We start from the raw sequence: 72,089 nt of genomic DNA, 5'->3' as shown, positions 1-72,089 counted from the left end.
CTTCTATTCTGAATGACAGACTTGCTGGATAAAGAATTCTCGGCTGCATATTTTTTCTGTTCATCACATTGAACATTTCCTGCCATTCCTTTCTGGCCTGCCAAGTTTCAGTAGATAGGTCTGCCACTAGTCTTATGGGTCTCCCTTTATCTGTTAGAGTGTGTTTATCCCTAGCTGCTTTCAGAATTTTCTCTTTATCCTTGTATTTTGCCAGTTTCACTATGATATGTCGTGCAGAAGATCGATTCAAGTTACATCTGAAGGGAGTTCTCTGTGCCTCTTGGATTCCAATCCCTTTTTCCTTCCCCAGATCAGGGAAGTTCTCAGCTATGATTTGTTCAAGTACACCTTCAGCCCCTTTCTCTCCCTTTTCCTCTTCTGGAATTCCTATTATACGGATATTGTTTGGTTTGATTGCATCACTTAGTTCTCTAATTCTCCCCTCATACTCCTGGATTTTTTTATCTCTCTTTTTCTCAGCTTCCTCTTTTTAAATAATTTTATCTTCTGATTCACCTATTCTCTCCTCTGCCTCTTCAATCTGAGCTGTGGTCGCCTCCATTTTACTTTGCACCTCATTTATAGCATTTTTTAGCTCCTCATGACTATTTCTTAGTCCCTTGATCTCTGTAGCAATAGATTCTCTGCTGTCCTCTATACTTTCTTCAAGCCCAGCAATTAATTTTATGACTATTATTCTAAATTCTTGTTCCGTTATATTGCCTAAATCGTTTTTGATCAGTTTATTAGTTGTCACTACTTCCTGGAGTTTCTTTTGAGGAGAATTCTTCCGTTTTGTCATTTTGGATAGTCCCTGGGGTGGCTGCCAAACTGCAGGACACTTCCCCTGTGCTGTCTGGAGTAACTTGTGTTGGTGGGCGGGGCTGCAGTCAGACCTAATGTCTGTCTCCAGCCCACTGCTGGGGCCACAGGAAGAATGGTGTGTACCTTATCTTCCCCTCTCCCAGGGGCAGAACTCACTGTGGAGTGGTGTGGCCCCTGTCTGGGCCACTTGCACACTGCCAGGCTTGTGGTGCTTCTTTGATGGGATCTGGCATATTAGCTGGGGTGGATCCGCAAGGTGCACAGTGGCAGGAGGGGCAGGCTTAGCTTGCTTTGCTGGTGGTGGTCCCCTGTGGGAGAGGCCCTGCAGCACTGGGAGGGAGGCCGGCCCATCAGAGGGATGGATCCACAGAATCACAGTGTTGGGTGTTTGCGCAGTGCAAGCAAGTTCAGTAATGGGAACTGGTTCCCTTTGGGATTTTGGCTGGGGGATGGGAGAGGAAGATGGCACTGGCCGGTGCCTTTGCTCCCCTCAAGCTGAGCTCTGTCTTCCGGGGCTTGACCCCATCCCTCCTGGTGTCCTCTCGCCCTCCCACTCTCTGAGCAGAGCTGTTGACTTATAACATTCCAGATGTTAAGTCCCGCTGGCTGTCAGAACTCATGCAGTCCGGCCCCTCTGCTTTTGCAAGCCAGACTCGGGGGCTCTGCCTTGCCAGGTGGGCTACTCCTCCACTGCCCGGCTCCCTCCCACCAGTCCGCGTAGCGCGCACCGCCTCTCTGCCCTTCCTACCCTCTTCCATGGGCCTCTTGTCTACATTTGGCTCCGGAGACTCCATTCTGCTAGTCTTCTGGCGGTTTTCTGGGTTATTTAGGCAGGTGTAGGTGGAATCTAAGTGATCAGCAGGACAAGGTGAGCCCAGTGTCCTCCTACGCCACCATCTTCCTCCAAAAGTTCTTTTCATCATTCCCTAAAGGCTTACTTAAGGAGGACCAGATTGCTTGGACCTAGTGATTTTTTTAAAGGAAACTTAATAATCTGCCTTAATTAACTGTGCTGTCTCTTGCTCCTTCATTCATATAGCTCACAGCTCAGCCTCCATTTTCAGAACAGTTGTGTTAATTAGGGTTTGGGCCAGGCCTTTCTTTGTAATTTCCTCTCTCTTCAAATGTTTAACCAGTTCACTAAACTTTGAAAAAGGTGTTAGAAGCCATTTGCTCACACATCACCATTTTTGCAGATGGGGAAAACGGTCTTTGGGAGTTAAGTAACTTTCCCCAAATCACAATAGCTGGTTTGTAACAGGGTTGGAATGAAAGACGGGTTTCCAAATCACTAACTTGGTGTCTTTCTATGGCTTCATTTTAGCAGTTAGATCTGTTGAACATTTGCTACCAGAGGTTAGAGAAAAGCATAGGCCTGGCTCCTACCCTCAAAGCTATAAATCAAATTGAATAGACAAAACATACACAAGAGAAATGAGAGGGCTATTGTGGTAACCCATTTAACACTGACTAACGGATTTCAGGAAAAAGGGAGAGAGTGGTATGGGTGGGAGTCTCTTGTCAGTTTCTGCCTATGGAAGGGAACTGTGACCTCAGGAAGACGCTGAAGGGAGTATCTTGAGAAGGCAGGTTGGAAAGCAAACATAACCCAGATACAGAGGGACCGCAGAGGTGGATGGACTTCACATGGTGGTAAGAAAGAAGTTCTGCACACTACCCTCCAAAACACAGAGATTTATAGATCAGTGGAGCTAACAGGTAGAGTGGGAAAGCCAGAGAGCTCCATTAGCCCTTGGCCAGTGTGAGCCCCATGCTTAAGGAGACTTCTCTGGCTGGGTGTGAATGGCTTAATTTTAGAAGGGGGAGGAAACAAGGAGATTGGGACCCAAGCATGGGATACAAAGGATCTGGAGATGAGTGAAGAAGGATGTAGAAGATCTTACATAATTGATTTTAGATCTCTTACACTGTATTTGGAAAATAATAAAACATTTCATTTAGGTTGATAATTAGATAAAGCTAAATGCTGAATAGGTAGAGGGAATAGTTCTTTATATGGCATTATTCATGCTAAAGTCTGACAGTGACCATTAGACTCTCTTCTCAAGGGATTTCTGGAGACAGTATTTTGTAAGAATTAAGAAGTTATATATATCATGCCTATTATCAATCAAAAAATACACACACACACGTGCCTAGCAAGTGAATTAGTGTGTGGTATATGTGTGTGCATGCAATGCCTGGTTAATGAAGAATCTTGGCCTATTACTAACTAGTTCAGTGACCTTGGGTAATTTACTAAACCTCTGTGTGCCTTAGTTTCTTTACAGTAAAATAAAGATACCTTGTAGGATTATCAAAAGAAGTAAATAAGACAAAAACACTTATGAAGCGCCTAGCACATTATGCACCCAAATAAGGTTGATTCTCTTTCCTCTTTCATAACTGCAAAGAAGGAACACTGTGGGGAAATTGGGCATGGGGACAACAGAAGGCTGGAGGTTAGGACACTGTATCAGCACAGTTAGAAAATGTTAGAAATTGGAAGTTGTCAGCAAGCAGTGCCGGGGAGCAGTGATGTGTGTGCTGTGGACTCTACAGAGTGTGTACTGTACAGAGGAAACAAGCATTACCCAAGCCCAGTGAATCTGGTGTAGGGCTGATGGCCTATCAGGATCACTCGCCCCTTGGTGCCCAGGCCTGGGCTTTGCAAGGCATACAGGAAAGTCATTGTGAAATGATGATTCATTCAATCAGATGAAAGAAATGGGAAGAGTGATGCTGGGGAGAGGAAGAAGCAGACTGCCCTGGGTAGAGCCCTTGGCCCTTGGAGGGCTCATACTTTTCCAACCGAGTCTCCTTGTTAGGTTACTTGACAATGGAAGGCAGTACAGTGCTGGTAAAGGAGTCCACACATCCCCTGGTTTGTGCAATCAAAGAGGCTTGGAGCACAGAGCTTCACTGTTGAATATCATTCCCCCAGCAAGACAATGCCTCATTTGCATATTTGTTCTTAGTCACTATTTGTTTTTATTCTGAGCAGCCATTAACCTCCTACTATGTCTCCATCTTTTATAATAAAAATAGCAGTGTTAGAAAGGATAACAGCATTCCTCAGCATGGCACCCTCCTTGTTCAGTGTTCTTCATGGCAAGGAAGGAAAAAAAATGACAAGACACTCCCCTATTACAGGGGCAGACCAGACCCAGGTGACTGAAAGGAGTTTCTGGTGTAGCTTTGGGGAAATCACCATTATGAAGCCTTCTTCCAAAGAAAGTAGCTAGAACACTAAAGGGGTAATTAATTAACAAGTGGCCTAGAATACTCAGTCCCTGATCAGACTTTTGCTCATCATACCCCAGGGAGTCAGCCAAGCACATACATCCTAACCCAGGAGAGCTAGTTTCTGTGCTGGAAAACAGCCAGCATGATCAATGTGAGGCAGAGCCCAAGAGAAGTCACCAACTCCAATTGCTCTGCTGTTCCCTAATGTGCAAGCCCCTGACCTTCAATCTTGATTTGGCCTTGTGAGGCACCTGTGGTGTGTTCATGGTTCTCACATGGTTCTCTACAAAGGCCTGGACTACAACTATCCAGCATTTTTGTCTCCCTAGTATAGGGTCATGTGGATGCTCAGGACAGCCTGGTGGAAGATGGGATCTCAAGATGGGATTTGATGGCACATAGACACAGCCTCAGTTATTAAGTGTCTGCTGGGTTGACCTTGAGCCATCAAATCCAACATCAGGGGTAAGAGTTTGTCTGAAATTTTGATTCCCTTATATTAGCAAATAAATTCCTTTTGTATATTTTACAAAGGCTCTCATTTGTCATGACAGCAAATTTTCTAAGTGATCTCTCTTCCTTTTCTCTGGAGATGTGCTCCATCAACTCTTCTGTGTTACCTCCTCAAAATAAATCTTTATCTTCCCCAAACTATATCCTTCTCAATATGGATGAGACTTAGGTCCTGGCCTCAACATTTATTAGCTAAGAGACTGCAGACAGGATCCTTAACCTACTCAAGCTTCAGTTTCCCCATGTGTTCAGTACCCCCTCACATGCTGATATATATGCGAGAGTTAATTGAAATAATGCTTGTAAAGAGCAGAATGTGATGCCTTTAACAGAAAGCATGCACTAGATATTGTTTTATAATTAATAAAATTGTATTGTCAATGCAGTTAGCCAAACAGAACTATTTGCTTTTCCTTGAATGTAATCTCAGCTTGCCTATGTCCATGCTTTGCCTCTCCTATGCTTTCATAGTTCTAGGCCTTCTTCTTATGATGAACATAAAAGCCTCAGTCATTTCTAAAAGTCATCTCAAATGCATATAACTTGCTCTGATTTCTCCAAACAGGAAATGCCCTCTCAGAGTTCTCCCTGCTATTCTCATGGCCCTTACCTTATCTGTCACACTTCTGTGAGGTAGAAGGATGTGGAAGTCTGACAATGTGCAATGTCATCAATTGACATAAGATCAATAAATGCTTGTGGAGTTGCATTATTCTAAAGTTTCCTGATTCCTGTATTTGGGTTTGGGAAGGAATTTACCTTGATCTGATTCAAATCATGATGATGTGAGAATCATTTAAAGTCACAGAACATTCAAACCCTGGGGAATAATGAGACCCAGGCTGTGGAATGGGCATGAAAGTCCAGAGTGGACACTGAGTATGACTGTGGTACAACAGAAAAGAAAATGTGGCTTTTCCTCCTCTGAGATGAGGTGGATGGAGGGGAAAGTGTCATTATGGCCAACTTCTCCCTGCCTTTGGTTCACCCCATGCTCATAATACTTATTCTTCAGCACCAGATGGTCGTCTCCACCTCACATAACCTCATCACCATCTCTGAGGGACCTTCCTGGGTATTGGGGACCACTCCTTCACCCCCTTATTTCTTCCATCTCTGAATCACAGGTGATCCCGTAGTCTGAACCTCCCCCCTTAACTTTGTAGATTGCTTCATATTATTCTCTCTCTAAAGCAGGAGCCCTCAGGGACCAACATAATATCTATGCTTCCTTTACTTTCCACACAAGGGTGGTTCCTTAAGAAGTATTTGCTCTAAGACTGATGGACTGAGAGCCCCTCTTACAAATGGAGGTTGTGCTCAATGATAGGGAAAGACTTTTCAATCCGACGAGACTCTGAGATGTCAACTGTTAACAAATAAAAGAAAAAGGTGTAAGACCTATTTTCTATTTCATGGACTAAAAGTCTGAGAGGTTAACTCAATTTAATCAGGATATTGTTTTTGTTGCTTGTACAAGTTTCCGTAAGTTTAATCCATTAAACTGTTTTGTACATGTAGCAGCAATAATGGAAATCTGGGGTTTCTTGGACAGAACCAAGAGCAAGGAAAACCCATGAGCTAGGGCAGTCCTTGGAATCACTACATTGTTAGTGGGTTTACTAACTGACAGCCTGGAGGCAATCTATTTTATTAAGAGATTGAAAAATAGTTTAAAAAACCAGCATGTGAAGATTTCAATCAGAAATAGATGGGCACTTTTTAAACTGCAATTGGTTTCTAAAGAATGGGCAAGATAAGAATTGATAGAGGTGAATAGCTATCAAAACGTGGGGTGAAAAAAAAAGAAGCAAATTGCCACCTACTTGAAGTGAATAGCTCTTGTAATGTAATGGGTTTTAAACTTTAAAATTGTTTTGTACTGTGACATACATAACAGTGGAAGTCTGGATTGAGAGTGTTTATTGGTTTTTTCCAATGGAAGATTGCCTGTTTGGTATTTGAATAATAATCTCCATATAAAAATATGGTAATGTAATTATGCTAACTAGTATTTTCTATAATTCAAGACTCTGTTTATAATAATATATCATATTTTGCAGTCAGGTAAGAATCCATTTGTCCCCTCCACCTGGGCCCAGAGATAGGAAGAGGAACTTTAATATACAGTTCTCTGCAATCTGCTCCTCTCTGGAGTTAGCATTTCCTCGAAGGTGATACAATAAATCTCACCAGAAATACGTTCATTTACCACATGCTGCCAAGTGGAGATGAAGCTGATTCTTCGAAATTTTGCAGATAAACTTGCTTTGACCAAACTCACAGATGGAAACCTGCAAGTGTGAGGATATTAGCCAAACTCAAAGACAAAGGAAGTGAGAGCGTATTTTAAATTAATTTGGAGAAAACAAATAGAATGGGTCAATTACATTTGTTACCACACAGTATATTATTGAGAAATTTATACATAAAAAGTGAGTACAGCATCAGCTAGTGTTATGATATCACCCACATGAGAAAACACAAATTGTGAAGTTGTGGATGGGTCTGGACCTGGTAGAGTCCTCTTTTAAGTTGGTGTCATACTAAGACAGTTTTCACAAAGCTAGTCCATTATTCTTACTTTCATACTAAAAATATTAGTACTGGTGGAACACCAGGGACCTCACAGTGTAAGACTTTGCCTTTGATTGGGAAAGCTAACCCTGAGAATACTGATTAATGGAGCAATAGGGTAGTATCTAGTGGCCTGTCCCAGTGTTCTGTATCAACATTGTTCAGATTGACAGCCTTAATAACAAGGATGAGGATACAGAAAACTACAGTTTTAGTAAAAGTGGTAAATACATTGAAAGGTATGCTGCAATCTAAACTGGTCTTTATGGCTCATACAGTGGGCCACATTTAACCTATTAAAATGTAGAAGGCTAAGTATAAGTTTCTGTATGTAGGTTTCTCAAAAGCTCACAACCAAGGAAGCACATCATGGGGAACGTGGCTAAACAGCAGCATATGACATGCCAAAAAAAGCTTAAAAAGTTTTGAGGCTCTATTAATAGTAATACCATGCCCGGAGAGAGGGAGGTGATTGCCCTTCACTGCACATAACACCCTTGGAGTTTTATGTTAAATTTGAGGGTTACCACCCTTTAATAAAGAAGTTGATACATTGGGGTAAAATGCCTAGAATGATGAATGAGAAATGCTTGAAAGAAATAAGGCTGTTTATGTTTTAAAAAGTAGTCTGTTTTTAAGTATGTTCAGAGCAGTCTGATAAATGAAGAAATGGACTTACTTTGGGTAACTCCAGAAAGCAGATGAATTTCCTGTAACAGCCCAGATCTATAGACCACTCCTCTTTCCTCTGATAACTCCCAAGCTCTGTGTTTTTGTTTTCATTCTTCAGCTTTATTAAGGTACCACTGACAGATAAAAATTAACCCCCAAGTCCTCTGTATCTTTTCACATGGGTACTCAACAACATTGTTAATAGAGGAAAAGGGAGAAGCAGCAATCTGTGCCCCTCTTACAGAGAGAAGAGCAGGGAAGGAGGGATGTGGGGAAAATCAGGTAAAGAGTACAGGCCAATCCTCAGAGGAACAGAAACAAAACCCTTCCAGTCTTCATCCCCTTTCTGTGCACACTCTTTTGTCCTCTCCCCCCCACCTCTGTCAGAGCATCCCCTTCTACAATTTTTGTGTTTGCATATGGGAACCTTAAAAGTAATGACCAGGAGAAGTATGTTGATTCAAACCTCCTGCAGCATTCTGGTTACCTTTCTATTTTTGTTCAACCACAGTGACAAGTGATTTGAGGTGATGATAAATCCATGCATTTAAAGCCTTGATTGCCTGAATAAATAGGTTGGATAGCTTCAGTAATTGGATAATTAAAGCAAAATGGAGATGCCAGTGGGGCCAGAAGCTGAGAAAATCAGAATGGCTAGAGATTTCATTTTGGAAAAGTCAAAACCCAAAACTATTGCAGTAGAGCAGGTAAAACCAAAAGGCACGCATTCCCAACAAACAAAGAAACAAACCCAAAAAACAGGTTGCAAGGAAAGGGGGAGGGTGCTTGATTAAAATGAACTGAGATGCAAATAAAAAGGAAAGGCACACTTGAACTTCTTTGCATATTTTCTTCTAAAGCATACTGTCCTCTGCTCAGGATTTCAGCCAGATTGGACCAAGGAATAGACAACAGAGGGTGGAGTGCTGTTCTGAATTAGTGCTTTCCATTCCAGACCTGCCCTCCCCCCTCTCCCCCCCCCCCCCCACAGTCTGCTTTGCTCTGTCTTTTCATCTTCTTTCCATTTCCCTCCCATTTTTCTTGCCCTCTAAGCAAGTTCCTTGAGAGCTGTGGTTAGACTCTAAAATCTGGTAAAAAGCGACCAGAGAGTGCACCTTACTGAGACACAGCTAATACTGGCAGACCCTAAGGGGACATAAAAGAGATCAGGGCTATGGGGCTGGCACTTCCTTGTTTCTAGATGGTGGAACACACATTGAGGAGATATAGTCATTCATCCAGAACCCTACTGTCAGACAAAGTAGTTGTCTTCTGCTGATACCAGATGTGCTCCCACCAAAGAGCCAGCCATGCCCACCATCACGGTACACTGCAAGGGTCCCCACCTCATTTAAGCCCCCCCATCAGAGAGCTGACCCATCTGCTCCAGCCCCCCGGCCACCTCCATCTCACATGGCCCCTGTCTCTCTTTTCCCCACGCACAACTTACATTGGAGATTATTAAGTGTTCACTATGCAGAAATGTTCACCATCACCCCAGCAGCAGTATGGGAGTTGTACTTGTGTGTTGAACACTCACTATGGCACATCAACAGTGGGTTAACCCTCAAAATCACCTGTTGTTTCCACCATTTTATTGATGAGGAGATTGAGACTTGAAAAGGATAATTAACTTCTTAGTAGATAGTTCCTGCCAGAAGGAAAATCCACACTCATACTGAGAACAAAACCCATTCTCTTATTGTATGTGATTCCCTGCTGCCTTCTGAGGGCCTGGTAAGCTTGAGTTACAAATACTCTTACACTCCTGACTTCCTGTTGCCCTTCTGTCTTTAGTCATACATTCAACAAAACATTTATTGGGCACTTACTATATACTGTGCCAGGCACTGAAGCTGTAGAAATGAGCAGCAACATGGTGCCCTCAAGGATATGGAAAGACAAAAATAAAGACTCCTATTAAGTACAAAATGTGGTAAGTTCTTTGTTTATGGTAGGTGCTCAGTGCAGGTTGGTTAAATAAAATCACTTGAATTAAACCTTCAAAATCATTCCTGTGATAGTAGGCAGCAAATCAGCATTTCTCTGCATGACTGGCTCAAGCAGGTCAAGGAGAACATATGCTAATGGGGGAAGGGGTCCCTTCTATTACTATTGAAACCACAACCCTGCCTGAAAAACACAAAGAAATATTTTTGACCCTACAGCCGAGAGGATTCACCTCCTGTTATCTGTATGTACACAAACTAGTTTTTTTTTTTTTTAATTTTTTTCAACGTTTATTTATTTTTGGGACAGAGAGAGACAGAGCATGAACGGGGGAGGGGCAGAGAGAGAGGGAGACACAGAATCGGAAACAGGCTCCAGGCTCTGAGCCATCAGCCCAGAGCCCGACGCGGGGCTCGAACTCACGGACCGCGAGATCGTGACCTGGCTGAAGTCGGACGCTTAACCGACTGCGCCACCCAGGCGCCCCTACACAAACTAGTTTGACAGAGGTCAGGTAAAACTTTAAAGAAAGGCTCCATGTGTGTGCACACATGTATGTTCATGCATGTGTGTTTACAAAAGAAAGAGATATTTTTATATAAGACTCTGATTAAGATGATATATATAATAGCCAAAGCAACTGTTTAAAGGAAACCCATTCTGCTGAAGGCTAAACAATACCATTTCCACTCAAGCAAGCAATGAATAGCATCCCTCAGATTAGAAACCAAGAGTAAAAATGTAGTAATGATCTAAGAAGAAAGTTAAATTAAAGGTTCATGTCTGTCCTATGCTACGAAAATAGACAAGAAGACCAGCTTGTAGTGCCTAGAGGTAATCCAGTGCCAACAAAGTTACCTGGCTAAGAACCCAGCACAGAGCTATGAGGGACACACACGGAGTTCATTATTGGCCATACTAGGCACTGGGCATTTTCTGTGCAGTATCTCCTTTAATTTTCCCAATGACCCTATGTAACCCCAATGTTATCTGAGACCTCTAGCATCTCAAGATCAGGGAAAGACATTGCAGAGTTGGCGTTGAAATAGCAAAGGTATATGATTTGCTTTTCAGATTCCCATGTGTGGTTAACTTGGGTTAGAATAAAGGATTTGATGTTTAGCAGTATTCAGTAAAGAAACTACCGATTCTCATGCTGTCTGTATTTTCTGGGATATTCTCTTTTGGTTTTCCCTTTAAAAAAAAATGTCAATGAGCAGCTATTCCTGGAGCATCTACAATGGGCTTCGCACACTGTGGTAGGTGCCGGGATGTGGGGATGAAAACAGCCAATCTAGTTCTTGCTCCTATGATGCTTAGAGGCTAGCGAGGAAGAGATGCCAAAGAAATCATTACATGTAATTAGCCACATCATTGTAGACTGGTCTCTGCTGTGCTAAGGAAAAACACAGAAGAGTTGTGTCTACACTTGGTGCAGAATTTTCAAGAAGATGGCACCATGTCTACACTAGCAAGTGTTAGGGGTGGGAGAGGCACAGGAGTCACAGTGTGGGGGAACTCAAAGAAAAGAGACCACACCACTCTCCAGGGAGAGAAGTGGTGCCAGCTCACACTTCCTACCTGGACAGTCTCCCCCAGGCTCTGCCCTATATGGAGCAGTCCTTGGAGACTCTGTGCTCTGTTTTCATAAGCAAGACCCTTGCCTTACAAGGGAGCAATTCAGCTTTGGAAAGCTAGTTTCAGTGCCCAGTGACTGGTGTAACTGAATGTTTCCCTTCTCAATGAATCGCTTTGGCATTATTTAAGCCCAGTCATAATATTGTGGTTCACAGGAAGCTAAAAAGTGACCTTTGTAAGTTGATCAAATCATAAAACTAATGAAAATGGATGGCCAGGGCTTCCAAAGGGGCATGAATATAGGCCTTCTCCAGGCAGCTCAGACTGAGCTCCTCTCCATGCAAACACAGCTTTCAAGAATTTTTTTTCCAAGTCTTTCTTTTCTTTCTGTCAGCCATTAATTCGTGACAGCCTGGACTAAATCCAGAAGTATTGCTCTATAGCTTTTGCTCTCACATACATACTCTGAATCCTATGTGATTGCCTCCTAATGCTCCATCCACCCCCAGCCCTGGCCAGGTCCACCTATGGGCACTCACTCCAGGACCATAACAGCAATTGGGTAGCCTGGGATTTCAGCAGAAACTCTGGACCTGGTTTTCTTTTCCCTCCTCATGAGAAGAACTTCTCTAACTTATTAGAAGTTAAAAGAGTTCTCTGGGCACCAGAATACTCATATCAGCAACTAAGGGGAATGTGAACCTAGTAAGCCTAGTAAATGGGAGGTTAACCTACAAGAGGACAGGGTCTGAAGACTACAACCTTAAAAGTACTTTCCTATCTGATGGACAGAATTCTAAGAGTAAATTATCTGAGTGGCTGGCACTACTTCTTACTAGCTGTGTGATGTTTGGCAAGTTATCCTCTGTACTTTGTCATCTGTAAATGAGGAGAGTAATAGAAGCTACCTCAAAGATAAAGTCCTTGAGTTGACCCAGGACACAGAGACATTGTGCAATAAAGGAAAACCATTGCTATTGTTACTTTGAGTCATAGATAAGAATCTTCCATAAGCTCAGAATGATGGACACTTTGAGCTCTTAGGTCTCAATCTGGTGTTGCCCTGGGACTTAGGTGTTGATTCCTACTCTGTCAAGGGAAATAAAGAGCTTCCTGTCTGAGGAGTAGCAAGGCTGCCTTGTTGGGTCTGCACAGTTTTGATCTAGTATTGACCTACTTTCTTGTTTCTGGTCTCCTGTTTTGCCTGGCCTCAAGGCTGCACTCTTGGTTTGTAACTGCCTGACCTGCTTCTGCCTGCTCCCAGACTGTCCCTTCTGATGGACAACCATGCCCCCTCTCCCTCCACTTTGGCAGACTGTCTGCATCCTTGTCACACCAACGTCCTAGGCCAATGGATTGGAAAACTAACAGTGTCCCCTTTAAAAAATATAGTTTTACATAATTTCTCAGCTTGGGAAATGCTGAGAAGTCCTTCCTTGCAGAAATTCCAAGGATAAGTCTCCCAGTACCCTCCTGCTGAGGGTCACTAGATTCAAATGATTTGGAAATGGAATCCAATCCAAGCTGGTGGCCATTTCTCTATCCTGGGGCTCCCCTTTTCTCCACCCAGTCAAAACCCTGAGACAGGAATGCCATAGCTGCTAAGGCAAGACCACCATGGATCTTGGCTTCAGGAAAGATGGTGGGAGAAGCCATCTGAGGGTGGGCCCACTAGAGCTTAGTGCTGGATGGACGGTAAGATGAGGAGGCCCTGGAGGAAGCTGGTCTGTTTGGCTTTGGTAAAAGAGCCCAGTTCAACTTTCAGGTGTGTGTGTGGGTGTGTGTGTGTGTGTGTGTGTGTGTGTGTGTGTGTGTGTTTGAAGCCTGAATGGATGAATACAAGGCAGCAAGAGGGCCATTTGACCACAGAGATCAGGAATAAGGGAGCATTTAATTTTAAACTTGACCCTTCTCTCCACTCCTGGTGAATTTTGGTATTTACCACCTCAGAAACAGTATGAAAGTGTACACTGTATTTGAGGGCCTCAGATGTATTCCCAGGGCTAAACAAAAATTAAAATAAGATCAAATAAAATGAGAAGACTGGGGTGAGAAAATTTATTTTTCTTTTTATTTCTTTAATGTTTATTTTTGAGAGAGAAAGAGAGTGCGCGCACCAGTGGGGAAGGGGCAGAGAGAAAGGGGGACAGAGGATCCCAAGCCAGCTCTGTGCTGACAGCAGTGAACCCGATGTGGAGCTCAAACACAAATGGCGAGATTATGACCTGAACCGAAGTCAGACACTCAACCGACTGAGCCACCCAGGCACCCCAGAAAATTTATTTTTCTAATGCTAGCCCGAGGCAATTGATTTGGGGTTCTGCTGTTGCTGGAAGGGGAAAAATGTGAGAGGAAATAGAGGATGTACCTCAGAGTTGGTGATGGGGTGTGGACTGGGAGACCCAGCTGCCCTGTGCCAGGCTGAGAAAGAAGATTTATCACATCCTGCTTGAAATACAGAGAAAATTGACCTTTTCTGTTCCTTACCAGAACAGATTCCCACATAAAAGCAACAAAGCATGCAGTACTAAGTTTAAATTCTGGCTCTGCTCCTTACCAGCTGTGTGCTCTAAGGCAAGTTATTTAACCTCTCTGAGCCTCTGCTTCCTTGTCTGCAAAATAAAGAAAATAGTGCACAGAGGCTTTATATTCATTTGTTAGGGCCACCATAACAAAGTTCCACAGACCAGGTGGCTTCAAGAGATCCTTATTATCTCACAGTTCAGGAGTCCAGAAGTCTGAGATCAAAGGGTCAGCAGGATTGGTTCCTTCTGAGGCTGTGAAGAGCACTCTGTTCCATGCCTCTCTCCTTGCTCCTGGTCATGTGCTGGTGATCTGTGGCAGTCTTTTGATGTAGAAGCATCACCCAAATCTCTCTCTTCATCTTCACATCACATTCCATCCGTGTGTCTGTCTCTGTGGCCAAATTTCCCCTTTTTTTATAAGGATAACAGTATATTGGACTAGAAGTCCACTCCATTTCAGTTTGAATTCATCTTAACAAATTGCATCTGCAGTAACTTTACTTCCAAATAAGTCACATTGTGAGGTATTACAGGTTAGACTTTAGCATATTGAATTGGGTGGAGGTGGAGGAGATACAGTTCAACTCCTAACACAGTTGTTGTAAGAATTAAAAAGTATGACATATATGTATAAGGTTCTTAACAGAATCTCCATTACAAAATAAGCATTCGATAAAGGAAGCTATTTCATTGATACTTATTTATTTTTTTTGCTAAACATTGATTTACAAAAGATTTATTTTTAGCTAGGCCAGATGACAGGGAAAAAATCACCTCCCATATACATCAATCACATCATCTAAGTTACCCAGGATGTGTGTGTGCCTGGGAGGTGGGGAGGTGCTAGGCTATAGGAAGTTTTAGGCTACGTTCATACAATGTCAGTATATGAGCCAGTCGGGGCACCTGGGTGGCTCAGTTGGTTAAGCATCCAACTTTGTCTCAGGTCATGATCTCACAGCTTGTGAGTTCAAGCCCCACATCGAGCTCTGTGCTGACAGCTCTCAGCTGACAGAGCCTGGAGCCTGCTTCAGATTCTGTGTCTTTCTCTCTCTGCCCCTCCCCTTCTCTCTCTCTCTCTCTCTCAAAAATAAATAAATGGTAAAAAAAAAAAAATTAAAAACAATATATAGGCCAGCCATACTGGCAAATGGACAGTTATATATGCACACCTTTTGCAAAATATATAAAAAAAATCTTTTTTCTAAAATCTAAACCCCTTGAAATTTAACCTTGAGATTCATCCCAGATTAGTTGCTAACCAGTAAGATCTCAATTCAAATGAGAGTGTAAAGCATTCCTCTTTACTTGAAACCTAGGACTAAGGAAGGAGGAGGAAGGGGTCTTTCCAGAGCCTGGGTTCTGTGGAGAAAACCTGGTTAGCAGTATGAAATTCTGGGGGAATGTGCCTAGAGAATGAGTCACCCAGAAATGGCAAAGGAACCCAGAGGAAGGATGTAGAAGCACAATAGAGTGAATATCACCAATTTTGCAAATTGGCCTCTATCATAAACAAAGAAGGTTTGGTTCCTGTGTGAAACCATCAGCAATTTACCTGAATGTAGGATTAGGGAAGGTGCTGAAGAACCCAAGCCCCTGTTTGGGGTTTCCTGTGGTATTAGCAATAGTCATGGTGATAAGACAGTTGAGGGCACTAGCTTGGGAATTGCCAATTTGGGAACTGGTGCCCCCTGCTCTGCAACAACCTTGCTGTGTGACCTTGGACAAGCTTCTTCCCCTCTCTGGCCTCATCTGTAACATGAGTGGCCAGAATGTGTTCTCTCTGTGGATGCTGCTAGCCCGACATTCTATGATATTCTGGTCCCTGCTCAGGCCCAGCCCCAAAGTCAGTTAGAAAGAAATCCTGCTGAATTATGAGTGTCATGAGGGATAATACTGTCCTCAGCTTAGATTTCTTCCTGGCTGGACTGCTGCTGTGCTGAGGCTGTGCCTCTCAATCAGGAATTGGAAGGGAGAAAAAAAAAAGGAAAGATCATCTGCTTGTATTTAAAAAGGAAGGAGAGCAAAATGGGAAGTACAGATCAGGCTTGCTCATGCCCATCTTTGAAGTACGGAAAAGCACTTTCCCTGAATAGTGTGAGTGAATATGATGAATGAGGCTATTTGATTAAGCAGGATGAAACTGGTGAGCCAGCGTTCTCTGTGTTTTATTTTGCCTAATGGCTGTAATCAGAAATCACGCAGTCATCTTTTCAAAAGTGGGAGCCAGTGGCGAAGCTCACAGGTAGTTGTGCGTCTGCAGTTCTTTTGAAGACCCCACATCTCTCCTGGAGCCTCTGGGAGATTGAGAATATGGAGGGGTCTCTAACGAAGTCTCCACCAACACCAAAGTAATTGGATCACTTTGTCAATTCAGTTAACAGCCCATTGGTTCAATTTCCTTTTGTAAATTTAGATTAGATAGCCAGTACCTAGGACAGTAGCTGGCACCAAGTAATGTGCTTCGAAAGTATTTATTAAATTAATTAATCAGTGAGTGACAGGAACAATGAAGGAATGCATGAATAATGGATGGGAACCTTGTAGGTAAGGGAAAAAATGTACAGATGAATTTTCACTCTTTCTGTCAAATTGACATCGTTTTTGATAGGACATGAGAAACATTTGTGATGTACCATCCATCTGTTCATTGAGTTTTCATTGATAAAAACAGAGATTCCTACATATGAGCCCTAGGTCTTTCCCTCATTTGCTGTGTAAACTTAGGGAAGTTGCTCAACCTGTCTGTGCTTCAGTTTTCTCATCTCTAAAATGAAAATATTAATAATACCAATCTAGTGCCTGGGGATAGTGGGAAGACAGAAGGAGATAATAAGTGTGAACACTAGTTACACTTTATGGCCCAAGGAGCTACAGATTAGGCTAGATGAGAATGAAGTTGGCCCTATGTGTGTACCACAGAAGGCACTTAGGCAGTTGCCTTTAAGGCATGATTTCAGAAGGTCGATGCCCTTCTCTCCCCAGGCATCATGCCACTGAGAAGTAGAATGCTTAAAACTCCTACTCTTAGAATTCCCTTTGGGGAAAAAAAAAAAAAAAAAAAGAATTCCCTTTGAGCTAAAAAAAAAAAATGCCCAGAGAAGTTCCATTGGTGATATAAATTATATGAGAAGGTAAACACATTCAGACATTAACCACTAGTTATTTCCCAGACTTTAGTCTACCTTCAAAAGACAGAGCAGTATGCATACTCATCAATGTCTTGGCTTTGGAGTCACTCAGTTCAAATCTAGGGTATGCTACTTACCAGCTATGTGGCCTTAGGCAAGCTACTGAACTCTGAACCTTTGTGTTCTCAGTTGTAATTGGCTAATGATATTTACTTCTTACTGTACTATGGGGATAACATGAGATAATGAACATGAAACTATTTGCATACGTCACTCATACTCAGAGGAGAGTGATTATTATTAACATGACTTTTCTCCCATTGAAGATGTTCATAAAAACATTATTATGGATGGAATGTTTGTGCCCCCACCCCCATATTTATGTGCTGAAGCCCTAATCCCCAGTATGATGGTATTAGGAGGAAGAGCCATTAGGTGGTAGAGGCCCCCGATGGGATTAGTGTTATTATAAGAAGAGGAAGAGACTCAGAGTTCTCTCTCTGCCCTATGAGGACATAGCAATAAAGTGGCCATCTACAAGCCAAGAAAAGAATCCTCACCAAGAACCCAACCATGCTGGTACCCTGATCTCAGACTTTAATCCTGTGGAACTATGGTAAATAATTGTCTGTTATCCAAGCCACCTAAGGTGTATGGTATTTTGTTATAGCAGTGCAAGCTGACTAAAACAAACATGAAAGGCAGTTCTCAAAGATTTTCAACCATATTTGGAGCACAGCAACAGTGTTGCAACGAATTTCAGTTCTTGGAATGACCACTTTAAAGGACACCCCTCAGGATGCTTGGATGGCTCAGTTGGTTAAATGTCCAATTCTTGATTTCTGTTCGAGTCATGATCTCATGAGATTGAGCCCCACATCAATCAGGCTCTGCCCTGACAGCACAGAGCCTGCTTGGAATTCTCCCTCTCTCCCTCCCTTTCTGCCCCTCCTCTCTCCACGCTTTCTCCCCCCTCTCTCTTTCTCTTTCTCTCTCTCTGAAAAAAAATGATAAATAAAAACTTTTTAAAAAATAAAGGACACCCCTCATCCTCATGTAGCCCCTTTCCCACCTCCCAGAAATCAGTGACTATTGATTGGCCCACACTGTAGGTGAATGCTGCTGGAATGCACAGAGAGTTAAGGAAGATCTCTTGAAAGAGATAGTCTCTGAATGGGGTTCAGAGAGATGAATAGGATGGGGTATGAAATGGGGAAAGAGGTCATCCCTGCCTCCTTGTGATTGTCACCATTTTCATGAGTTCCTGGCGTCCTGTCTCCTCCTCCTCTCCCCTCCCCCTATCTCCTCCCCCTATCCCCTCCCCCATCCCCCAACCCTACTTGTGCCAAAGGGAGTCAAGGAGAGAGATTTCTCCTTCTCCTTCAGAAACCTCTTTTTTAATCATTTCTCCACAGAATTTTATAGTTTAAATGCTAGGAGGCTGCTCCATTCATCTTGCTCCCCAGCCATCACATCTGGGGTCAGTCACTTCCTCTGGAAGAAGCCCAGGCTCAAGGAGAAAGTACCAAGTTAGAGAATGCAAGGGGCACATGAATTTTGGTCTTTTGCTTGTTTTATAGATCATCTTTCTCTTTTGACTGGAACCTTACCTTGCCTCTTTGCCCCAAGGTAGAGTCAGGGATACCACAAGGTCTGCATATCCAGATATTCCCCCTTCACTTGTTATCAGGGGAAAGGTGGGAGTCTGGGAGGAGCAGAGAAAGAGACACACCAGACAGCTAAACACAGCCCCATATTTGGATTGCAGCTAAGAAAAGGGTTAAAGAGAGATTTTCTTCTCATATCTTATTGAGATCATTTTATGGCTCCAATCTCAAGGGAAATGAGCAGTTTGCACATTTACCGTTTCCTATCAGTCGACCATCTGTAGGCACCACCTTTCACAAAGAGCTTATACATTAACTGGTCACTTTATCATTGTAATATATTTGGAAAATCAAAAACCAGCTGTTATAAAGCTATAAACTGGAGACTTTATTACATATTGTTTATCATTACTTTAGTATTTGGAGATTCATAATGCACGGACTTTGAGATCTATCTGTATTGCCAAGGAGGCCAAAGTTTATTTCCCTAATAATATGCAAATGGAGCCTTTATACCAGATAATGAATAATCACTTTAGATTAAAGGCTGAATTTTCTTTTAGTGGTACTGGCAGTGCAGCCTTTTGCATGCAGTTAATAATTAATTTAAAGAATTACCACTTCAGTGAGCCCTGCTTACATTATTTATTAAGTGTAATTAAAGTATTTATTAGTCAAGTAATAAATGAGGGACAACCCCCAGCACCTTCACAGTGTTGTAAAATAATCACAGACCATGTTTATCTGCAAAACAAGACTGAGTGTGGCTCGAGTGTGTTAATAGATTTTTCGTGATCATTCCATGCTCTATCAGTGTACCTCGACAATGGGTGTGTGTCTGGCGTGCCCACCTGCTTCCATTGCTTGGTTCATTCTACAGGAAAGGAATACCTTGGCTTTTTCTCATTGTTGATCTGTGTGTGTTCGTTTGGAGGCAACATAAAGAGGATTTCTTGGTTCAAGGGAACATCCCCAGTCTACTATGTTGGTATAGCTCAGATTGGCTGTTCCTGAAGGGCTGCTGAAAACATTACCTATAATGAAGATGACTGTATAATTCTTGTCCAAACCAGGACAATTTTGAGAATGAAAGAGGATGTTACTAATAATAATGTGTAAATTGAGAGTGTTCTAGGCAAACCAAGACTGAACCTTCAAAAATTAGCATGGCCTTTACCTACCCTTCAAGCTGGGTTGCCTTTACCGTGTTGTGAATTTAAGAGTTACCTTTTACCTCTGACTGCTGCTTACCACATAGGGTTTTAGATAGAAAGCTGGACTGCTGCCTTCCCTCAACTTCAGGCAACTTTGGGCTGCCCATAGTCTTCCCCAGGAAACCTTTCCTGGTCCCTCCAACCAGAAATGACCACTACTTCTAACCCCCATCACATTGCTTACACCTCTGTTGAGGCCTATCTCAGAGGCTTGCTGCGCCTTGATTTATTTATTTTAACCACCCTGTAAAGAGATTGCAAACTCCTTACAGTAAGGGACAGACTATACTTGCAGACTTTTAACTCTTCCATCCATGCTTACATTGGTGCCTCGCTAAAAGTAGGTATATAGTAAACATTTACTAAACAGATTTTATAGTTGGGAAGCACAATCCATCTTTCTAATCAGGAATGAAGACAGAATTTCAATCCAGATCACTAACCAGAATCTGTAACTGGACAGATAAGTTTGCAGAGTGGACATAGCAGGGGAAGGTGTGGCCAGCAGGCAGCATTCCAAGAGCCATTCAGGTCTGCCGTGGAAATCACTTGAGAATAGGATTACTCACAGATCGGTGAACAAAGTCTTAAGGCCCACTCCAGGCAGACTAGTGCCTCATTGGCCCTAGAATATCATGCTTAGCCTTTGTTCTCTGAGTCCTCTTTCTGGAAAGTTCTCAATCCTATGCTCTCTGAAAAGCAAGGATAAAATCTATCGAAGCATATACAGGTTAAGAGGCTTTCCGAAGGTTATCCAGATGATTGCTGCATGTCTGCAAATCTGACTTCTTCATTTGTGTGAATCCCACCTACCTCATGTTCCACTTCCTCTCTAAGGCTTTTTCTGACCACCTCGCCGACCATTTAAAAATTTGCATTATCCACATCACTCATTTCAGCCCTTTGCATCTTTGGGTTGCCCTGCTTTATACACATAAACCTTCACCATCCAGAAAAGGATGATGTGTCCTCCTCTCCCTGTACTTCTCCACAGTACTGGGCACCCAGTGCTCAGCAAATGAAGAAAGGAGAACCAGACCTCACCTCAGTTTTCCCTGAATGCATCCCTCTCCTGCCTGCCTGCCTCCAGCCTCACTCACTTCCCGGAATCCCACCTGGAAGGTATTATCACTTATCCAAAGATACTACTGTATTAAAAAGGAAAAGAAGTGATGTCCGGTCAAAGTTAAAGGGGCTGAGTGACATTTGAGAAAGCAAGCCCAAAGAATCAAACTTCATGTTTTAATAACAGCCAAGACTACTGGGCCCAAACTTGTGGGCTTATAAATTGATTTGTCTTTGGGCCCCTTTACAGAGCTGTTTCTAGGCGACCGACAGGTTGGCCGTATATCATGTGTGCTCTGGCCTCGTGCTGTGGCAGCCTGCTCCTGACCTCTTAATCAAGCCGAGTGCTGGGGCACAGAGAGGAGATATGCGATCACTTATGGAAACACCCAGCTGGCGTCAGGCCCACAAACCATCTGCCTGTCTCGCTTTGGTCAGACTGACTGTCTGCTAATGCCCTCTTCTCCTATGAGCCATTTATATATTTCCCCAGCCTTTTTTTTTTTTTTAAGTGGAAAACAAATAGCATTATTGGACGTACTCTGCCTGGCTACAGCTGTGAATCACAAAGTTGGAAATCAGTCCAAGACAGAGTCGACAGCATATTCTCTGCTTGGTTGGGGAGAGATCCAAACTGCTGATCTAGCCTCATTTGATCTTTGATATTTTATTTATCTATAAATTTGACATGGCCCTGTTAGGAAACATCTTTCTGTTGTTCATTTTCTCATTCTTTTTTGTGTTTCCAAAGGGAAGGGGCCTTTGCTTAGTTGTAACCAAGGGTCAGCATTTCTTCCTGGCCTTGTCAGAAGGTAATCAATGTAAAGACAATAAAACATGAGAATTGCATGCAGCTGGTAGCAGCAGGGATGGGAGAGAGGGAATAGAGGTTTGACATAATTCCCCTGGGCTCTTTGCTAGTTACCGAAGTCAGTAATAGATCACAAATACAGAGTAGTGAACAGAGCTAGATGAACCTGGGGTGGGAATCCTTGCCCTCATCATTGTTCCATTCAACTAGGAATGAATGAGTACCACTGGGCAGAAAAGCACCATGGCTTCCGAAAAAAAAACGCACAATCCCTGTACCTGCAAGGAAAAACACTGACAGTCAGCTAATCATCCAACCAATAAGTCAATATTGACAATATCCTCTATACCTGTCTTGGTTTGAGTTCCCCAGAAGCAGATCCTGATGTGAGTGTAAACTATCTACTTGGGCACTGCAGGTAACACAAGGAGAAAATGCAATAAATAAAGGGTACATGACTTTTTTAGCCAGCTACTGCTATGGACCACTGGAGCCTAACTCTCAAGAAAACTCTGGGAAATGGTGCAAAGCAGATGATTCAGAACCACTTCAAGGAGTGAGGGAGCTGGGGTGTTTATATACCAACTTAAGAGCTTCATTAGTTTGAGGGCTATTGCTAGAGGGTGGTAACTCTTTGAAACTCTGGCCTGCCATATATACAAAGAGCAAGCTTTCCCCTACTGTGGGTGAAGGAAGGGGAGCCTTCAGGCACACAAAGGCAGATACTGACATTTTTAAGTTAGCTGGAGCCCACTGAAGGGTCCAAAGAGTAGGGTGGGGCCCTGAAAGCACCTGCTACAAAGTCAATCCCTAAGTGAGGGGCTTCTGGGGAAGCAAGAAACTGAATATACACTTTCTATGTCCTTCACGCAATCAGTTAGAATGATGAAACTATTAGAATGCAGTCTGAAAATCAAACACTAAGTGACATAAACAAGACTGAGAAAAATTGAAGTCCAGAAGGAAAAATAGCTGTCCCACCATTGAGGAATTTCCATGAAAAAACTTACAATTAAATTAGGACTTGAAGAATGGACAGAATTTGGATTATGGAAAGGAGGGAGAGGAAGATTTGGATAAAATTATTTATTCCCAAAATTGGATATAAAAATACTTGAAAAACAAATAATCAGATTGAGTCCAGTGAACTCTTCCTTCCTATTCACATTCACATTATCATCTTAGAGATGATATTCATGATTATCCACAATTTCACTCCAATAGACTCTTTTAGTTTAAGTTTCATGGCATCTCAATTCAGTAGTCAAGGAAGTTTGCATCAGATGAACTTCTAAATTCCTTTCCTATCAGAGATTTTAAGAATCATGAGTCCTCAATAAACTACTCAAAGGACTAGTGATATTCTATTTTGAAAGATTATTTTGCTGGTTATATAAATAATTACCTCCTGGTTTATCTGTTTGCCCATTCAGTAACTCAAACCTCAGTTAAGCAGAACATTTTAGGACTGGGGGTGGGGAGTGCTCATACAAAGGGTAGGGACAGGTCTGGTCACATGCCCCTTTGATAGAAGACTGGATACATGTGTAAGAGATGTCCTTGGCTGCTGGTTTAACCCTCCATGGTAGGCAAAACAGTGCTTGGGTTTAGCTGAGAGCTTGAACTCAGAAAAGACTGGGTTTGAATCCCAGGTCCGCCATGTGCCAACTTTGTGACTTTGGCAACTTGACTCCTATAAGCCTTAATTTTCTGATCTCTAAAATGGAAGCAATAGCACCCGCTGTCAGAATTGCTGTATGTATTAAAGTTAAAAGGGACAGTGCCCGTAAAATATGTAGTCCAGGGTCTGAAAACTTAACAATCCAATATGCAATGATAATGAAAACAAGTACATTTAAAAAAAAGAAAGAAATCAAAGGGCATTATTTGCAGTCATCAAAACAGTGCATGCCCTTCTGGTTTCAGAGCTTCTTACTGCTTAATTTTACATACCACACACTAAATCATTGTATTAGTTCATACCATGCATAAGTGAGATGGGAATCTGCTATTTCTGGCGAGGTACCTTGCACATTAGTCCATACATGCATTTTAAGCTCAGGACAAACAATGCAAGTGAAAGGGAATCAAAGTGTAGGTTAATACCATAGAAATAAGGGCATTTAAAAATTTTGACATTAATTTTATGTATTGATTATTTTTCTTGTCAATTTCACTTTTTTTCTTCTCTCCAACACCATGGACTAAAACAATGCCATGCTTCTTTGTGAGTGTTGCTCCCAGGATAGCTACTCTGTGGTGTTGGCAGCAGGTCACACGGCAAGGCCATGAGGGGCAAAGAGTCTGGCAAGATAAGGGCAAGGTCAGACACATGAAAAATGGCTACAGGGCAAAGGGTAAGCTATGAAGCATAGCTAAGGTCTGAGATGGGTCTGAGGAATTCTTCCAGCAGCACCAGACATCATCAGAGACCGGGTCTCAGGTGGAGGGCAGTGTCTTTCTCCTTTGTAGGGGTTCAGAGAGGCCCACTACAGCACTGGCATGGACAGCAGCTGGACCCAGGATGACCATACACGGATGGCCCAGCCCTGGACACTTTAGAGAGCAAGAGGAGGAATTATCCATCACTGCTGAGACAGCTGGTGCACCCAAGACTGTCCCAAGCAAACCAGGACCTGCCATCCCAGCCCTGGAATCTTTTTCCTTTTCACTTGGAATCAGACCATCTCCTCAGCCCCAGTCTGCCTGGGAAACCCAGCCCTCAAATTCTAAGATCCCACCCGCTGTCCAAAAGCTCCCCTCTCCTTTATCCCCATCATCTGTGTAACCCGTCCCTCACCCTGTTTCCCTTCCTCAGAGAGGGATGTCTGGAGCTTCTCTCTGCTTCTAGACAGTCCGTTGCTCTCCAGCCAGGCGAAGAAGGTGAGGTGCTCACCCTCAGGCACAAAACTGAAGGAAGTGATGGAGATCTCAGTAATCAAGACAAATCATATTTCAGTGCCATGTTTTTTAAAAATCAAAATTCATGCCAAAAAAATCCTTGATGAGAAATATCTCAAAATTTCAAATAAAGACAGCATCAGTAGCAGCACTGTGCCAAGGCCTATGGGAGCCTAAAGCAAAAGGAAACAGTCATACTGATCTTGTCTTTAGCTAAGATCTTGGTGTTTCCTTCTTTGTGGATTTTTGCATTAATTTTTATTTTTAAAAAATATTGGATTAAAATATTATCTGTCTAGATGGCAGAGCTTTTTGGTCACACCTTCAATTTTGTGCCTGAGGTTAGTGCCTCTCTTGCCTCACCCGAATCCTGGCCCTGAATTCTTCATAAATAACAACAGCTGCCATTCATCACGCATTTGGTGGGAAGCTGGCTTTGGGCTAAGTGTTCTGCTTATTTTATCCAGATACTATCCCCTCCAGGTAGGACTCCACCCCACGTGCTGTGCCTTTACAGTGCTGCCTTACTGAAACCTGCCCTCTTGGGTCATCCAATACTCCCAGATTACTCTTTCTTGGAGAATAGAAAAAACTTTAAGCTGGAAAGACCCATTGAAACATTCTAATCCTTTGCTTTCTTTTTTTCACATGAGAATTTCGGTGCATATTACAGGAGCTAAGTGACTGGCCCAGGGTCACACAGCTGCTTGGGATTAGTGTCCATTTATTCATTAACTCAACAAATGGTGACTGAATATCTACTATATCCTCTGTTGTAGACACTGGGAACAGAGTAAGGAGCGAAAGGGGCAGCATCCCTGCTCTCACAGAGCTTACATTCTAGTGTGGAAAGGCAGTTACTAAAAAAACACAGCCACACACATGCACATATCAGACAAGGAGAGGAGCCATGAAAAAATTGAATCATGGGGAGAGGGAAAGGAGTGGTGGAATGAGATCGGGGTTTCTCTTTTATATAAGATGGTCATGAAGGGATTTTTGGTAGGTGGTTTGAGCAAACACCTAGATAAAGTAAAGGAAAGAGGAAGTTATGTGGCCAGGGTGGAGGTGGTGGGAGCTAGTTCTAGGGCAAGGTGCCTCCACTTTGACACTATTGATATTTGGGGCTGGATAATTCTTTATTGGATCAGGGTGGGGGGGTGACCTACACATTGTAGGATGTTTAGGAGCATCCTTGGCCTCTACATACTTGGTACCAGTAGCACTTCCCTCCCAATCATGACAGGCAAAATGTCCCCAGATATTGCCACGTGCCCTTTAAGGAGCAAAATTATCCTCAGCTAGAACCAGAGTCAACGCACATGGTAAGAGGCAAGTACAAAGGCCCCAAACAGGTCAGGCTTTTTCCATAGCTCAGAGCAGCACTCTCGGTCACAGGCAACCCCGTCAGCCCTGAGCACCCACCACCTGCAGAGCCAGCACCAACAACACACTACTGGTCTCTGATTCATTTCACACAGGCTGGCTGTGGGCCTCCTTTCATCCTCCAGAGCAAAGGCTCCCTGAGGGTAGGTGTCCAGCCTACATTCCTTTATATCCTATGAAGGCTGGGCTCTGGCTGCATGCCTGTATACTCCCTTCTGCTCCTGCTCAGTGGGGACACTGTCCAAGGACTGGGAAGCTCAGAGCCAACTTTGGAGGCACCATGTCCCTGCACAGCAGCCCAGCCCATGCCATCCTGTCAGTTGCCCTCTCCACATCTTTAAGGCTGTGCTTTCACAAAAGGACAACATGTGATGAAAGTTCACCTTCCACTCAATTAACCTTGAGAGAGAAGGTGGTTTTTTTCCCCCCCTTTCTCCCCCAAGAGACTTTTTTTTTTTTTTTGATGACCTTTTTGAAGCATCTTATTTTCTGGGCAAAAAGCCAAATGATACACTCTCTTCCCAGCTGCAGGGCTGTTGTAGATTCTCAAAGCTGAGGTAAAGACAGCCTTTGGAATGAATGCAAGATGGGCAGTGGGGTGGAGGGAATGTGAAGAAATGCCTTATTATTCCAGGCGAGATGTGCCTGGAGGGATAGAGCCTACAGGACCCATGAGATGCAGGGACCTAGAGACCTCAGGGCTGCCAGACACTCCCCCCAATTAGGGAGCATGCATGAATATGAATTTTAAAAAATCAATTCCACTTTGGGTGAAAGTTGAATGTTAATAAGTTATAACAAAGCACATCTTGCACAGTATTTTGCAGTCTATGAAGAGGTGTTTTGGTTTTGTTTTTCTTTTTGTTTCTTACCTATTTCATCTCTTTGAGTCTCAGATTCAATTATCAAGTAAGATTGGATTTTATTTAAGATTGGATCAGTAGGACAGAATAAATGGTATAGCACATTTGCAACCTATTCCTTAACAGTGGTGCCCAAAAGCTCCCCTACCCCATCCCAGATGTTCAGCATCCCTGGTAGAGTTTAGAGAGGGCAGCACATGCTCCTCTCTCTCTCCCTGATGCAAGGCCTCCAAAACCAACTACATGTACATGCAGAAGGGAAAATGAAAAGAAGCACCCAGCCCAGGCCCACCTCTTCATTGGGGTTCTCACCAGCACCAGCTCTGGTGGCAAAGGGAGATTCATGAAGGTGGCCAGGTTTGCTTCAGGTCAGTTTTACCCCCTCTCTCTGAGGTCCACAGGCAGTTGGGAGACTTCTAGAATCTTAGAAGCATTGTTTGAAAGCAACAGTTTAGAAAGAGTCTCTGGGTGGTGGCTTTTTTCATGGGGACCAGGAAGTTGTGACTGGGAGTCAGAAGACTGTGCTGGTAAAATAATAATAACAATAATAATAATAATAATAATAAATAATAATAATAATAATAATAAAGAACCACAAGGTCAATAGCAATCTCAGGAGCTGGACTGCCTGGGTTCCAATTCTGGCTTTGAAACTTGCCATTTTCATGACCTTGACCAAATCACTTTACCTCACTATGCCTCCATTTTCCCATCTGTAAAATGGAGAAAATTGGAGTAGCTACCTCTTAGAAGTGGGAGGAGAAGGGGTATCCTCGATCCAGATGCACTCCAACAGGGCACTGAATATCAAGGATCAAAAGTGGCTGAGAAGGGTGGCAGGAAGCTGAGGAAAAGCACATGCAGGCTGTCCCAGGAAAATGATGTTGAGAGATGTGCCAAAGGGCAGATGCCATGCTGGGGCTTTGCTGTGGGTATGAGGGAACTGGGGGTTTCAGGCTACAGCATGAAGAGAGATAGATGTAGAAGAGATGCCTGCCCCAGGGGAGGCACTGCTGCCTAACATCTGCCATCCTGCAGCCTCCAGGGGGAGGCCCTCAGGCCAGAATCCAGGCAGCACAAAGGAGCTTTCTGGAACAAGTTTGCAGAAACAGACACTAATGTAAAGGCATCTCTTAAGTCCCAGTTCCTATCATTAGTCTCCATTTGCTGTCACAGGATGAAGGACCAGTGATTTGTGTTCCATGAAAACGTTCTTCCCGGAACATTAGGAAAGGAGAATTGGCATCATTGCAAAACCCAGAGTGGCCCTGCAGCTTCTGGGCAGGAAACCCCCATTCGGGGTGACACTCAGGAAGAGGAGCCTTTCCCTTTGGGCCATGGGCTACCCACAGCCCCCAAATCTGTTCACCCACTACCCCTTTGCTAAAGAGTCTTTTCTTCCTGACAGTGTCTTGAAATGATCAGCTAGCCATGCACTGATTTCAGCACCACCTCTACTGGCTCGTCAGCCATCCCTACCTCAGTGATCAGGTTAGAGCTAGAAGAAAGCTTTGAATATTTCTTTTCATAGAAGAGCAAGCTGGCACCCAGAAGGATTTTTAATTTGCCCAAAAGCACATTTACTAGTCATGATATGATGTCTGAGCCCCCATGTCCTCGTAGGTTTGTGAAGCTGTGACAGCAAGGTAGAGGTAGAATCATGTCACTTGAAATCTAGATGGTGAGTTGAGTTATCCTGCCTCATGACCTTTCACAGTTCTGGCAAAGTCAGAAAACTCACAGAATGTTTGGTGCAAGTGAGTATACTGATAACGGAAACTGTACCTCGGGGTACAAATGACAGTTAAAATAAGACAATTATAATGAGATGCTGTCTGTATACCGGAGGAAGATTAGACATGGGAGGACCGTGCATGGCCATCAGTTCTGGGCTAGAGTGGATTTGTAGGGATCCCTCTGCTGAATTAGTGATTCCATGAAGTTGATTGTCAGATCCAAACTCCCTCCAGCAATGAAAAGAGTGCCAGCTCAAGTAGAAGACTCTAACCTGCCATCCATCTCCCAAAAGTGCCCTGCAAGTTGCAACCTTCTATTCCCAAGACCCCACCCAGTGCCCGGTACATAGAGCTGCTAAGAAAATAGTCAGGAATCGGGGCGCCTGGGTGGCGCAGTCGGTTAAGCGTCCGACTTCAGCCAGGTCACGATCTCGCGGTCCGTGAGTTCGAGCCCCGCGTCGGGCTCTGGACTGATGGCTCAGAGCCTGGAGCCTGTTTCCGATTCTGTGTCTCCCTCTCTCTCTGCCCCTCCCCCATTCATGCTCTGTCTCTCTCTGTCCCAAAAATAAATAAACGTTGAAAAAAAAAATTAAAAATAAAAAAGAAAATAGTCAGGAATCAAAGGAGTATGTAGCCCTATCCAGGTCTGACATTTGGGGACCAGATTTGGAAGCTAGAAGCGTTCAAGCTATGACCTGTCTCACTTCAGTGGGTAGTTTTCATCATGGCTTTGAGGGAGGAACCCCTCTTTAGAAGAACCTATAACTGTGTGCTGCAGGCCTGGCCTGACCAAACCAGAAGACAAGAAAACTGAGTGTTCAGCCCCAGCATCTTCGCTCCCCTACCCCTTCACTGAGTCTCCTTCCTCCTACCCTCAGCCATTTCCCACCCAGCACCCAGTGCCCTCATGTGCCCCACCCCTGTCTACCCACTCTGGTCACTAGTTCACTCTATATTCTGGGCTCTTCCAACTTCCTTTAATACTCAAAACTTCTCTTGAAGACAGAGCCATTGGCTTCTGAGGGATTGAGAGGCCATTTTCATGAAGCTGTGATCTATTACCTTCTCAAGCATATTCTCATCTGACAGGAAACAGTGCTGCCTTAAACCAGTGACGGCTCCAATATATACATCTCAGACAGCCACCAAAGGCAGGTAAAGGAAAGGAGGTAAAAAGGAGAGGAGGTAGAGGCTGAGACTCCTCACTGACAGCACTCCACAAATCACACACTGACCCCTCACCTGTTTTCCCACCACCGCTTCTATGCAAAGTCTTCTATTGGGGTGCTGTCCCCACAGGTACACTCTGGGGTTGCCCAATCCACCTTGCAGTAGGGCCCGCCCAGAATTTGTGATTCAGGGGAACTTCCTGACTATTCCCAAAACTAGTCCACAATAAGAGAATCTTCCTTTGTGAATTCCAACTTAGGTAAAATAGGATTAGAGTCTAGGTTTAAAAACCCTAAAGAAGCTCTAACGAAATCTACTCCAACCAACAACAGAGACTATGCACCAAATAAAGAAAATATCAGTAACATTTCACATATCTTAAATTAGTAATAATGGGTCCTAATGAGTTCTGTGCTATTAATTCCATTTACCATCCCTCCCTCCCTGGAAACTTCTCACGTTCTTCCTCCCCTGCAGCTTTAATGAGATACTTGTAAATTCATTTTGCTTTGTTGCAAAAAATACTCACCCTAAGAAGCATTTGGAATGTGTGGGCCTGGTCCTTGGGTGTTTTTAAGATTTTATTGGCTCCTGCCTCCTGGGTCTCACTGTGTGACTTGGAAGCTGGAGAGAGAAAAGCTTTGGCTTGCCTTTATTTAACTTATTTGGATGCCAAGTGGAGATTTCTCAAATCCTGTCTCAATACATAATGTCATAGGCCCTGGGCACCTGCCCCAATCCTTCCTACCAGATTTCACCTCTTACCTCCCTCTCAAAGGCCATTCAACATTGTTTTCCCCAACTCATCTTCACTGTCCCCCCCAAAACCTTATCCCTACTTTCTATTTCCTACTGTACTCTTTCCAAGTCCTTCTGTTTCTTATTATTCCCGACACTGACAACCTGCTGGTCCCGGCAGCCGTGGTTGCTGAGCAGACATGCAGAAGTAAATCAGAGTTCGCTAATTTTTATTGCATTAGGGGAACTTGCACGGGGGAGAGAATTACTGTGGTCACTTCTCAGAGATGCTCCTTTGCATTAGGGACATTGGAGGATGTGAGGATGAATCTGAGTGACACGGTCATCTCCAGGAGCTGCCTAGCTTGGGTGTAATTGAGCGATCTGTTAATGAGAATTGTGTTTCTCTTTCTTCCTCCTCTGCTCGGGGCAGCATTCTGAGCCATCCTTTGGTAGACCCAGACTAATCTCCTTTTTTAGGACCTACTCTAATTTAGTTTTGGCCCTGGGATCTATCACTCAACTGTGCTTGGAATCCTCATGCTGATATTTGAGATCAAAGTGTCTAGAATAATTTTGGCTCTCTAAAAAGCTACTTCTAAAGCAAAATCTATGTTTATAGCCAGAGCCAGTCTCCTGTTTAGTCAGAACCCACCTTTGCTTATATGATACAGCATGAAGGGCAGTGAAAAGATCTTCAGATTCCACTCAAACTTATTTCTCTCCCAAGTGCCTAAAATCATATCATTTGAGAGTGAGAATAGATTTCAGTTAGCTATCATTACTCACCTTCAGCATTTTTTAAAAGACACAAATACAAAAGGAATTGTGAGCCATCCATTCTTCATAATTTCTATGAATTAATGCTAGATTATTTTCCTCCCTGGGAAAGTCTAGATTACAGGGAACACAGGATGGGAGGGACACAGAGGATGGGGAAGAAGGTGCAGGAGACAAACCTCACAATTTTCCCAGGTGCCAGGCTTACCTGAAAGAAATGTGGCCCTCTCAAAGCACCCGAAAACATCAAGCCATCATTCAGAAAAGTGACAAACCCCAAGCAAAACAAATCAATGTTTCTGTTTTCATAAATCTGTAGAAAACAACATTTCTTTTCCCCTCTTCAGCAGTTTCAAGCACAGGGCAAATATTTTCCTACTACTCCATAAATCTGGAGTCTGTTGAACTGTAGGGAATTTCCTCTTCAACTGTCCCCCATAACAGCATCGAAAGGGAAAATAAAAGCTCAGTACCAAAGGCATAGACTTTTAGAGCCCAGCTGACTGCTGGAACTGGGCCCTTGTTTCCACAGAGTCTTTGGCCAGCCGGCGTCCTGCATGCCGAGCAGGCGAGGGCCTTGTAGGCCGTCTAGCAGGGCCTGTGAATTCCCCAGTTTTTAGGGCCCCCTCATGAAGCTGCCAGGCAGGATGTGTATACTGTCCACTTGAGCCTGAGGGTTTCGAGATATATGATTTGAAAGAGAGTCGAGGAAGAGTATATAGACAGAGAGGCTGTTCTGCCTCGGTGACTGTTCCAGGTAATTGAAATGTATCCCTTTTAGGACTGGGACCATTCTGAAGTTTTAATTATTTAATAGAAAGCTTTTTAACTGGTAATGTGTACTTCCTTGAGAGCAGGATGGTGGAAAAGCATTGGAAGCAAGCAGTTTGACATTTGAATCCTAGTCCCACACTTAAAATGTGAATAAATCTGAAGAGGTTTGGGTGGGGGGATTATTTGCTTTTAATATCTTTGGACTTGAGTTTTTTTCACCTGCAAAATGGGACAATGCCTAATTCACAGATGTCTATGATATATAAGTGAGGCACATAGCAAACTGCTTATCACCTACTAAGTACTCAATATTCTCAATGTTTCTCTATATTATCATTCACATCATTAGGATTATTCCTTCCCTTTTAAAACAAAACATGCTAGGGGCACCTGGATGGCTCAGTCGGTTAAGCATCTGACCAGCTCAGGTCATGATCTGGTTCATGAGTTCAAGCCCCGTGTTGGGCTCTGTGCTGACAGCTCACAGCCTGGAGCCTGCTTTGGGTTCTGTGTCTCCCTCTCTTTTTCTTCCCCTCCCCCACTTGCACTTTGTCTCTCTGTCTCTTAAAATTAAATAAAAATGTTTTAAAAAATTCTTTTTTAAAAAATAAAACAAACATTCTGAGCATGCATTAACTTTTTGTTTCCCTTAGGGTGGATGATACTTGATAAGTATTCGCTCTGTAATATCCTGCGATGCCCTTGGGAGCCTAGAAAGTAAACAGGAAGGTTCACCTCCCAAATAAGCAGGCCCATCTGCACTACCTGCACTACTCTGCTGTCCCTTCTTTTCCAGGAGCCTTGGGGCTGGAGTCCGTGTAAATAGACAAACCAGGAGGCGGTTGGACAGAGGATAAAGAACAGGGACGGCCCTTGTGGCTAGAAATCCTCAGTTCAGCACTCCACTCCCTCTCCCCACAGCCCTGTGGGCTTGGCCTCCCTGAGCCTCAGTTAGGGAACCAGACAGTGATGGTGGCCCCACCATCCCGGGTGGCAGTGAGGATTAAGGGAGACGATGCTGGAGGAGCCTCTGACACGGTGTCTGGTGCGCTGCAGATGCCCAATAAATGGCAGCTCTTGTTAACTGATTGGCCACGGGGGAGCAACCAAGGCCATTCAGTCTGCAACTTTACACTCAACCCAACAGTGAGCCGTGATCTGGTCACAGCCAGGTTCATAGCATATTCTAACCCTTCAGTCACCCTTTCTGCATGCCTCCATTTCCACTTGGGGTTTTCCACATGTCAAGTGAGGCAGCACCACAGTGCACAGCACATATCATATAGCCTACCATGAGGCTGGTGGCAGTGAGCCACTAACCCTGGACACAAAGGTCTCTGAGTGAGCACGTGGAATGTGGCTGCATGCACACAGCGGGTACAGGGTGCCCTACCATGAAATGAACCTGTAACACATGGTGACCTTGGGGGAAAGACTCGTTGAACATACGTAAGCACTTTCTGACGGTATTGATACCTTTGCTTCAGTATTGATGAAAAGAGTCTCCATGCTTGGAACCATCTGCAAAGGCCCAAATCAGCCCAGGGTAATTAGCCCAGCCTTTTCTCAATATCTCTGATTGCCATTATGCTTCATGAGTTGGTTGGCTGGTTTCAAGGACAAATAAATGAGGTATCAGAAGATACTGGGACTCTAACACCTAATAACTGAGTAACCTGGGTAGAACTATTTGTCTTCCTGGAGGATCTGTTTCCTCCCTCATTAAAGGCAGTGGAGTACAGAGTGAGATGGGCACTTTACCAGGAGCCTGAAAACTGGAGTCCCTGGCCTTTGCTACCAACTTGCCGGTTGACTCTGGGTACCTTTCTCAGCCACTCTGGTCTACAGATTTCCCAGCCCCGAAATGAGAGTCTTGGCATAAACAGCCTCAAAAGTCTCTGTCAGCTCTGAAATCTCATCGACTTCTGAAAAAGAGAGTGCCAGGTCACAGCTGTGACTCAGCTTACAGAGCCACACAGGTTCCTATAAATAACAGGTCAGCTCCCAGCCTGGTGGTACCAGGTACACTAACTTCCAGTGATGTCATGTGGATGAATTTGTATGAATATTTCAAATAAGGTAGATTCGAAAGCCACCCTTTAAAAAAATAAAGAAAGTAAAAATCTGGATGTATGGCAGTGTTAAAGTGTGTGTGTTAAGGGGAGGTAGGGGCACTGTGTGCAATTTATAGTTTCTATTTTTTGCACCTCATTCCTTGCGTCTGTGAAACACTAGCAAGTCTGGAGGGACATTTGCAAATCTGCCCAATGTCAATTCCACCCGTAGAGCAGTCCATCTTCTCTGGAGTGTGTATGACCTTTGCAGGTTGTCACATCCTGGGCATGGCACCAAGCGGTCCTCCAAGGGGGCTGGGTTGGGGGAGCAGACCCTGAGCCGCGGGGTGGTGCAAGCGGCAGTTTCCGGGCCCTGTGCCAACCTCCAGATAATTGCCAGCAGCAGGAGAGAGGTGGTCGAGGTTGGCGGAGCCTGTCTCTGACAGATAGATGGTCCCCTTCTCACCACTGCAGCATTATGGCCATGAAAAGGAGAACAAGGGAGCCAAACTGCAGGTGGAGGAGTGGGGAGCAGGGGGAGGGCAGGAGGGAGGGAGGAAGAGTCAGCCTAAGAGAGACAGAAACAATAAAGGGATAGCTGGAGAAATGACAGAAAAGCAAGAGATGGGAATTGCAGCGAGGTCAGCTAAAGAGAATAAAAAGCAGATCTGTAGAACAAGACAGATGGAGGAGAGCCAGAGCCAGAGAGAGTAATGCAGAAACAGAAAGGGAGGGAGAGAAGAAGAGAGCTCTGTCACAGCACTTCACCCCCCTGAAAGCCTCTGGAGCTATCTGAGCATCCACCAAGAGAAGAGGAGTGTGCAGAGAGGCAAAGACAGAAAAGCACCCAGACCAGATCCTTGTCCTCGTGGGGCCTCATTGTCAGCAGCTCAGGTGACAGAGGGAGTTAGTTTAATGGAAGCAGCCAGCCTTGCTTCACATGTCAGTTTTGTCCTGTCTCTCCCAGGCCCAGGCCGGGGAGTCCCTGACTGGCCTGATCTTCCCTTTCCTTTCCTTTTCCTTTGGTCTAGCAGGTGAGACAGTTTGTGGTGAGGGGAGAAGCTGGCTGCTTGGCTAGCTGGAAGGCAGCCACACAGGGAAGGCTCTTGAATGGGGTAGATGCACATGGCTAGGTATGAAATGGAGAGAACTATCAGGTTGTAAATGTCAGAGAACTGGCCTGGATGGAAAATGGAAAGAAAATGTCCTTTTGGCTTTCTGGGTACCTAAGACCTATCAATAACAACAATCAACACTTATTGAGCACCTAATAATGTGCTGGCATGGACTAAGCACTTTGCATAAGCTATGTATTTTATTAGCCAACCCCAGTAAAGTCTGTAGTTTTATTAACTCCACTGTATGGATAAGCCATGCACAGTGATTCCACGGGCTTGTCCCAGTCAGGCCAGAGTTTACTGTTTTGCATTGATGTGCACAGATTTCCTCATGCATAATAATATTCACTGGACATCACCTTGTGTGAGGCTGTGCTAGGATCTAGTTGGTAAGAAAATGTGGTGATGTGTGGTGAAGAGGAGGGCCAGAAGGAGAAGCTGATGGACAAAGAGGGAGAAACAGGAGCACTGTGCCCAAGGAGCCTGGAGTCCACTGGGCAAGAGAATGCATGTGCCTCAGTATCTCTTATTATTGCAAATTCAGAAGACAAAGGCTGAAAGAAGGTGCTATGAAGATTCAAAAAAGCATGAGATTCTTTCTGAATGGGAGGAACAGGGCCAGCACGTGGCATGAGCTGCTTCTGAGCCAGGCCTTGAGGCATGAGTTCAAAACATGAGATTTTGAAGTGCAGAGAAAAAGTGACTTCCAGATGATTGGAATTGCCCAAGCAAAGGCACGGAGGCTGCAGAGACAGGCTGCAATCTGGTGAGCTTAACTCCTACTTCATACTAGGAGGCTCTTTGAACACGTGGAGGAGCAGTGAGAGATGAAGCTAGGCAGGCGGGTTGAAATTGAGCTGAGGGAGGGTTAAATTCAGAGTGCAGTAGGCAGTGACTGAAGACGTCTAATCAGAAGAAGAAAGTCATATGAATGAATGAATGGCCGCATTCAGTGCTTCTTTCGCTTAACAAATATCAATCATGGGGACGCCTGGGTAGCTCAGTCGGTTAAGCATCCAACTCTTGATCTCAGCTCAGGTCTTGATCTCAGGGTTGTGAGTTCAAGCCCTGCACTGGGCTCCAAGCTGGACATGGAGACTACTTAAAAAGAAGTATTTGAGGTGCCTGGGTGGCTCAATTGGTTAAGTGTCTGACTTCGGCTTAGGTCATAATCTCCACAGTTCATGAGTTTGAGCCCTGCTTTGGGCTCTGTGCCGACAGCTCAGAGCCTGGAGCCTGCTTCAGATCCAGTGTCTCCCTGTCTCTCTGCCCATCCTCCACTTGTGCTGTTCCCGTCTCTCTCTCTCTCTCTGTCTCTCTGTCTCCCTCTCTCAATAAATAAATATTTTAAATTTTTTTTAAAAAGAAATATTCATCATGTACCCACTGTGTGCCTAGCCCTGTCTGGATAGATGGGCACATCAGAGAAGAAAGCAGGCAAGTTTCCTTGTGTCCCTACCTCATGGAGCTCTGATTCTTATAGGGACACATGCATTTTATGCCTTTTCTACCAATGATGGGACTGGGCCCATGAGGGCAGGACTTTTAGGGTTCATATGCAGGCAGGAATCAACCCCCCTAGGAGGCCCCAAGGATGCTGTGTAAGAACACCTCGTTTGGGGCAGCTAAGGACAATACAAGGGCATCTGGAGCCTCTGATGAGAAAAGTCGGACAGGAAGGATTGTATAGCCAGGACTTTCTTGGTTGCAATTAACAAATTAAACTGGCTTCAGCAGTAAAAAGTGATTTATAGGCTCATGTAGCCAGACTCCTGAAAAAGCAGGGTTGGGAGCTAGCTTCATGAATAACTAGAATTGGAGATGTTAATGCCACCCATCCCTCAATCTCCATTTACGTTTCTCGGTGGGTGTTATGTCATTTCCTCAAATTGGCTGTTGTTTAGAATTTGGCATCAGCTCCTGCAGTTTCATATCCTGACAGCTCAATAGCCGGACGGCAAGATTGGCTTCCTCTGCCCAGCTCCACTTTGCGACTCCTAGGGAAGAACTCTGGCTGGCCTGGCTTGGGTCCCATATGCACCCCTTGGACCAGTCTGATAGCCAAAGCCTGTTCACCTTTATGGCTAATAAAGACAGAAGGGGAAACAAAAATCATAGATCTCTGCTACTAGTACTGTGATAACTTCAAACCCATTTTACTTAATGGACAGTTATGCTGAGGGGTGCCCCCAGCATCTCTCCAAAATGCATAATACAAGGTCACTCCTACTCAATTAGTCTGAAACATAAATAGTACTCTCCCCACTCCACCTCCACAAATTATAGTAATAGCACTGGACAATTTAGAGAAAGAGAAAACACAATATGAACGAGCCTTCCTGGAGGAAAGTAAAGTGAATCACTTTAAAGATACAGTGTTGGGGTTGTGGGGGGTGTGAAGAGAGTGGGTTATTCAAAACAAAACCAGGTACCAGCAAGTTCCAAGGCTCACCAGACCTGCATTAGCAGAGACTCCTGCCTGTGATCGCAGAGTATCAGTGCAGGACTGCAACCCGCTCTCCCGCCAGCCGCAACCCCCACCTCCCAGCAGGATTGGGAAACTTGGTCAGGAACAGTGCCTTCAGCTAGAGGCTCCTCATTAGCCAAGAAGGCCAGCCCTGCAGGAAATCCTGAGCTGAGGAACAAGAACAATTTGAAAGGATGCAGGAGGCATTAAGCCAGAATGGTTCTCCAGGGGGTGGCGGGGCTAAGTGGAAACTCAGGCAAAGAAAACCAAAGGGGGACCAAGTGGGGCCATCATTCAGGAAGGAAAAAGAATGCTTGCCGTCAGGGGGGGAGGGCAGTATCTTCACTAGGAAGGAGAAATCAAAAGCAAAATAAAGAGCCATTTGAGCAAAAATCAATGTTTTAAAAACACACATTCACACTTCCAGAGAGAAGTTCTAGAAACTTAGGGAAGAGACACAGCCTGCCCTGCCATAAAGGCTATTAGACTAGAAATAGAAGCCAGGGGTCTGGTCTCACTGGCACCAGATGCACTGACTTTATTTCCCCATAAATCTCCACCTTGCCTACAACACACTATTGTGTGCAGGTCCACTGAGATGATGGGTAGGGAAGCAGTTTTTAAAATATTAAGCAACTCTATTGTAATTAATTAGGCTAGGTAAATGATTAGAAAATGACAGTTGGAAATTGGGTCACTTACAACCCTGGAAGGGAGGAGGGCAGTGAAGGAGGCTGTTTAAGGCTCAGGACTCAGGTGACCTGCCATCCTGCTAAATGACACAGATGGAAGCAACAGATTCTCTGTTTTTAAAAAAGCATGTATGATTGCTGAGCACCTACCATATTCTCAATCCCTTGTAAGATGTCAAGAATAGTGTAGAAGAAGCATAAGATCTTACTGCTGAGGCTTACTGTCTATCAAATGAGATAAACATGTACAAATAAGCACAACTCCTAGCATGAGTTATGATAAAAGTCAAGCTAGGGTGTTGATAATAAATGTCCAAAGGGCTCAGAGTAGGAATCTATGGGCTGGGAACCTGGGTGGCTCAGTCAATTAAGTGTCCAACTTCGGCTCAGGTCATGATCTCACAGTCTGTGGGTTCGAGCCCCGCGTTGGGCTCTGTGCTGACAGCTCAGATCCTGGAGCCTGCCTTGGATTCTGTGTCTCCCCTTCTCTCTGCCCCTCCAATGCTCATGCTCTGTGTCTCTCTGTTTCTCAATAATAAACATTAAAAAAAAAAAAAAAGAAAAGAAATCACTGGGCTGGTAGACCAGGGAGAGGTACCCATGGAGTTGCTCTTGAAGCAAAATTTGGATCAGTAAGCAGAGAAAAGGAGAGAGAACATGAGGAACATAAGGAGCAGGTCAGGAAGCCCATGGTGATGGCATGGTTGGAGGGGTTGTCAGTATGAATGAAATAGTTGGGAGTGATGAACAATCATCACGAAGGGCATCATGACCAGTTGCAGAAAGCCTTGATATCATATGAAGGAGTTGATCATAAAGGAAAAGGAACCCATCGGAGACTTTGGAGCAAAGGAGCTGGCTTGACCAAGTGGTGCTTTAGGCACATGGGTACAGGAGTAGAATGCTGAATAAACAGGGCGCAGGGTGAGGCTGGTGGCAAAATACTTACAGAAGAGGAGCTCAGGAGTGCAGGGGGCAATGGTCAGATGGGTACAGAGGGAATGAAGACTAATAAAGGAAGAAAAGGTAGGACTTAGTACCTGTGTGCATGTGGAGCATGAAGGATGTTCTGGAGTAAAGACATCATGATTGCCTTGATCCTAAAGAACTGGGTTAGTTATAGGGAGTTGCAAGCATGCCCTAACAGTCCTGTAGCTGGCAGGACTGGGGACAAAGAAGGCTTCCCAGAAAAGTGACATGTTCGTGAAGCCTTAAAGGTTACATCTGCTTGCTCTCAGAGAGTAAAGAGCATCCAAAGAGAGGAAACAGCATGGACCAAGACAAAGGAAGGGAAGTGTGGAAAAGAGAACCCCCCATTGTGGGGATGTCTCTGAACACATGAAGAGTGGGAGAAGACTGGAGAACTAGGCAGGGTCTAGATCACAGAGGAGCTTTAGGACTTCAGGCAGCAGGCACTGGGAGCTTGGAAGGCTTTAGCACAAGGGAGAGACACTGTAAGAATCTCTTGTAGCTGTTTGTACAAATACAGGGAGTTGAAAAATACAGATAATCTCAAAATGAATTGTTATGTGACTCTGAAAGCATCCTCAATTACTTGAATGGAGGGAATTGTATTAGTCTTTTACTACTCATGTGTCTCTGCCTTTATTTTTATATGTTCCACCTTTCAGCGTAGTAAATGTTACTGCTATAGGGGCACCTGGGTGGCTCAGTCGGTTAAGCATCTGACTTTGGCTCAGGTCATGATCTTGCGGTTTGTGGGTTCAACCCCCTGTCGGGCTCTGTGCTGACAGCTCAGAGCCTGGAGTCTGCTTCGGATTCTCTCTCTCTCTCTCTCTCTCTCTCTCTCTCTCTCTCTCTCTGTCCCACCCCTGCTCACACTCTGTGTCTCTCTCTTTCAAAAATAAATAAACATTAAAAAAAATCTAAATAAATGTTACTGCTATAAAAAAATGGGGGTACATAAATCCTCCTAATAATTATAGCATCAGTGAGATTGCAATAAAGTTCCCATTTTTGCATCATCTACTGTTTTGTGCCCTGAACTCAACCTTGTCTGAAACATGTCTAATATTAAAACTGGGATCTCTCCTTGTTTTGGTTTTGGTTTGGTTTGCTGGTTTGCCTTTGCTCACCTTTTATTTTCAACTTTCCAGTCACTTTGTCTTACTTGTTTCTCTTATACACAGAATATGATTGTTTTTTTTTTTATTTGTAATTTAAACCAAGGATCTATTTCTTTTGCTTGATACATTTGACTTTTATTAATTTTAATTTGCTAGATATACTTAGAACCAGTCTTAATATCATATGCTTTCTGCTTTTATTTTACTATATGGTCTTTGTTTTGTTCTCTTTTAATTTAATAGATGCATGGGCTCATAGTGATACTTTAGAAAGTTTTAATATTTTTTTTAATTTTTAAGTAAACTAAATATAATATACTTGATCCTCTATATCCTTAAATATAGCTCTACAAGATGATGAAATTTTCATACTTACTCTTCTCCTGACTCTCATTTTCCTATCATACCCAATTTTAGTTGATGATGATGATGATAATGACAATGATGGTAATATTTCTGTTAATCTTAATTTTATAATTTTTAATATATATTTCTTTCTATTCCTTGATTCATTAGCCCTACATGGTAATTTTGACTCTTGGCTCCCCCCAGCTTCTCTCTTTCCTCACCTTCTGAATTGTGTTAGTTTATTTTTTAATGTTTATTTATTTATTTTGAGAGAGAGAGAGAGAGTGTACATGCAAGCAGGAGAAGGGCAGAGAGAGGGAGAGGGAGAATCCCAAGCAGGCTTGGCACTGTTAGCACAGAGCTGGAGGCAGGGCTCGATCCCATGAACCACTTGATCCCATGAGTCTAAATCCAGAGTCAGATACTCAACCAACTGAGCGACCCAGGAACCCCTGAATTGTGTTAGTTTTACTGTTTTTCATGTTGTTCTAGTTTGTTAGAAAGTACATCATTTTCTAGAACCATAATTGCCACAGGTCAGTGTTTGTTAAGGTTTTTTTTTTTTTTCGTCTTAATCCTAAACTCAATTGTTAAAAACCCAGTACTAGTCTTTCTGCCACACTTTCTCTATTCTCTACTGGTTGGTTAAAGTGCAATTTATTCCAGACAGGATCCTAGTGACCACATTTTCTGGGTTGTCAGATGTTTAGTAGCAGCATTTGTACTTGAACAAAAATTTGAATGTAACATTTTTTAATTTTTTTTAATTTAATTTTTTTTGAGAGAAACAGAGAGAGAGCATAAGCAGAGGAAAGAGTAGAGAGAGAGAGGGAGAGAGAATCCCAAGCAGGCTCCATCCTATCAAGCAAAGAGCCCAACACAGGGCTGGATCTCATGAAACATGAGATCATGACCTGAGCTGAAATCAAGACTTGGATGCTTAACCGACTGAGCCACCCAAGCACATCTCCCTTAAATTTAATTCTCACTGAGATTTTTGTAAGCACAGTTCCACTGTCTCCTAGCATGAGATGTTACCATGGAAAAGTCTGAAAACAACCCAAAATTTTTCCCCTTAGAAAAGACATTTTAGTTTTGTTTTGTATTGTTCGTTTTGTTTTGTTTTGTTTTTTTCATTTGTTTTTATGGTAAAGAGTCTTTCTTTACCTTTTGGGTTGCTGGTTCTGTATTGACTTTCTCAGATAGTTTTGCTTGGTTTGGGCTTTGCTTTGTACGTAGACTTAAATATCTTATCTCTGTGATTATAATTCTCCAAATATAATTTCTATTCTTTTTTTTCAATATTCTTTATCAAGCACTGCTTGGTCTATTTATGCATACACATAGGGCTATTTGATCTGTTTCATCTTCCACAGCTACCATGTTCTCTTTCTAATCCTTGTTGACTAATCATTTCCATTTTGTTTTGCTCACCTTAGCATTCCAGTTCTTAAGCCCACTTTTTTGAGCATTATCTGTTTACCTTCTTGTTGCCTCTGATGGCTTCCTAATTTTTGTGAGACATTATGTCTCTTCTACTTCTTTCCTGAGCTCTGCTAGCTCATTTTTTATCTCTTTCAGTGGTCTTGACATTTCTTCCTTGAGTTCTTATTTTATATAAGTGATCTTTTCCATTAAAGTTTATTGTTTTGGTTGTCTGTGCTTATTTGCCCAACCAGAGATAGCACCCCTAGCTGTTTTCTTGTTTATACCATATTCCCTGTTTCTTGATGGAGCCAGAAAGGGTCCAGGGATTCTCTCACAGACAGCTGATTCACTGTAGACAAGTTGTTTCCCAAAAGATTGTGTTGGTTTTGTTCTCTTTGATGAACTCTGTGCTCTGCCAACCTTGCTTGAGGTCTTTGGCCCAAGACATCCTTCAACATCTACCTGCTCCTTTTGGAGTTTTATTGCATTTGACAGATTTTCCTCAACAAAGGTGAAATTTGTATTTCTGCTTTTTCATTTTCCTTATTGTTTGGGAATGAATTGAGAAAGAAGTGGGCAAGGCTTTCTTAACACTATCATCTTAAAAGTAGAAGTCCCCTTTAAAAGGCTGTAAATCCCTGTCTTGCTCCTTCTGAATCCCCAGCACGTAATATTATATCTGGGAAAGAGAAAATCCTCAATAAATACTTGTTAGATTAAATGAATAAATGAAAGAATGAACAAACAGTTCTCAAATGTAATAGTTGAGACATAACTGCATTTAAGACCTTTCTTCAAAAGACCTTCTGCAACTAATCTGGTTCCTCCTCGCTACAGCATAAGAAGGCATATTTCCCAAGGCATTTCTCATGGTTTAAAGATCTTCTGCCCACATTCCTCCCATCTTTCACACCTTTTCTTAGCATCCTGATGTCACTTACTATTGAAGCTTGGAGTACCAGTACCCATGAAACAGTAAATTCTACAGAAACACTTTATACAGTGGGGTTTTCTTTCTAGCTTGGTATCTAGCCCGTTTTTATGGATGCATTTTATGATTGTTTCTCCTTGGCTTACTTCTGAAATTGGAAAAGCCCTGTATCTTCTTTACCATAAATCATCATAAAATAAAAGCAGAATGTCATTCTGCGCCATGATTTGGTAAGAAAGGATCCTTATATAAGGATCACATATAAAAAATAAGGAATTGTTCACATTTCCCCAGGTCCCCCCAGGGCCCCACAGTGGTCTGGACTCCATCCAGTTGCAGCCATAGAGGAAGGATCCTTTGAGAAATGAAACACTGTAAGATACAGACACTCTTTTCAGCCCTTGTGAATTCCATGGCGGTCTTTAGCATGTATGTGATCCAAGAAAAGATCAGAAGAGATACCAAGTCCAGGTTTCTCTCTGGTTTCCCTTCCAAAAGACAGGAGCCTTTAACTCAAAGAATCTACTCCTTAAGTCCCTTGAGAATAAGATGTATGTCTCAGACTATTCTTATGCCTTCCATATAGGATATAATAGGCATCTGAGAAATATACATGTTAATTTCTGATTGTCCTTGGGTTTATAGGTAAAACCAAAAGCTGTCCTACTTGCTCAAAAAACTTCAGTGCCTAATCTCTGACAAGATTCCTCATTCCTTTAAGAGATCTTCAATGGATGATTTCCCTTCTTCCTTTGTCTTGGGTCACTCAAACTCCTCCAAATTGCTTATACTCTGCACCCTTCTCATTGCTGAGCTGACTGCAGTTGGTTGCCCATAACTGCCCTTGTTGACAGACATGAAACCCAGAGTCATGTTGACTGACCATGGACTATCTATGCCAGCCTGCAAGACCAAGATGGGTAGGACAACAGGAAAGGGAGAGCCTGGGAAATGGATACCCAAAGTCCTTATTATAAATACTCCAAACAAAAGCACAATGACCAGCCTACAACCAGCACATAAGTGCTCTTCCTTCCAGACGTACATGATATTACCCTTCCCGCCCACATCACCAAAGCAGAATACCTCCCTGCTTACCTGCCTGAAAACCTGTGTCCACACCAACCCTACCCCTATCCTGGGGACTTTGATGGATTTTCATTAGGGACACAAGCATCCTGCTTCGTCTAGAACAGTCCCAGGTTATGTCTGGTGTCCTCTCAAATTAAGCATGTGTCCCAATCAAAAGTGATTTTTGTATGACAAATTATATGCTGTCCCTAGTTTAATACGTGATTTTCAAAAGGGAGCATGAGTCAGAATGCCTCTGGTTATAAGAAAAGTCCTTCTCTTTTTCCCACCTTTGTAGAAGAATATTAGGACTCACCAAAAGAATGACACCAAGAAGAATGACACAGATACCTGAAGTCCCAGCACACAAGTGACCTGGAACAGGTGACTGGGGAAAATTTGACGCTGTAGGGTGTCCAGACAGGCTCAGAAATTTTTACGTAAGGTTTGAAGGAAGAATCTATCCCAGAGAGTAGGAGGGAGGGGCAGGACCTGAGGCTCAGGGGAGATATTTGGGGATAACATAATCTCCAGGTCAGAAAGAAGGGCATTTATGGAGAACAGGCATTTTGTGTGTCCTCTTTCCTCCCTCCTTGCGCCTGCACATTTTGACCAATAATGCACCAATAACAGTGATTTCTCTCTGTTATTTCATTTATGGCAATAACTTCAGGTCTTGTGTCTGGTCATAATGGTGATCTATGTGTGCCATCTACAGTGGGCATGGATAATGAATCCTATTTTATTTCTTAATTAAGAATTTGAAAGTACCGCAAATTACTGCAATTAACATGGATTTTCTTCCTCATTTATTTACTTATTTAGATGCCTGAAATTGCACCCTTAGCTTAAACCAACCACAGGGTTCAAAGCCTGTTAAAATGTATAGTCATTAAAATATTTATTCTTTCCCCAACAGTGAAGTTGCAATTTGGAAATGGTGGTGATATCCATGTATGCAAAACTAAAAAAATAAATTATATCTATCTATATCTATATCTATATCTATATCTATATGTAAAATATAGAAAATATAGAATTCATCCAGCTAATTTAGAAAGTTGAATTTACTGACAGTCCTTTGTGTGACTGAAATAAACTAAGATTTTCAGAATAGCTCATTATTATTTTGACTTCAACTAGCACTGTGGTTTTCCCTCTCAAAGTTCTTGGGGACTTGAGCATCATCATCTTTTCAGAAGTTCAGTGTTCACTGAGAGATAAGAATAACAATTTGAGGGTGGTTGAATTCATCTGCCTGACTTCAAAACAATATACTTTGAAGAAACTGTTTAGCATCAGATTATCTATAGTAATTTTGAAGAGTCAACCTTAGGCTTCATTCTTGGGTTTTTGGATTTGGTTTTGGTTTTGTTTCTAACTGGTTTGCAGAGAGACACAGCTCAAGAGAGAGTGGTTGAACTTAACCAAAAGTATGGCTCAGAAACGTAAGCCCTGGGGTGTGGGCAGCAGCCGCTCCACAATGCCGCCAGCAGAGGTGTAAAAGGGTACAGTTCTACCAGAAAGCAACTGGGAAATAGCATCTCAAAAGCATTAAAGGTTAAAACCCTTTGAAATCCAGCTATTCCACTTCAAGGAATTTATCCTTAGGAAAGAATGAAGGATGTGTACTGAGATTTAGCTACAATGATATCCATTACTGCCCTGTTTATAATAGCAAAATAAATAAACTAAAATAAGCAACACACAACAGTAGAAGATTGAGTAAACCTTACACTGGAATACTAAACAACTATTACAAACTGTGTGGTTTATATTAGCTATCTATGGCTGCTTTACCCCACAGCTTAGCAGCTTAGAGCAACAAACATAGTATCTCACAGTGTGAGTCAGGAGTCTGTGGGCAGTGGCTGAACTGGATCCTCTGACTCAGGACTTCTCATAAGGCTGCAGTCAAGGTGTTTGAACCATCTCAAGGCTTAACTTGGAGAGAATCCACTTTCAAGGTCACTGCAGTGGGTGTTGGCAGGATTCAGGTCCTTTAAGCCGGCTGGTGGAGGTCTCCCTCAGTTCCATTGCCCTCCTTTCCTTGGGGCAGTTCACAACACAGCAGCTGTTTCATCACAGCAAAGGAGCCTGAGAGCAGGAGAGGGTGAGCAAGACAGCAGCCAGAGCGATTTTGTAACCTAATCTCGGGGCGCCTGGGTGGCGCAGTCTGTTAAGCGTCCGACTTCAGCCAGGTCACGATCTCGCGGTCCGGGAGTTCGAGCCCCGCGTCGGGCTCTGGGCTGATGGCTCGGAGCCTGGAGCCTGTTTCCGACTCTGTGTCTCCCTCTCTCTCTGCCCCTCCCCCGTTCATGCTCTGTCTCTCTCTGTCTCAAAAATAAATAAACGTTGAAAAAAAAAAAAAATTTGTAACCTAATCTCAAACTGACATCCCATCACTCTTGCCATATTCTATTGGTTAGAAGTAAGCCAGAGGTCCCGCCCACGCTCCAGCGGAATGGATTTCACAATGGTGAGGATGCAACATAGTGGGGATCCCTGGGAACCATCTTACAGGCTGTGTACCACACAGTTGACATTTATCTGGTGGCAAAAAATATTCATAATATCTTATTCAATGAAAGAAAAGCATGTCACCAAACAGCATATGCAGTATGATCTCAATTCTATGAATGAAAAACAGTAGAAAAAAATATATATCCATATATACATAAATACTCATGAAACAATCTGTAAGTGTTCCATGGGTTAACTAGTGGTTATATCTGGATGGTGGGATGACAGATGAGTTTTATGTCTTGTTTCCTAATACTTATTTTCTATTTTTTTCTAAAATGAACATTTTTGCTTACAGTTAAAACAAAAAAGAGCACATGTTATTTAATCAAAACCCAAAGCAATTTAAAGTTGACCTCCACTGTCTATCTTTACAGGACTTTTTATTGCTTACTACTTGAAGGCACCTAAATAGGAGTTCACAGGACTCTTTGTAGAACCCATTGACCCCACTGTCAAGAAATTGTGAGTATGTTCTAGAACTTTCTATATTTGTGTCTTCTGAAATAACTGTTACCACCAGTAATGCTGCCATGGAAAACTAAAAAAAAATTTCCCCTCTGAGGTCACTAGGAGCACATGAGAAGTACCTGAGACAGCTAGGTCATATGAAGACCTTCTTCCCCTTGAGTCATTGTCTTCCCAGCTCAGTCATGCATGGCTGCTTTCAGACATAAGCTAGCATAATCACATAGTGTCTGTTTTCTCTGCAAAATTCCAATAGGATAGGTTCTATTTGTATGTCAAAAATAGATGAACAGATCTGACACTACTGGACATATTTGTGAGTTTGTAAAAGGAAAGGGGATGGGTAAGTGAGAAGATAAAATCATTAATAATCCCCACACTTCATTAGTTTCCTTGCCATGTGCCACCAGGAGGGCCTGAGTTGGGATGCCTCTGGTTCAGGGTTGGAATGATTTCTCTAGCAATGTAAATGTTATCATAAGGTCACTTACTGATGAAAACTACTGTTTTGCTTAACATAGATTTATTGGTTGTTTGACAAGCAGACCAGCTTCTCTACACCTATACAGAACACAAAGGAATCTGCTTAGGATGGGTGAGCTGGTATCCATGGATAAGGAACGCAGTAGTTTTTAAATTTTTTTTTTTCAATGTTTATTTATTTTTGGGACAGAGAGAGACAGAGCATGAACGGGGGAGGGGCAGAGAGAGAGGGAAACACAGAATCGGAAGCAGGCTCCAGGCTCTGAGCCATCAGCCCAGAGCCTGACGCGGGGCTCGAACTCGCGGAGCGCGAGATCGTGACCTGGCTGAAGTCGGACGCTTAACCGACTGCGCCACCCAGGCGCCCCACGCAGTAGTTTTTAAATGGCAGGGAATTAGGACCAGGTCTGAAACACTGGTGGATCTTTCAGTGGATCTATAGTACAAAAGCTGGTGTAACGTATAACACTCAAATCTTGGTGGTTTAACACCATAGATCATTTTTCCCTTCTATAAGGCCCCATTGGGTGTTTATCAAAGTGGTGATTCAGAAACCCAGGTGTCTCCTGTCTTGTGGCTTCACCATCTTTTAGGGCCTTTGAGTTTTATGCTTTATATTCTTCATCTACCTGGTTGACAGGGAAGAAGAAAGTGAAGATGGTACACCCACTTCCTACCCACCTTGGCCTGTGATTGATACACATTATATCCCATCGATGAGCACTAGTCACATGGGCCTTACCTTGATAAAAAAGGCCTTGGGTTAGTCCATGACTGGCAGTCACTTCCTAACAAATCCACTATGTGGTAGGAGAACACACCTCATGGGCTCTGTGAGGAAAAATCATAGTGTAGAGAGTTCCTGCTGAGAAAATTCTTAATGGGCATTCGTACATCAATCACAGAACAGTTGACTCAGAGTCAGTTGACTCATCAATGACTTTGAATAGTGAATCATTCTGTTCCTATGAAGGAACTTCTAATACCAACCATACCCCCTTCTTGTGATTAAGGCAACAAGCCCCTGGTAACAAGGCTCTAAAGATTGTTCTATATAAGAAGTGCTAGATATGCCTGCCAATGCTGGAAGTCTGCAGAAGCCACTAAGTTCTCATGATACCAGCTTTAAAATCACTTCTGTCTGTTTGCCTCTCTCTCTCTCTCTCTCTCTCTCTCTCTCAGCCTTAGCTTCTTGTTGTGTCAAATGACAGTAACAAGTTCTAACTCTTAGAATTGTTGTAAAGCCCCAAGGAAATAATTCGAGAAAGGGCATGGTACACATTTTCTCAACACCAGTGACTTTTCCAGCCAATATCCACATATGATGAATAATCTCTGAAATGCCTTACCAGCACTACCACAGTTGTTGATTCTAATAAGATCCTTGTTACTATTAAAGTACAATTATGTTGGGGCGCCTGGGTGGCGCAGTCGGTTAAGCGTCCGACTTCAGCCAGGTCACGATCTCGCGGTCCGTGAGTTCGAGCCCCGCGTCAGGCTCTGGGCTGATGGCTCAGAGCCTGGAGCCTGTTTCCAATTCAGTGTCTCACTCTCTCTCTGCCCCTCCCCCGTTCATGCTCTGTCTCTCTCTGTCCCAAACAATAAAATAAATAAACGTTGAAAAAAAAAATTAAAAAAAAAAAGTACAATTATAATAATTAGCACTACCGCCAATAATAAACCCATAACATCTCTTCTATGCAAGATGTACATAGATGAGCCTTGATCAACAGTGCTTTACATTTGGATTTTTGACTCTCATGACAATGGTATAAAGTGGGAAGGAGACTCACTATTATCACACCCATTTCATCACCCATAGGTGAGAGAACTGAGCCTCATGGAGGCTAAGTGATAATAACCAAGGTCACATTGTAGCCCACTCAGAGAGTTAACACTTGGCTCTCAAACCCAAGTCCAAATGATACTACTGCACCAGAAGTAAAATAGGAAATTGTTGGAACAAGTGGAATCATTGAGGAGACCTAGTCTCACCCCCTCATTGTTCAGATGAAATGGGGATGCCTTTGAGGGCTACTCCGTTTTGTGCCACTGGCCTCAGGTTGTATTATCTCCTTCCAGATTAGTCAGGCTAATTGGACCTGGGTTGTGGGATGGGGATAGAGGCAAGTAGTGAGTGTTGATGTCATTTTACAGAGGACACAACACATGGGGCTCTTAGAAACTGTACCAGAGAACATGAGCAGGATCCCAGGAAGGTGGAAAAGGGGGTACTTTTCCTCCACTCTGGCTCATACACAGACACACTGGCCAGCACCACGATCCTAGTGATATGGGTGACAGACTAAAAACCACTTCTAGGTTTCTTACCGTTTTCTTTCTCTTCCATTCAATTCTTTGGACTTTTCCCAGCTGATGTTAATGACTAATTCTTTAGTGACTTTAGGGGCACCTGGGTGGCTCAGTCAGTTAAGCGTCCGACTTCAGTCAGGTCATGATTTTGCGGTTCATGAGTTAAGAGCCCCGTGTTGGGCTCTGTGCTGACAGCTCAGAGCCTGGAGCATGCTTTGGATTCTGTGTCTCCCTCTCTCTCTCTGCCCCTCCCCTGCTCTCTCTCTCTCTCTGTCTCTAAAAAATAAATAAACATTAAAAAAAATTTAATTCTTTAGTGACTTTGTTCTTTCTGTTGAGAGAAAAAAAATATTTCTACTAGCCTTAGGTTTGCAGTATAAATAATGTCTCTGGAGATAGTGTTTGACCCTGAGTTGGGTGACTCCAACTGCCAGGGGCAGTGAGCTATAACAAACGTGGATCTCCATGTACAGCGCAGCCCCCAGGCCCAGACCTGCTGCTCACAGCTGTGACGACATGAGGGTCATTTAGACACTGTAGGTCAGGATTCCCTCATCTGTCAAATCAGGTGGATGATGCTGTCCTCACCACCTCCCCCACTTTCTTATGGAAATACTGAGACCTAGGGGCTCAAACAAGTAAATAGACAGAAAGTGCTTTGAGAAGCATAATGTACTAAATAAATGTAGCAGGCGTCATCATTATCACTGTGCTATTGCCATTATTATTTTGTGGTCAGCTCAGCTTTTCTTAACGCAGAGCAGTTAATGAAGTGGCAACTGTATTGGTTTCCCACTAGGAGGGTGACGGGGCCAAATGAGGCTCTATTTTTATCCCATTTTAGTGTCCAGTTTTTTTTTTTCCACAACAGCTATATCTAGTGGGTTTATCAGTATTTTAATTACAGTGCCACTTTATTATACTTATTCCTAACAAAAATCAGGCCAAGGACATTTTTTTAATCTTAAAAATGGTAGATTTCCCTAAAGAAATCCTAACTTTCACCAGCAACCAGAACACTGCTACCTTACCTCTAAGCTTGGTACCTACAACTTTTAATGAATTATTTTCAGCATAACCAAATTTTTTAAATTGTACTTGAAGGTCTACCAGTAGAGAGAAAAATGACAGAATCTATTTGTTATCAGGCTTTGGTTTATAAATTTTTCACCAGCTGAGATGCATTTTTCCTATGGTCATGAGGAGTTATGGGAATAGGAAATTTAGAAATCAACATAAAGACAGACTAGAAGGGCCAGACAGACAAAAAGAAAGAATACCCACTCCCGAACCTGGTGCATGGCCATTCTGTTGCTTCCTGCAGCATTTCAGATAGGCTGGCCCTCGTATCATCATCAAAAACAAGAAAACAACTGCCTCATTGGAAGGAAAAAATAAATGTTGCAAAGTAGGGAATCTAGCCCGTTAGGGCCATAAAATATCAAGTTATAAGGGGTTTTGTAAGCATATGGCCCAAATAACCATTTTATAGATGAGAGAAGTAAGACTTACATAGGTGAAGTGTATATCCAAGATCATATAAATGCACAAATATTAAGTTGAGCCATATATTACTTTCCTATTGTTGTTGTAACAAATTACCACATACTTAGTGGCTTAAAGCAACACAAATTTATTATCTCACAGCTCCATAGGCCAGAGGTCTTACACAGGGCTCACTGGGCCAAAATCAAAGTGTTGGCAGTGCTACATTCTTTTCTGGAGACTCTGGGGAGAATCCATTTCTTAGCCCTGTCCAGCTTATAGAAGCTGCCTGCATTCCATGGCTTGTGGCCCCTTCCTCCATCTTCACAGCCAGAAATATTGGGTCTCTCTGATCTTTTTTCTGTAATCACATCCCTGACCACAGCCAGGAAGGGTTCTCTACTTTTAAGGACTCATGTGATGAGACTGAGTCCACTTGAATAATCCAGGATAATCTCCCTATCTTTAGGTCAGTAACCTTATTCACATCTGCAGAGTCCATTTTTAGCATAGAAGATAACACATGCACAGGTTGTGGGGGATTAGGGTGTGGACATCTTTGGGTGGGGATGGACATTAGTCTGCCCACCACAGGGAGAATGAATTTATGGAGAAAGAAAATGGTGAGATAGAGCATTGATTGCTTGAGCAAGAAAATAACTGTGGACCCTTGTAGTAGGCTAGAGTCTCTAAGATTCTGACTCTGCTTGGAGACTTGTTGGAAGTAAGAAGAGTGCTTAGGATCAAGCCCTGCAGGGGAAGGGAAGGAGGGAGGAATGGGCAGAGAGAGGCGCTGGGCAGCAGGCTTTCCCAAAGCCTCAGCTCACCCCATGAGAATCCAAGAAGGGGATGGCCCTTCAGAGTTGTCATCAAGGTTTCAGCCTTTAAACTCTTTCCCTCTGATTGCTGTGACCACATCAAGCAGTCACAGGGTGTGGGCTGTCCCAACAAAAGTTTGTGATCTTGAACAAGTCTGCTTTCTTCAGAGAGGACAACTCCCAGTAGCTAGTGGAATTTGTCCTTCACTGATGAAAGAAGTTTATAAGCAGACAATCACAGCTTCTACCAGAGAACTTGTGCCTATGTTTCATGCCCACGTTTGAAAATATTAATAATAATAAAGTCAGCTGTGATCTGTTTTGAATGATACCTAATTGACAGATTTTGCAAAGTGATTCATCTATAGCAAGACAAGACAGGGTCTAGAAAGAGACTTGCATGAACATGGAAGCAAGAGCAGGAAGGAGTCACATGGGAAGAGGAAAACAAGACTGGGTCAGAAATGGTGTGGACCCCAAAGGAAAGGACAGACAGATTGCAAGTTCTGGCGACTAAGATCCAAACCCAGGTCAAAAGTCCAGGACTCTTCCCAAGCCACAGCAGAGAAGTGGACATTGGCAGAGGCTACAGGCAGGGGTGGTAATGCTGCTAATTGGTTTAGAAGGATTCCAGCAACTTCCATCAGAGACTGGTCAGGACATTGCAGTCCATCATCAGCCATGGAGGTGACTAGGGAATAGGTAAGAAGTCCTGTTTCAGTAGAACTGAGGAAAGAACAGGAACCAAATTACCAAGGAAAAGGGTGTTCTGTATGAGATTAAGCAGGTGAGCTGTGGTCTCATGTCATCTAGCCCATGGATGTCATTTGGTGCAAGGCCAAGTCTGATTTTGGCACAAGAGCACAGGATGCTCCAGTCATCTCAGTACCAAGGGGTAGACAGATGTGGAGGCATTGCTGTGTGCTCACTCCACAGGAAGTCTTTTCACAGAACATCAGGGCTAACCTTAATGTTAATTTTAACAAAATGGTATATGTGAGGAGGGTACAAAGACTGATATGTTCCCACCCTTGAATCCCTGTGACTCTCACTATCTCTAGTCAGTGCTGAGCCCAATACCTGCACCAGGGTTAGCTTTAGTCTTTTTTTCCACACAGACCTCATAGAATCTCAACCACCTCCACTTCTTTGCACATCCAGACTGAAAATGTCTAAAGGAAATGGTATTTAAGAAAGGGACTTCTTGGGGCACCTGGGTAGCTCAGTTGGTTGAAATCCGACTTCAGCTCAGGTCATGATCTCATGGTTCATGAGTTTGAGCCCTGTGTTGGGCTCTGTGCTGACAGCTCAGAGCCGGGAGCATGCTTTGGATTCTGTGTCTCCCTCTGTCTCTGCCCCTCCCCCACTCACATTCTGTCTTTCTCTCTCAAAAATAAAATAAACATTAAAAAAATATTTTTAGGGGCGCCTGGGTGGCGCAGTCGGTTAAGCGTCCGACTTCAGCCAGGTCACGATCTCGCGGTCCGTGAGTTCGAGCCCCGCGTCGGGCTCTGGGCTGATGGCTCGGAGCCTGGAGCCTGTTTCCGATTCTGTGTCTCCCTCTCTCTCTGCCCCTCCCTCGTTCATGCTCTGTCTCTCTCTGTCCCAAAAATAAATAAAAAAAACATTGAAAAAAAAATTAAAAAAAAAAAAATAAAAAATAAATAAAAAAAAAATATTTTTAAATGATAGGGACTTCTTGCATCTTCTAGAAGCCTGTGTAGATACTGCACTGGGTCTACCATACTTACAAAGTAGATTTCTTTCTCCTACATGCATTGATTCAACTGGTGACAGCAAAGCACTTCAACACAGTAAACACCATTACCTTCCTGTAAGTCCTTTGTCACATGTAACTGTCAGCAAAAACACTAACAGAAACTTCTGTTTTTTTATAAAGGCTTCACATTTTTACCAAGAACTTTCATGTCCATTATTTCATTTTAATTTGACAATACTACTTGGGGAAGGAACATTTTATGCCCCTTGTAAAGATGAATAAATTGAGATTCACCTCCACCACCTTCTCATGGTATGTCCACCCCAGTGAAAGAGCTGTTTCTCATAACCCTGCAAGTTTGGGAGAAAGGAGTAGGAATGGTAGAGAAGGCAGAAAGCTGAGGAAAAAAATGTCCAACTTTCACCTTTTATCTTAGGCTAGTCCTGAGTTTATTGCTTTTGACTCTTTTTGACTTTAGCTCTGTGTTTTTAATTCTCCAAAAAATTCTTACATCCTTACCTCATTTGTTCCACTCAGCAGTCCAGTCCCGTGAGGTAGGCAGAGCACATCTAACAAGGGATGATGAAGCTGAAGCCCAGAGAGGTTAGACCACTGGCCTAAGAACAGTTGGCCATCTGGTGGCAGTGTTGGAGCTGGAACCCAGATCTTTGTGTGGGGATGGGATGGGGGGGAGCACCTGCTGAGAGAGGTAGGAAGCAGGCATTGCCTTAAAAAACTCATCAATACTCATATACATTTCACAATATACGGAAGTCAAGCCATTATGCTGAACACCTTAAACTTACATGTCCATTGCCTGTCCGTTGATGATATCTCAATGAAACTGGAAGAAATAAATTTAAAAATTCATACAAAAGTAAAAGGGGCCAAGAATAGCCAAGAGTTTTGAGAAAGAACATAAAGAAGAGGGGCTTACCTAACAGACATCAAAACTGATGATAAAACCTTGTGATGAAGGTGTAGGGATACAGAGATTAATGAAATAAACTAGAAAGTTCAGAAAGAGACCCACGCATTTTGAGAAGTTGGGTACAAGACAGCAGTTGATTACAAATAAATAGGTAAAGTATGGACTTTTGATATTAGTGTCACAACAATTGTCTCCCCATACTCAAAAATTAACATTAGAGTTCTATTTCATATACTAAATAACAGAATATTGCAGATAAACTCCAGGTGGATTTGAAGCTAAAAGTTCAAATAACAACAACAACTTTTAAACTATTAGGAGAATGGGGTGCCTGGGTGGGTCAGTTGGTTAGCTGTCCGACTTCGGCTCAGGTCATGATCTCATGGTTCATGAGTTCAAGCCCCACATTGGGCTCTGTGTTGACAGCTCAGAGCCTGGAGTCTGCTTCTGTTTCTATGTCTCCCTCTCTCTGCCCTCCCCCACTCATGCTCTGTCTCTCTCCATCTCTCAAAAATGGATAAACGTTAAAAAAAATTTTTAAAAATTTAAACTATTAGAAGAAAGTTCAGAAAGATGTTTTTATATCAAACCAGGGAAATATTTCTTAAGATTCAAAAAAAGCACAAAAGAAAAAGATAAAGTGGATCACATTAAAATTTAAGATTTCTATAAGACAAAAGACACCATGAGCAAAGCCAAAATACAAGTGAGATATTTGTAAGAGGCAGTTGCAATGCATTTGACCAACAAAGGATTAATATCTAAAATATGTTGGTAAAACACTGCAACAAGGAAAAGACAAACAGCCCAACAGAAAAACAGGCAAAATATAAAAATAGAAATGTAAATCAAAATGGCCTATAAAAACATGAAAAGATGCCCTACCTCATTAATAATCAAGGAAATGCCAATTATAGCAAACAGATACCATTTCACACCTACCCAGTTGTCAAACATTAATAGTTCAACGGTGCTGAATTTTTCAGGGAAATAGGCACTGTCATTCTAGAGGGAGTGCATTATTTAACCCCTTTAGAGAACAATTTGGAGAAATCTTGTAAAAATGAAGATATGTGTCTCTATGACAACTAGTTTTATGTCTAGATATATACCCTAGCAAAACTCACTCCTATGTGTAATATGACTTGTAAAAGGATGTTTATTATTGTATGGTGTGCAATATTGAAAATTTGGAAACAATCTAAATGTTCATCAATAGGGCAATGGAAAAGCATTGTACATTTCATAGCAGTGAGCCTCCCTGAGCTAGACTCATGTATCAAGGATTATTTTAGAGAAAAAAAGGAGAAGGATTATTTTGGAAATTCCAGGTTAAACAAAAAGAATCATATCATATCAGTGTACCGCTTACATCCATGTTTAAAGCATACACAACAATACTATTACTTACAGATTCACGCATAGGTGTGGTAAAAACATAAAAACACAGAGAAAGATCCATGCAGTTCAGGAGAATCATTTTCAGAAGGAGGAGGCTAATAGGCTCAAGGATAGTACACAGAAGATTCAACTGAACCAATGTTTTATTTCATTAATTAAAAAAAAAGGCTAAAACAAATTCAGCAAGATGTGAACATTGTACCATTCTGTGCTGTGGATATTGAGTGTGTGACATAGTAAACAATTCAAGAAAGAAAAAGTTATTCACCAGCAGCCTCTCTTTCCTCCGGTGGAAATGAGAAGGCAGTGGGGAGCATGAGTCTGCAGGAAACAGAGCTGACAGCTTTGAAGATTATTTTGGCTTTGGATTTCTGCTCATGCACACACACCGAGACAGTTCCACACACGGGAGCAGCGGGGTCATGCACAAAGCGCTGCCAAGCAAAATAGTCAAGGCACACAGGGGGCTCCGCCAGCCCCAGCTCTGCCAGGGCATCAAGAACATTCTGTGGCTAGGAACAGGGCCCAGGAATGACAATGGCTTAAATACAATAGGACATTCTCTCTCTCAACATAAAAGAATTCAGAGGTTGGCAGTCCGGGGCTGATAACAATGTCTGTGCGATCTCTCCAGGACTCAGGTTCTTTCCATCTTTCTGCTCTGCCATCCCTAGTTACATGAGTTCCATCTCCAGGGTCACTTCATGATCTGAGACAGCCCCACAACTAAAAGTCATCAAGGTCAGAAGCAGGAAGAAGCAGGGAAGGACAAAATGTTTCCTATGGGCCATCCTATACCCTCCAACAGTTCTTTCCTGGAAGTCCGTAACTTGCCTGGACATTTTATTGGCCATTCCTAACCCCAAAGGAGGCTAGGAAATGTTTTGTTAAATGCAGTCAGCAGTGTGCCCAGCTAAAAAGCTGGGAGCTCTAATGCTAGGGAAGAGGGGGAGAGGCTAGTTGGTTAACAGCTAGTGGTGGCTCCCAGTCCGCAGTAATGCATTTTGTGCCCCTAGACAAGAGCTTGCCTCCTCTGGACACTGCTTTCCTGTCCATGCAAGAAAGAGCATTGACTAGGTGGCTTCCTCAGTGGAGCCAATCATCTTTGCTGTTAATCCCATCACACTTTGGTCAAATTTCCACTTGGGTAATTATACCTGAAGCCCTTATCTGCCCATTTGGCTTCTACCACTCAGGGATAGGTCTGAGTTGGGCCGCTAACCTTTTTCTCCCCCCATAGTTGTCCTTCTGCACTTATGCTTTATACCCCCCACTCTAGGAATTGCAGTTTCTCTTCTAGGCTCATCAACTGCTAAAAACACCCGGATTCTAACCTTCCAACTCACCTCTTCCAAAGAGCCTTCCCTGGCTTGTGGTACCCGCACTGAGACCACTTCATCTCTCTGTCCATTGTCAATAGTTTCTTTCACATAGACAGTCAAGTACTTTTATTGAGGATGGGCCTTCAACTGTCTGGTGCAGTGCTCGTAACTTTTTTTTCCAGAACCCCTCTTCAACTGAACATTCTGTGAAACCCCAAGGAAATGGATAAAATGAATTAAAATGGTGGTGTGCAATGGGGTGGAGCCCAAAGTCTTCAGAACACGCTCTGAAAAGAGAACATCTTGCCCTTATTTTATGAATGAAGACACTGCTGCCCTAAGTCAGAATTGAATTGTCCCTGGTCATACAGCTCCTAACAACAGTGATGATAATGACAGCATTAGCTAACACTCACCCTCTGTGTCAAGCACCAGTCTGAGTGCTTTTCATAGATTAATTAAAGGCACTAAAAGTAAAATAATAACAAGTCTCTGATTGCACCTTAGAAACAATATGAAAGTCTGTTTCTGTCCAAGACCCAGAAAAAACCTTTATACAGAAATTGTCAAATACATCATCTATTGTATAGCTATAAAGTGATAATGTATCTGTACCCTGTGTAGCACAAGTTTTCTAAAAGGTTTAGCAATCAAATAAATCAACAACAAGGAAAACCATTGCCCAAATACATTCCTGTATTTTATTACTGAAATCAGTCCAGGAGAATTTTGTTTGCTGAGGGCTCAAGGAGCAGCCATAAGGGAGCACGTGGAGAAGCCCCTGGACAGGGTCAGTGTCAGATGCCCGGAGATGGAGAGACTCAGAACAAGAAGGTCAGCAAGAGGCTGCCAGACACCCTGAGCCAGGAGGCCTTGTGCCTGGAGGTGACAGGAACAGCCCAGCTGGATGGGAGCGCGCTGCTTGCTGTAAGCGCCATAAGTAGTGCTGTAGACGAAATTGGCAGGAAAAGTGCGTGAAGCTCACACTTTCTCTGCATCTTCACCTCTCCCTCCCACCACCACGCCTGCTTCAGGAGAGTCTCAAATCTATTCTAAAGTGAACGCTCCATCTCAGCTCAGGATTCATCCCCTCCTGTCTCCTAATTAGGCTCCTGCGTTCTCACCTGGTCTCTCCCTTTCAGTTAGATTCTTCCTCCACAAACACATCATCTCCCATTTTTAAGGAGATTAAAAAAAAAGAGGGAGAGAATTTTCCTTGGTCCTGCTTTCCCCCCAGGCTAGCACCCCATCTCTCCACTTTCCTTAATTGCCAGATTTTAAAGAAGTACTTCTGTGTTCACTGTCTTCCCTTCCTCATCTCCACCTTCTTTAACACCTCACAGTCTGCTTTCTGGTCCCACAATTCCACAGAAATTCCTCTGCCAGATATGCCGACTTGTCCAAGCCTCAGTTTGGTCTCTACAGCATTTGTCACTGTGTAACCATTGCCTGGACCCAACATCTTAAAATAGTTGCCTCCTCTGGCCTACGTGATGCCGTTCACCTGTGCTCCTCTGAAGCCTTCTCATCTCCTTCCTGGTCCACTCTCCCCAGACCACCATCTTAGTCCATTGGTGGAAAAGAGACCAGAATAATTCAACACCCTGGATGTTTGGGGTTAACGTACTCTTTCGAAAATCTGATGGACGTTTTAAAGAATCTCCCTAAAATACGGTTTATATTTACATATACATGCATATGGACATATAGAGATGGATAGATAGATAGATAGATAGGATAGATAGATATGTGTTATTTCAGGAGAAGCTCATGGACTCCCTAAATTAAGGACCTCTCCCCAGAGAATAATGGAGTCACACACTTTATCAGAAGGAGCCCATGATTCCCATCCCAGTTTTCATACCTTAAAAGCTCAATCAAGTAACCTCTCTAAACCAGAGTTACCTCCTCTGTAAAATTGGGCATTATAATTTCTTCTCTGTGGCACAGGATTGTTGTAAAGGTCAAATGAGATCAGGAATTTAAAAACATTTTTGCAAACTTCAAAGCACTACAGAAATGATTACCATTAAAATCACTGATCGATATCCTTAGGGGTGCACTAGCAGGGTGTAAACATGGGTTTTACTCCTCTGTTGGGCATCATCTTATGATCTGACCTGGGTCTGCTTCCCAGTTTGTAAACTGTAGATAACAGCTATTGTAGCTACCTCATAGAACCACTATGTGTATCAAATGAAATAATGAATGTGGAGGGGCTTTGCAACTCAGCAAGACCGAGGTGCCTGCCATTTCTCATCCTCTTCTTTGTCTCTCTCCATGTGCATTAATTGAGCTCCATAAGCCCAGCAGAGTGAGGCTGTGCTCACAAGAGTCCCACTGTGCCCAGTGATGGAACATTCCTACAAAATAACTCTAGAGTCAAATTAGACTCCAGTGAGTTAATCATGGATAATGTAATTATAAGAAGCAGCAAATAAATTGATAATAATTGGCTACTTATTATTTTTATAAAGGGGACATGGAGAGAAAGAATATAGTGTGTGAGAAAGATTATCCATTGTAGAAATAATCACTCCTTCTAGCCACTTGGCCTATATTTGAATCCACCCCAAGGAGCACGCATGTCTCTTTGGTATACTGGGTTGCTATAAAATACTTCCTGACCTGAAATCCTGGCTTTACCTTGATGCATGAGCATTCCTAGCCTCTAGTAGGTGTGCACAGGTTTCCAGCTCTCCAAGAAAGAGCACAGCAGCTGGAACTGTTGTGCTTTCTCTGTTCCCAGTCCTTTCTTCTGTGTCCCGCTGTGCCCAGCTGAAGTTCAGAGCAGTAGGTCAGGGACAGGTGCAGACAAATTATCAAGCTTAAGATTGATCCATCTCTGCCTTTTCACCAGGTTCTCTTTGGTTTCAGAAAGAGGTGGGATTTCCATGGTGCTATGAGAAGGGAGGACTAGCTATTATCTGGTGAAGACAAATCAGGGATGCTGTCAGAGTCAAATAACAGAGCAAGAAGCATTTCTCAACAGTCTCTAGGACCTGAGAGGTGCAAAACTGGCCCTTTATTCCAGAAGTGAGGAGCAACAAAGTGTCTTGGGTTCCATGTAGAGAGGAAGAAGAATAAGGAAATGGAAGGGAAGCTAATATCTACTGAGCCAAGGACATTACCTACATTATTTCGTTCAACAATATCCTCTGGCATGGGATTATTGTCCCATATTACCAGCAAAGAACCCGAGGGCCAAAAAGGCTAAAACTTGCCCTAGATCACATAGAGAGTAAGGAACAGAGGGACTCCAAATTCCAGACCATTTCCACTCTGCAGACTGGCTCACCATAGGTGTCAGAGGTCTTTCCAAGTATTGAGCACACCCAGATAAAGAGTAACTCTCCAGTTATGTCCCGTCCCCAGACATTCCCCTTGATAAAGGACCTTTGATTATTATGTGATAGACACAGACTATAGATGAATAAGAAGACTCCAGTCTGAAATGGAAGACGCAAGTCTTGTAAACTTAACTACGTCCTTCATGCTTACCTATAAAATAAACAGAACATTATCTCTCTAGGAAATGTGTAAGTTGTGTAATTCAAATGCTGTGATATTTGTGAAAATACTTCTCATAGTCAGATAGAGAAGGTGGCATTGCCTCCATTCGCAGAGCTGCAGCTGAAGGCCACGTCCCTGGCATAGACACAAAAGAGCAAACGCTACAGAGGTCCTGGAGCACTGGATAAGAATGAAGCAGGAGCCTAGAATGCAGCTGAGGTCTGATAATGAATTACTAGGTCAGAGCAGCACTAGCAGTGACAAGGGACCCCACACATGCTGCTTAAAACCTTCCTAGGATCGATGGGGTCCCAGAGCCTTGGGCAGAGCTAAGTCTTCCTGTGTTAAGTCTAGTGGCTTCCAGCCTGGGAAAAGGAGAGTCGTGGGGGAAGAAGCTGACAGGTCATTGCAGCTGGCTAGAGCAAAAATACCAAGAGAGATGAGCTCCAACTTTGCTTTTCCCCCCTTATCCCTGGATATGGTTTCCTGGTTTTATGGCTCTAGACAAAAGTATAGGCTGTAAGATCCCAGAGGGAATGGACTCTATGTCAGATGTTATTGGATTTCCCATAGAACCTAGAAGAGCACAGAGCTCAAATAAGTGGTCCATAAAGACAAGATGCTGTGCCATTGCCTTGTGAGTTCCCACAGCTAACTTTTCCCATAATGAACTTTTTGTTAGGCAGAAGATCCTAGAGGGCTTATTAAACAGGGAGATTCCCAAGTTCTGCTCCTAGGGATTCAGATTCATGAGGCAGGGATGGAAAGAAATGTGCCTTTCACAAACTCCCTAGTTGTTTCCAATGCAGGTAAGCCCTGGGGCAAAAGCTTTGAGAAACTCTGTGATAGTCTATTGTTCCACACACTATCTTGTATTGAAATGATCTATTTATGGGTCTGACTCCCCCCACCAGACTCCAGGACAGGGCCTGTGTCTCCTCATCCTTGTACCCCAGAGCCTGGCAGAGCACCTGGCACATGATAGGTGTTTGGTTGTGCTCAAGAATGAGCCAAAAAAATACACCCATTCCCATGGGAACGGTTTCAGATCTAGGGCTTGTGTTGTTGACAAGCATCACTGGTAATCCCCATATACCGTAAATATGGCAACAGTACTGAATGGTGGGATGCTAGAGCGATAGAACTGAAAAGTACCCAAATCCCTTCTTTAGCATCCCTAAAGCAAAGGCACAACTCTGGCTGTCTGCAATTATTTGAGTCTGTAGGATTATGCTCTGAGAAGCATTTTCTCAGAGATCATCTAGCCAACGTAATTACAGTCACTTTGTAGACAAGGGGATGGAAGCCTAATGAGGCTAACTGACAAATTAAAGATTGCACCCTGAATCAGTGTCATGCCCAAAACTTAGACCCAGTTCTCTGGATTTTCTGGGCAGAGCTTCCTTAAAGCCGTAAGATTCTGAGAAGAACCTGTATTGGTTTTTGTGTTTTCTTTTTTCAAAGAAGGGTCAATAAAATCTTTTCTTTTTTTAATGCCTCTACTGCTTGCTACAGGGATATTTGTCACACGAAGAAGGCATCATTTTAAAGTTCCCTGGACAGCTCTTACCAAGAACCTGGGCCATGGAAAGTCTTCCCCAGAGCCCTTTGGAATTCTAAGAAGGAAACAAAATTAGAGCTAATTAAGTGTGTAATTACTGTTGATTGTAGCAAGCATGCTTCTTTTAGGTCAGATTTATGATGCAGTGGCCTATAGTGTTTGTGACATGTGATAGCATTGAGTATGTTTTCAGGAAATGGGGACCTTGTCTTGGCCTTGGGATTATTACTAGAGGCAGGTTTTTATAGGATTGAGGAACGGACTGCAGTGGATTTCACAGAACAAGCTCTACAAAGGGCATCTCCATGTTATGCACATTAACCAAAATGGAACCATCCTGTGCTCTGCACTTGCCAGTGGGGCTTCTCTTCTTCAGTACTATGTCCCTGCCCATCCAAATGTTTAGTGAATCACATTAATGCAACTAACTCAATGTCTGGTTTTATGTGTCCTCCCTCCATTCTCTGTTCCTTCAATTTGGGTTTTCACTGTAACCCGCCTATATTAATGTTTTCTGACTCTTCAGGTATTCTTGCTACTATGTCAGGCTCCCTGCGAGATGGGTTCCTTTTCTTCAGTCCTTGGGCGCATCTTCACTTTTTTTCCTTATGCAAAATATTGTGCACTCTTTCTTGGCAACTCTAGTTAAAATACTTACTTACAGAGGTAGGCGGACCCCATCTGTAGTAGATCCAATGAGCGAGGCTGTGCCCCCTTCTTCCTTGCCCACCTGTGCTAATGATTTGAAAATAAATCCCTCTGATGGCTCAAGTGCTATCTGCTGCATTGTAATCAACCTCGCGGATTCAGAGTAATTTTCCCCATCAAAGACTCTTCTCTCACAAGGCTTCCCACACCACTGGGAAATGGGTGAGACAGAAAGGATTGTAAAGGATTGTGTCCATTTTGCAGGTTTTGAAGCTAAGGATCAATGATCAAGCTGACTTACCTAAAGTTAGTTAGTAATAGGGCCCCTTCAAGAACCATGACTTCCTGTATGCTGGTCTAATTGTCTTTAGTCCTTTTTTTCCCCCTCTGATCACGCTCTTGCATAGCTAAAGTGTACTCACAAGGTTGGCTGATGTGTCCTCGGTAGGATGGAAGGGAAGGAGGAGGAAATCTTTGTTTTCATCTCCTGGAATGTTCCAATGGTTCCAGCTGTGGCTACAGTTCATGACTGCAGGGATTTTTTGCTTGTTTATTTTCTTTTGAAAGATTCTATCTCAATTCCAGAAAACTTTCCAGCAAACAGTACTTTGAGGCAGCTGGGGAAGGGAAGGCTGTTCCTTCCCTGTCATATGTCCTTAAAATAACACAATGGGGGAGGCAAGCCCTCAGGGCCCCCTTGAGGTACCAAGGATAGCATAATGAATTGGCTAATCATAAACCATTCGCTCCTGAGTTCCAAGCGATATGGTAATGAATTGCCAACGAGCCATTCGCCAGACTGCAGCCATATGGTGAGGGATGGGACCCTGGCACATTGTAGCCATACTGTGGATTTGTCTGTGTAATTGTTCCCATCCAGGACCTCCCTATCTCTATGGCTGCTAATTAACGTCCTGTTTAAGCTTCTGTTGTCAAAACTAATTATTTGTTTGTTTTATGCAGACAGGTCTTTCTCTTATCTGGTTAGTAATAGTGACCATTAAGAAATTAAAATGTGTTTGAGTTCACATAAAAATATTTAAATTTTACATCTTGTATTGCCTAGTGGATACTGAGGCCTACCAGCCCTGGCCTATGGTAGCAACTCAATCTAGGAGCTTATTAAAATCAACAAATTATCATCTTTCCCAATAGAAACTCAAATGAGGTTTCAGTTCATTAATTTTCCCCATTGCTCTTCCTGTCCATGGACATTACTGTAGTTGGTTCTTCAGCTATAAAATGTGGATTTTATGATAGTAGTGACGATAATAAAAATAATCAGGAGAAGAAAGAGATTCATTTATTAGAATAAGGCACCATTTCAAATACATATTTCCTATTAGTCTGAGGAGATGGTGAAATTTTGGAAAGAACAATGTTGGTTTCCTTTTGCTCTTCTGCCATTTTGTTTCCTTGCCCCTTAATTGCTTTCCTTAGTTATTACCCAACCGGGGCCAGAAAGAGTTTGGGGAAAACCGAAAGAAAACAGAGCAAGGCTACCCTGAAAGGAAAGAGTAATGAGGACCTACTACCAGGAAACAGCAAAGCCAATTGGAAAGAAACTATCTTATGAAGGATTTAGGAGACCAGCAGCGTCAGGGAGGCTATGAGTTGGTGTGCTGTTTTCCTACATCAGCATGTGTCCATCATTCCCCGACCCTCACCACTAGGGAACAAGGGGTACTGACCCTTTATCCCCAACACACATCTTTCTGACAGCCTTTCCCCACTGACTGCCTATTACTCCTGTGCATTGATCTTCCTTTTATGATAATGTTAAAGAATATGAGGAAATGAAGGCAAAGAGGAAAGAGGATGAAGGTGTGAGGAAGCCCCCAGGGTAGTGTTTTGTGAGAACGCTCCTGGACTCCTCCTCGTCTACGGGACACAGTGGGAACAGTCTCTCTGTTTCACAACTTCCTGATTTTTCCCTGAGTCCGTGTCTGCACCCCAGAAACAGTCACTGTGTTAATTGCAAGGGTCAGGCCCGTGTCTTCCGTGGCATCTGGGACATGGTATAATGCACACAGATTTCCATATGCAGTCCCTCCCCGCAGTCCTCGGCCCCAGAGCACCCACACCACGTGAGAATGCGGCTTCTCGGGAGACGCTGACATTTTAATTGGAAGCATCTGTTGCCTTTTCTGTTATTTTTGGCCAGGTTTGGTTTATTTGTATGAGCCGATGTTTGTGTACAGACCCGCCTACGCGTTTCACAGGAGGCGGGACACAAAGCCTAGCATCACCGCCTCTCTCATTTTCTTCTCAAGTGGCTGACTGGGACATGTGACAGGGCCACCTGCATTCACCCCAGTCTGCTTTGTGCTGGGGTTCTCTCAGACGAACCGAGGGTGGGGAGGGCCAAATGGAGAGCAAAAAGTCACCTTCCTGGGAAAGGAGAGATTTGGGAGAGAGACGCCTGCCTCCCTCTTCCCACCCCTGGCCCCAGATTGTGGTGGGGCCTCTCCCACCACCCGCCCAGCAGATGTCCCTCCCCTGCTCTGACTCACACACTAGCCAGGGCTATCATCCTCAAGTCACCTTCAAGCCCCGTTCCCACCGGCCTCTGAGACCCTGCCCTTCACACGGAAAAACCTCCCTTCTTTCCTCTGTCAAAGCTAATCATCTCCACAGAACCTCCCTACAGCTGGCCAGTGGGCCGGGCCACACATTCAGCAGCACTGCTTCCAGTCAGTAATCAGGACATACTGTGCTGTTGCTGCATTTAGAGCCATAGTGGGTTGATTAGTGGTCCCCTCCAAAGTTGTCCCCTCCAGAACCTCAGGATGCAAACTTTAGGAGATGAAGGTCTTTGCAGACATCTTTAAGGTAAGGATCCTGAGATGAGATCATCTGCATGAGGGTGAGTCCTAAATCCACTGATGGAAGAAACAGAAAAGGAAATGAGAGAAGAGGATAGAGGCCAAGATTGGAGTGATGCAGCCACAAGCCAAGGAATGCTGGGAGCCACCAGATGCTGAAAGAGGCAAGAAAAGCTCCTTTCCTGGAGCCTTCAGAGCAAGCATGACCCTGCCAACACCTTGATTTTGGACTTCAAGCTTCTAGAACTGTGAAAGAATAAATTTGTTGCTTTAAGGCACTAAATTTGTAGTACTATGGTAAAGCAGCCCTAGGCAAGGGTGACGTGATGCACAAAATTCTAAAAATGGGAATTGGAATCAGCCCTAGATTTGCCACTAGGGGATCTAGTCTGCTGTGTCCCCTCAGAGAGGTCACATAAGCCCCCTGGGCCTCAATATCCTGGCCTGCACATTGAAGGAGGTGGAGAAAATGATGTCTACGACCTCTTGCAGGTCTAGTATTATATGTGCTATACAAAAAAGAGAGGGTATAACTACATAGGATGATGACATTATCAGCCCAAGTGCCCACTGTGAAAAGCAGACTAAAAAAGCCATCATGGATCAGAGGAGAACTTCACATGCGGCAATGTCAGTGAAGGCCCGGCAGAAGAGGCAGACTGATCTCAAGCACAGATTGGTAAAGGAGAGGAGCAGAGAGAGCATTAGACACAAGGGCCAAGGGGAGGTAACATGCAGAGGTTGGATGAGTGGGTCACAGTGAGGAAATGGGCCAGGGCAGAGCAAGAAAGACCATGAGAACACCACATTCCCACTCACCCAAAAGTCATCTTTTGGTAGTGTCTGCTCCACTGCCAGCATCCCAGCACCAAGGGATGTACTTTGCTCCGTGGGAGAAATAAGACTCTTCCTCAGCTTGCACACATCCATGCATTAAGCAAATACATATCGAACACTCACCATATAGCCAGCAGTGGCCCATGCACTGAAGAGTCAGTGGTGAGCACAGCCTCTGCCCTCAGTGGGTTTGCAATTGGATGATGGAGGCCGATCATTGAGCATGTAACTATGTTCAAGGTGGTGGGTATTTTAGTCAAGAACATAAACAGAGGGATACCTCAAGCTGAGTCCCACCTAGTTTGAGGGGCTTGGAAATCTTCCCAAAAGAAATGACTTTAAGCTACCTGAAAAATGAATAAAAGTTGGCTAGTTGACAGGAATGGTGAGGGCTTCCTTTAGTTCTCCCTCATTTGAGTATGTGTAAAATAAAAAAAGCAGAAACATACAACAGGAATAAATAGGAACAGTAAGAAAAGGCAAGAAGAATAATCAGTTAGAAAAACATGGCCATCTGGGGCCATCTGGCACAGGGACAAATATCCCTGCACAAACTAGGGCCTTCCAAGTACAACTCTGAACCTAAAATACAAGCTCAAAATAGATTCACTGTCCTTTGCTTTTCTCAAAGGTAAGAAAGACTAGAATAATTTTCAGAAATGCCATCATTCAATATCATCAACAAGGCACCTTAGCTCTCTGGAAGACTGATTGGGGTAGATCTGTTCCCAGTAGTGGCCGGCCTCCTGAATCTTCTTATGTTGACTGTTACAGACTGGTCTTCATGTATGTTCTTGGTGTGATTCTCTTCTCTCTCTCAGCCCTTGGAAGAGAGTCCTAAGTTCCTCAAAACCAGGTCCTTTATTGTTTCTTTGCTTGCCAACCCATTCATGGGTGCCTAGCCATCTACAAAGTTCTCCTATACAAATAACCAGTGTTGATTTAGTGAGTCCCCTCAAACCTTCCAGCATCCATTCATATGGATCATTGAAAGTGGTCTGAAGATGTGAGCCCAGTAACTCAACAAGACTTTGTTAAAGGCTCTTAGTTCAAGGCATCATGCACACACAAAAGCACCTGTCCTCAAGGAGTTTACAATCTGGTTGTGGAGACCAAACATACACATGTAAAAATGTAAACGGAATCACAAAATGTAGAGATATTTGGAAATCAAGGATGACCTCTGAGCTGATATCATGGGTAGCAATGCCAGCATCCTCCAAATCATTGCTTTCAGGTCGATCCAAGGGAAAATTCAGGGATGAAGGATCCTTGGCCCTAGCCTGGGGACTGCAGATGGTGCTGGTCTATCCTGGAGCTTCCAGTATAGCCAAAGGCCTTGAAATCTCTTTGAAAAGAACAAGGATGAAAATAAAGACTCCATATGCCCCCTCATGGAATACATTCCACACCTTACCCAACTCATCTGTGGACCTGGCAGTTTCTGTCCCATCCCTCTTTGTAGCCAGGGACACAAAGAGGAGATGGACCAATGTCCCTATCTCTGCCTATCCATCTGTGTCATCGCCTCCCTATCTTCCTCTCTTTGTCTTTCTGTCAAAACCTGTCTGTCTTAGGGGCACCTGGGTGGCTCAGTTGGTTAAGTGTCTGACTTTGGCGCAGGTCATGATCTCCTAGTTTGTGGGTTCAAGCCCCATGTTGGGCTCTGTGCTGATAGCTCAGAGCCTGGAGCCTGCTTTGGATTCTGTGTCTCCCTCTCTCCTCTCTCTCTCTCTCTCAAAAATAAACGTTAAAAATTTAAAAAAAAAAAAAAAAAAAACCTGTCTCTCTCACAAATTCTCCAAAAGTTTCCTTTCTGTGTTTTTCTGTCTATCTCTTTCTGCCTCACAGTCTCTGTCTCTTTCTATTACATGCACACAGTTCCATTTTGGGGAGAAACCCCCTATCCTTGTCACAGTGAGCCTCAGTTCTAATTTATTAGCATGAAGGAGATCAAGGTTTAAAAGAAGAAGAAAAGACACTTACAGGAAAGCCATGATAAGGTTGTGACTGCATTTCAGGTCACTGAGGGGACAAGGAAGGAAAAATAAATTGGACAGAATTGAAAAGTTAAGACCCAGAAAGGCTGGGTTATATTATGTCAGCAATCTGCTGCTATAATGGCCGTGATTCTGCATTCTGTGGGCCCTCACCCCCTGCCTCCCTTTGATTGTTTTCACAATAGGTGTTGAGGCCAAAGCCTTTGAGAAGTTCTGCTAAGATAAATTCTCTTTGTAGAGCTATCTCACTTGGAGCCCACATGGTTGCTTCTTCTGGAATACATAGGATTATGGGTCATAGGCCAGGCCTCTGCTGCACAGAGGAGTAAATAAGTCTCCTTCAGTGTCAGGACTGGAAGAGGCTTTGGAGAGTGTCTGATCCATCCTGTGCTTAACAGAGAGGGAACTTGAAGCCAGAGAGATGAGGTTGTCCAAAATTCCACAGCTGGTTTGGGGCAGAGCCAGCCCAGAGCATTTCCCCACCACCTTCTCACTGTGCTTCCCAGGTTCCTGCCTCATCACCATCTCTAATGGGCAATGTTGGGTGAGATGCTTGACCTCTCTGAGCCTCAGAGTTCTTACTACAGAATTAGGGAGCATGGGAAGAGAGCATTTCTGAGGGCTTCTTGTAGAGTAACAAGTGCTTACAACTATTTTCGTGTTTAAATCTGACATTTCTGCGTTTTTCAGTAGTCATAAAAATTCCCGTACTTAGGGGAGAAAAATTAGTCTTTGTGAGATTAAGCGAACTCCTTAAGATCATGAAACTTGTAGAGTCAGAATCTGAATCCTGATCCCAGCAGTTTATCCAGGACCCATCCCCTGCCCCCCCCCCCCCAACAGCTGTACTTAGCACAGGCTTAGAGAAAATGAGATGTATTTGGACCAATGACCATGCCCTCCCACACTCCCCAGACTCTCCACGCTGCTCTGTCCCCCAACCCCGCCACCAGTGGGAGTGAAGAAGTAGGTCACCAAGCTCACAGGGAAGCAGCCTGGCCCACTCTTTCATGGAGTATCACAATGTCACATTCCCCTTGGCCTGCCTGTCAGGATCCTGCCTCCAGAAAGTGGCCCAACCAGCTGTGGAATAAAAAGGCATTCAGCCCTGCTCCCCACACACAGGTGTCTGCCTCACTGAAAGAGGCTTCGAGATGCCCAAAGCCCCACACCAAACAGCTAGATGATCCCCTGAACTCAAAGAGGAAACTTACTTGGAAAGGTGACAGCTCACTAGCTTGTTCTCATCCTGCTTGCACAGCACAGCAGCATTTCCAGCTGGCATTTGCAAAGGCCATTTTCCCCACTCTGGATTCAGGACACCTCCCCACCAGCCAGTGCTCAGAGCTAGTTGCACCATTAGACATTTCTTTGGACACACACTCATTCATACACATGCACATCAAGTCCTGTTATTTTTATTGTCTTTTTTTTTTTTTTTCTCCTTCTCTCCTGAAGATCCCATAGAGTCCTCTGCAGGGCACAGGCCAAAGAAGACAGCCACCCACATGATATGATTTTACAGATAGCAAAAAGGTCCCTGTTCCTAGCTCATGTAGTAACTCCCTTTTAATTGTGTACAGAGTCACCCCAAGCCAATAGCCTTGTTCTCTTCCCAGCCTTTACAGGGAGCATTACCTGGGCCAGACAGTTTGGCTCTTAACACATCCATGGTACTTGTCTGTATTCAAAGCAGCACTTTATTATGTATAGCCTTGCATCCTTAGTCAACTGTTTACCACGTGAGGAACTTTTTTCAACCAGGATATAGCTTCAGTGGGGCAGAAACTATATTTGAGGCAACAAGCTCTGAAATTCTAGGGTGTATATAGTAACTTAGAGCTTCTTTTTCAGACTCTCACATATTACTCATAACAGTGGACCCTTTCAGGGTAACTTTTCCTTGGAAGACCCTTGTCCTCCAAATCAACCCTCACCCCTCTTTTAAGGTCCATTTCCACTGTTTTCCTTGTGACATCCTTGGCTCCATTCCATACTCCGATGACATTAGTAACCCCTTCCCTGTGCTTGCTCCATGGCCCTTTATACATACCTTTATCTTTGCCTGATCACAATGGTTCATTTTTATCTGCTAAATATCTAGATGTCTTTCCATCCAGAAGGTGAGCACTAGGTGGGTAACTGCCATACCCAGGAACAGCTAGCAGGAGACAAGCGAGATCTCAGGGATGTAAGCTTGAGAGAGAACACAGTTGGAACTAGATGGGAAAGAAGGAGGACCTAATCCAAGTGTCCCAAATTCTCCCACAAGAATTCTCCCATTTGTGTTAAGTCCTGTCCCCGAAACAGATCTTGGAAAAAGCATTGCCTTGGAAGAAGAGTCCAGAATCCAAGGGGTGGGATGATATCACACAGGGATCAGGCCTCCATCTGTATATCAGAAGGTTTGCTACAGTAGGCAAAGCATTACTGCAGAAAATGCCCAGGGACTAGTACTATTTGAAAACAGGTAGGCTGTGGCCTCAAGGCACTGACTCATCAGTCTGCTCATGGCAGGGCCCTCCTAGGAAGAGTGGGGCTAGAAAAATGGGCTCTCGGTTCTCAGGGAATAAGCCTAGCAAGAACCCAGCCTAACAGACTAAAGTTTGAGATGTGGTTTCAAGCCCACAGGGGAATTAGGAGGCTGGGAAGGGAAACTGAAGCAGGAACCCAGATGCACGTACAGGAGCACATTTTGGGGGAAAGATAAATGCTTGGAGACTATATACCAGTGCCCATGGAGCATCCCTGGGCAACAGACTATACACTGTCCATCAGATGGTGGAGGTGAGGCTCCCAAATGAGTTCTTGGCCTCACCAGGTATAGCTCGTGAATTGGGGTAAACAGGCCCAGCAAGGAAGGAGTGGGGAGCAGGGAAGCACAAGCCAGATTAGGAGATTCCCAGGCCAGGAGGAAGGGTCCTTTTTCAATTTTACACCTCCCACACCCAGAAAACTGCCTGATCCCTATGAAGCAGTCAAG

The 72,089-nt window shown here is 43.5% G+C and overlaps 1 long non-coding RNA gene across 2 annotated transcripts; it reads right to left on the bottom strand.

Annotated features, from left to right (window-relative positions):
* Nucleotides 1–45,050: 45,050 nt before the first annotated feature.
* LOC115528561 lies at nucleotides 45,051–56,609 on the bottom strand. 2 transcript variants are annotated; one of them, XR_003973296.1, is made up of 5 exons: nucleotides 56,411–56,609; nucleotides 54,588–54,768; nucleotides 48,475–48,563; nucleotides 47,372–47,488; nucleotides 45,051–46,355 (listed from the first exon to the last, which is right to left on the bottom strand). It is a non-coding gene; the product is annotated as an uncharacterized LOC115528561 (long non-coding RNA). The 2 variants fall into 2 exon arrangements; XR_003973297.1 differs by lacking the exon at nucleotides 47,372–47,488.
* Nucleotides 56,610–72,089: the final 15,480 nt, after the last annotated feature.

The sequence above is a fragment of the Lynx canadensis genome, chromosome D3, assembly GCF_007474595.2.
Source record: "Lynx canadensis isolate LIC74 chromosome D3, mLynCan4.pri.v2, whole genome shotgun sequence".
NCBI lineage: Eukaryota > Metazoa > Chordata > Mammalia > Carnivora > Felidae > Lynx > Lynx canadensis.
This window is presented reverse-complemented; position numbering and strand designations above follow the sequence as displayed.